This window comes from Micromys minutus, assembly GCF_963924665.1.
Source record: "Micromys minutus genome assembly, chromosome: 6".
NCBI lineage: Eukaryota > Metazoa > Chordata > Mammalia > Rodentia > Muridae > Micromys > Micromys minutus.
In genome coordinates, this window is record NC_137975.1 from 70,633,387 (window position 1) to 70,688,348 (window position 54,962).

Below are 54,962 nucleotides of genomic sequence, written 5' to 3' on the forward strand. Positions count from 1 at the left end.
GAATTCTTGCCTACCATACCAGAGGCCATATCCCAGAAATACACAGGAATTTACTCTGTAAAATAACTCAAGTCGCTTATCAGCTGCAGTTGGATCCAGTAAGAAGTCATGTTATAATGCACCTAGATGCCAATCATCCCACTCATCTGAATCACAGAATGCCTATAAGTATTATTTAATATATGTTTAGTAAATTTTCAAATACATGAATACTGTAATTTGTTTATAAAAAGTGAAGAAATATTTCAAAATGTAATTACATGCTAGGTTAAAAGCTGATTTATATATGAAAACCTTTTAAGGGAACAGATTTCTTCTTATAGTCATTAAAGCTCCTATTGATCATAGAAGAATTGTTAAGATACATACATAATCATGGGAGAATGACTTTTTCAGTCACTCTAAGAGACAAAAAAACTTTATTATTTATATATCTTTAATTAATAAAGAGACAGAAAGTAAGTCTCCACAGCCTGTGATGGGCAGAAGTCTATAGTGAGTGTCACAGTCTTTAATTTGTCTTCTGAGCACTGTGTACCAGATTGTGTCAAATCCATTCAACACCCAAGTCTCCCTAATAATTTCCTTTTTATATTTTACACTTTTCTACAGGCACACGCATTGACTCAGACATTTCTCCCAAGCCCACCATTTTTCTTCCTTCTGTTGCCGAAACAAACCTTCATAAGGGTGGGACATACCTTTGTCTCCTTGAGAAGTTCTTCCCCGACATTATAAGGGTGTATTGGAAGGAAAAGGATGTTGATGAGACTCTGGAATCTCTAGAAGGAAACACCATGAAAACTGATGGTGGATACATGAAATTAAGCTGGCTGACAGTGACAAGTGACTCGATGGGTAAAGAGCATCGGTGTGTTGTCAAACATGAAAACAACAGAAGAGGAGTCGACCAAGAGATTCCATTTCCTGCGATACATAAAGGTATGTATAAGTTAATGCACATACAACTTCCCTTATGTAAAAGGGACTGGTCCTGTTGTTATAGTCTGAGTTTATAAAAGTCAAGCTTGAGTCTCTCATGCAATTCTGTTCCCCAAGAATGTCACAGGGGGTAAAAGCTAGCAGGATATTTTCTTTCAATTTACTTAGCCTCTGTGACACTGTGTAAACCATGACCATCTACCACATGTTTAAGAATCGCCTCATAGATGAAGTGAAGAAACAAACGCTAAAGCATCAGCAGCTCAGTGCAGGAAATGCTGTTTCCATTCGGCTGACTTTACTTGATCCAGACATAAGAACAATACTCCTCTTTCAGAAACATTCTACATATCTGAGTTCAATTCCCAGCAACCACATGGTGGCTCACAACCATCTGCAATGGGATTTGATGCCCTCTTCTGGTGTGTCTGAAACAGCTGTGGTGTACTATACATATATATTAAAAACATATACATACACATGCATGTATTTATATTATATATTATATATATATTAAATTGTAAGAAAGAAACAAAGGAGAAGAAATGTTCTACCTGTAATTTACCTAATTTGATTTTGACACACTAAAGTTTGTTAACAGAAAGTCGGTAACTGACAAGATAGTGCTCACACAAAATAATTACACTCAACGACAACGAAAAATAGCTCTGTTTGGTCACTGAAGATTTATGCCAGCCTTGAGATTTCCTGATTTTTGTTTTACAAGGCACTGTTACACAGCAATCGTAAGTTACGTTTGGATGAGACGAACATACGCAACTCATCTCTGTTTCCCAGAGTGAATAGTTCTTGCGATTGGGAAGGGCAGCCACTTGGGTTGACATTTGCTGTGTCCTTTGCATGCCAGACAGAGATGATGTGTGAGATGTGAATAGTTTGGGATGAGTTAGTGTCCCCATGGCTGCAGAGGAGAGCCTGTATCCTGCTCCTCATCGTTTACAATCATTCACTATTCAGGCACCATTTCCTAGGCATTTTCATACGGCTAAGCAGAGGACTGAGTGGGAAAAGACTGGTGGTGGGCCTCCAGCTAGCTCACTGTGTGGTTATGTCAACCTGTTTTGAAAGCATTCCTAAGGCCTTGGGGTGACAGAGAAAAATAGTTCTCTTATTTTCTCCCATGTGGTTAACAAGCCCTTTTGATCTAGTGGAGAAACGTACAAATGACAAAACCTGAGGACATCGTTACCATTCGCCCATCAGATGTCCTCAGTAGGTCCTTGTCCTCTGGAATACGTTGTTTCAACAGCAGCCTGCCATGTCTGCCAAGTTGCCCGCCTTCACCTATGGTTGTCATGGAGAGAACAGAGTTCACAGCAAAGGAAGAAGTTGTTTGCTACAGCACAGCAAATCACTACGAGATGGCCCCATATCCTGCTTTCAGCCTAAACAAATGGAAGCAAGATAAATATACAATGCAGAAAGCTAACACAGCCATTTATTAGTTTGATTGTGTTAGGACCTTTCTAGTGGTCAGGAAAAGAATAAAAGAACAGTAAAACCTTCATGGATGGAACTGTATGAAAGAGACATTACACTTACTAAAATTTGCTTACAGTGAACTCTTAAGCAAGTGATGGCCATGTGCATCTCCTGGCAGCAAAAAGGTCAAGGACATTTTCTTGTAACAGGGTTCAACAAAGAGTCGCTGATGCTGCCTCCAGGGTATGTTTTGTCTTGATAGTTGAAGCTTCAGAGTCATATAGTGAAATAGAACTTAATGATGTAATTATAGAAAATATGAAGCTGCTCTCTAATACTACAATTACTTTTGGGTGAAAGAGTTTAGAAACATATAGATTATATTATTAGTAACTCTAGTCCTTGTATCTCAATCAGTACACAGGGTTAGTGATTTTCATTTCTCTTTTAGATAATAAAGTCATTCAAGCAAAAAGTAGACTTTTAGAGCCATCAGGTAGACCTTGAAGATAGAAACCTAATGATCACACTTATATTTTATTAAAACACCTATATATGTGTATGTGGCATATATATATATATATATATATATATATATATATATATATATATATATATATATTTGAATGCATTTTCCTGAGCACAGAACCTGTTGTTCAATAAAATTGAGTAGAGGAAGGAAATGTTTACCTATGAGAACACATGTGTCAGAAAACTAAGCTCAAATAACAGATGTACGCTTTTCCAACATCATTTAAAATAATTATACACCATATTATCTTTGCTTTTAAAAACCCACACTTGTCTCTCTCTTACTCAAGTTTTATACAAAAGATTAGAAATATAACTTGGATTATCTGTTACACATATAAACAACTGCACAGAGACCTTTAGATGTTGTAATTAGAATTGACATCTTAGCAGGGTTTTTTTTTTTTTTTTTTTTTTTTTTCTTTCTTTCTTTCTTGAGATAGAGTCTCACTTTGTATCCATGGCTGTCCTGGAACTCACTGTGTAAACCAGGACTGCCTTTGATAGTTTGACAGGAAAACCAAGCATGAGCAGGCCCATAGCTCAACTGATACTCTGTTTAGTTTCCCATGAACATGTCTTTGTTCATCTTCTCTTTTGCTGCAGACAGTGTTCCAGGATCCACTCTACAGAAAAAATAGCTCTGACAGGGAAAGTCTTGGGAATTGCACTGAGTTGTGATAAACACATCATCATTGTGACATTCAACAGGTTCATAAGTAGAATCCTCAAATATGAATGGCGCCTACTAAATTACAGACAATGCAACAAACATTTCTGGGATTGCAAGGAAAATGTCTATGCACACGTGTACAATATACATTCATATGTTTCTATATGCATATCTACAAATAGGGTAGAATAAGAGCCATTGGTACCTGACTAGTGTTTGCTTTCCTTTCCTTTAGCTACCAACGTTATTACTCCCACAGAAGCACCTTTGAAGAATGAGAATGGTAGGTTTTAGATTGTATTGCCCTCCTTCTAGTCTTTTTACCTTTTGAATCCACCCTTCTTTAGCTAGAAAAGACAGAAAGACTGAATTATGCCAAACAGACTGAGTGCTAAGTGACATTTAAAGCAATCAATCAATTCCTTGGCTTCGTATTAACACAGCAAATTAACAAATGAGGCTTCTATGAGATGCTCTGAATGATGGCAAAAATCTAATCTGTCCATCCATCTACCCATCCATCTACCCAGATGCCCCCACCACCCATCCATTTAACCACCCACTATTTAATGACTGGGAAATAAATGGTACCAAGTAACTCTAGTATTGCTTTTAAACATTGACCAATACAACCCAAACCGTAAATTTGATTCAAAGAACAAGACATTTAAGCAAACAGCAAACGAACACCCTACAAAGGCTTGGCTTTCTCCCAAAAGTAACTATAGGAAGATGCACAGAAATAGAGAGAAAACAATATATTTCTTTATATGATGAAATTCTATATACTTTTGATTTGGAGGATAATGATACAGGGCTTGAAGGCAAAAGTTTAGGCATCTAGGTATGGGTGCAATGCCTCACATCAGAAGAGGTTGGCTTTTGTAGCAGTAGCCCATGACCAGCTTCTTTACACAATCCGGAATGGCCTGGCTTTGGTTGTGTACAAATCAATGGGTTTCACAAGACCACTTTCATACATGTGTGCCTTCGCTTTGCTCCTATTTGCCCATGGTTCCCATCATTTCCTCCTCACTCTTGCTGGAGTCCATACTTCGTCTTTCATATTCACATATTTATAACCTCTACGGCCCAGAGAAATCATGCAATCCTTGTCAGTCCCTTCTAATGTTTTATATGATGATCTCCAGGTCCATTAATTAACCCTTGGATGATAAATTTTCTTTTTTCCTTTTTTTATATTTTTAATGCTTTTAAATGAAAAAGAATTACATGATGTCCCACCTACATTTCTTCCCTCTAGCCCCTCCCAATTATGCTACCTCAATATCCTCCTATGCCCCCAGACTCCGTGTGTGTGTGTGTGTGTGTGTGTGTGTGTGTGTGTGTGTGTGTGTGTGTGTTTGTTACTAGGCTTTTCTCTGTTAGGAACCTACTAATGCTTCAACCTTATTCCTTGTCTTGGGTTTATGTCCTCTTGATTTAGCTTAATAGGTCCTACACATCTGATGCCTCGTGTATTCAGTCTGCAATGCTTACTCTGTGGGGAACAGGTTTCACAGCAATGCCCAGAGATCCCCTGGACGTCCTTAGGACCTCTTATACAGCTGGCTTTTCCTTAACACAAATTGTATTAATTTGTGTTGCCCCAGTCTCGCTGTGGCTAGTTTGGCTAAGAGTTTGTCAATCTTGTTCGTCTGTTCAAAGAACCAACTCTGCCTCGTTTCTTTGCTTTTCTTCTCTCAGTCTCCCCTTTATTTCTTTCTGCCCTGGTTTTATTATTTCTATCATCCGTTGCATCTGGTTTTTTGTTTGTTTGTTTGTTTGTTTGTTTTTTGTTGTTGTTTCTGTTTAAAAGTCATTAAGGTGAATTCTTGAATAATTTTTTTGAGTTTTTTTTTTTTTTTTAGATAAACACCAAAAACTTTAGCTTTAACTTTCTTCTCAGAAGTGCATTTGCAACATCCCAGAGTTTCTAATAAGTTTCTCTTTCATTTTCACTCAATGTCTAAAAATAGTTTCTATTTCTCTCCTGGTTCCTTTAATGAGCCAGTAATCTTTCAAAGTTATTCTATTGACTCTTTTTTTATGATTTCTCTTGTCACATATCCTAGTTTTGTCCTAGTCTTGCTTTGATCAGGTGATTTTCTTTCTTTTTTGTTAATGCTAGCCTATGGCCTAAAGTATTATTTGCTTGAAGCACAGTTCCATGGGCTTTTAAGAAGAATGTGTGTTCTCAATGAGTTATATATAATTTTAGATGTGCGGTAAGTTCATTTGAAGAGTGGTACAGCTTAATGCTGAAGTTTGTTGATTTTGTAATGTCTGGATGGTCTGCCTAGTGATGAGTGTGGTATTGTAAGTAACTGATTGTTAATGTATTTGTTCTTATCTACTCTTTATTCCTATTGTTGTCTGATTCACTCAATATTCAATGGATATGCTTTTATAATTTTATAATCCTTACAGCATCTTGATGTAGTATCCTTTTTAGTAATGTTCTAAGCTTCTTTATCTTATCCTTGATTTTTGGGTTGGAATCTACTTATCAACTATGGTTGCAATTTTATAGTCCACACTTGGTCCGGCGAGGCGGTGGGACCAGCAGCCGCCCGTCTCCCTCAGCCCCCACGCTAGCTCTCCCAGTCACTGCTTGCTGCTTTCCCGGTGCCACAGTCGGCGTCTGGCTCTGGTTCCTCAGCCGACCAAAGCCATTTTTTTTCTGAAAACGATTCTGGCTACAGCTCCTGTTCCACAGGCCCTCCGTCCCCCAGGCCCTCCACCATGACTGGTCTGTAGACCGCCAAGGACTGCCTGTCACACTCAGTCCCCTTAACCCCGTGAAAGGAAAACACTAGAGACTTTTATGTTTATAGCAGCCAGATTTGTATCGTTAAGTCTCCAACCCCAATATGCCCGTGCAAAAGGCACACAGCTCAGCTGTCATGTATATTAGGCACACGCCTATGTTGGGCAGATAGCCCACTACACTCCTCTCTTCCCACGCTCTACGATCCCTTACTACCTGTGCCTCCTCCAAGCCACCAGGGTCGGTTCCATCTTCTACCTCCTCTTCCTCCATCTTCCTCTCTCTCCTTCTCTAAAGTTTCCAGCCCTGCCTTTCCCTCCCACTGCCCAATCACACGCTCTAGCTAGTTTTTATCATCTTAACTTAGCCATCCTTCTTACCCCCATGGTTTTCCAGCTTTAAACTCTTGATCATTTATCAGAATTTATCAGTTTGTGGTCATGTTTATTTTTCATTATCGATGTATAAGTGTAACATCTTCTCGAACAAGTACCCCAGTCCAAATATTTTTATTTTGATTGAAAACTATAAATTCACTACAAATTTGGTGAAATTTACAAAAGTATTTCCCACATATATAATTAAATTCCCTTTCAAATCACACACACACACACACACACACACAAATACCCATATTTTCAAATCTTTTAAATATTGACCCTCTCATTCACTGTTTCGAGTTACATAAGCTCTTTAAAATGTGTCATTTAATGTGCAGTTAGGCTATGTAGAATTCAACTCCCTTTAGTGTTACAGGAGAGTTAAGCATGCTGATGCCCGGGATGCATTTACCCAGTTCCTGGAGCGGGAGCGATCACAGGAGAGACAGAAGCTGTTACTAATACTCACGAGCGTGTCCACGAGCACCTGACCTCCAGAAGCCCACGATATGAGTGGGAAATTCGGAGAAATGAGTGATGTAGAAAGCTGTGTCTGCCTTCCTCAGCTTAGATAGAAATTGGCCTAAATCAGACTCCCTCAAGGGCAAATGATTCTTTTGTTGGCTCTAAGGTTAGCCACATTCATTGGAGGTAGAGCATGAGATATCAGAAGGCTGAAGTCAGCCCTTTTGAAACTTCTTCTATTGACCACATCTTTTGTGGGACATTCTGGCCATTTTTGTGCATGGCAGTATAGATACAGAAGAAAAGCAGGTGATCTGAAACATGGTAATTATATTGGTAACAATGTATACTTTGCAACATATACTTTGGTATCTTTGTGTGCAAAACTATATGAGAACTGTTAGCTACAAAATCTCAAAGTAACATCAATTATTCTTGTAATTTTGAGTCATATATTTTTAACCTATGGCTTCTCTGGTTTCTGTGTCAAGACTTCATATATATTAATACACACACATACATGTATGCGCGCCTGCATACACTTTCAAATAATAAACATGAATAACTAACCAGTACCTTAATTTCTTTTAGCTTTCACAACTATTAATGTCAATCCCGGAGAGAGCGTTTTGAGACATGAAAACGGTAAGTTTGAATATATGCTTGCCTTTACCTCTTAAAAAAATGTTTTTCTTCTATCACCTCATCTTCAGAATGTTCTTCGATTAATGCTAAAAGACAAACAAAAGCAATTGCTAAATGCAGCGGAGGAGTCTGAGCTGCATTTTAAATCAATCTTTTCTTCCATGTCGCTATAGATTAAAAACAATTTCTATCTGAAACTTTACCTACAAAAATAGAAAGTTTTTTTAATATTGAGGGAAATTTGCACTGAAATGCTCAGCACCAATAGTTAAAAACCATAAAAGTAATTTCCTAATAAATATTAAGATGCACCCAGTAAGTGCTGTCTGGAAGGTCTGTAAGCCTAGCACTTGGGAGGTAGAGACAGAAAAATCCAAAGTTTGAGATTAGCCTGTGATAGGTAAGATAGAGAGTATGTGTGCAAATTCATGTGTGTATATGCATATGCACACACACACACACACACACACACACACACACAAATATGCATGCTAGAGAAAAACCTTTGGTGTCATCCTGAAAGCTGAACACTTTCTTTAAGACAGGTCTTTCATTAAGTTAGATTGCCTGGCCATCTAGCCTAAGGGAGCCCATCTTTCTCTGATTGTATAGCACAGTGATTACCAGAAGGTACCCAGGCCCAGCATGTTTATATGTGTTCTGGGGATTAAACTTACATTCTTATATTTTCAAAACAAGCACTTTTACCAATGGGTTTATTTCCCAACCAATGACTCTGTCTTAAAAAAAAATCATGTAAGATTTTTGACTATACCACTTAAGCCTAATTCTTTTCTCACACATGGGTTCATTCAGAACTTAAGTCATTTCAGTTCTACTGTGGAATTAAATACGATGAAGGTGAATTGTTTAATTCATTGCCTGGTACAGGGATTATCAGCTTACAAGTATGAACTTTCATTATCAATTCTAATGATTTTTCTCTGTCTCTGTCTCTCTTTGTCTGTCTCTGTCTCTGTCTCTGTCTCTCTCTGTCTCTCTCTCTCTCTCTCTCTCTCACAGACACACAGACACACACATACACACAGAGACACATAGAGCATGTCAAATAATAGTAACTCACTAGAAAGTCTTCTCCTTTCTTCTAGTTAACAATGCTACTGATCTGGAAGCTTGCTTGGAAGGAAGAAAGGGTAAGTCGTCCTTTCATCTCTTTATCTTGTCACAGAGAACATGATCTCAATCCTGTTAAGTTTGAACTCTACTTTAAAGAAAAGCCACAATGACTGGAATTGCAGTTTAAACTGAGTTATTCTGTAATTTAACCCATAACTTCCTAGTCATATCAACAATTTTTCATTGTACAATACCACTTTGATTAGGGGCTATAGATTTTTACTATTGTTTCTACTAATTATATTTCTTAACACCTACAGAGTCCACTTTAGACAAAGGGCCCTTGGGCTGGGTTCTGTATGTATGTCTGGTGCATCTCTCGTTACTCCTCACATACACTGTGATAGCTTCCCCCCACTGTTCAAATGTGGCTAGGGAGCTAATATTATGTCCTCCGCACATGCACACATCAGATCTGGGGTACAACTCAGGTCATCAAATGGAAACATGATCTCTCAGGTTTGAATTGTCCCTCAAAGTTGCAGAATGAGGTATTATCTTCTGTGCAATGCTATATGAATAAGGAAAAGCATGGGCTTCATACCGTATCAGACCAGTGGTCCAGTCCTTCTAATGATCCGTCTGTACATACATGCATGAGTGACTTCCATTCTGTAAGCAAAATGTGCTTCCCCTGGCAATGGAGAGAGCGTACCCCAAATTCACAGTTACGGAGAGGAACGCCATGGTGTCAGATGCCCTGCGTACTTACCATATCCAGTGAACAGAATGAGTACCATTTCTGGTCCTTTCTCCTGACATATATACCAAAATGAGACTCGCGTATTTATTCTAGGGATAACTGCTCCTCCATTTCCTCAGGGCCATGGGCTCAGAATCTGAGGTGCCACAGGAGGAAGGACCTGACCAAGGATAGGGTTAAAACATTTCATCACTTGAGATCTCTTATCTTCAGGCCAGAAAGAATCTTGGTCTTGACTCATTAAGTACCTACTGTGGCTCTCCGATTCCATTACTGCATTAATTGATGACAGCATATATTTCTTATAAAACTTCAATCACTCATTATATACAACTGAGAACCTTGAGAGAGATGGGCGAGTGTCTTGGGAAATCTGCACTGACAGGCTGCCTCCGGCTTTTCTGTAGTGCCCTCCTTTATAATCTCCGTGCATCCCACTGTGCTAACACTGGGTTTCCTTGTCAGTGTTTCCTGAAGGAGCACTTCAGGCCTCATTTACAATGTTTCAGATGTTCTATGCTGAGTTTGCGCTCATAATTTTGTGTCTAGGATACTCGTCCTACTTGGAGATCTATAAAGAAATTAGGTAACGTTTTCCTTTAAGTCACTTCTGCACACAGAGACTTCGCCTATGGGTTACTCAGTATGTATTAGGCAAACTATTTTTTCTGTGCCCTCAGTGTGATTGCAAATAGAAATGAAAATTCTTCCCCCTCCAGAAAAGCTATTAGTTTATTAAAAGATGAAAGTTCCATGCACAAAGATAACAAAGTCTTATTTAAAATTTGCTTTGTCCTTGATGGATATTGTCTGTTCTTAGATATGCCACAAGTCAAAGTTGTAAACTTATCCCCCACTTAACCTTCAAAAGGATCCACCTATCCCAAGTGCAACTTCTCTTTTCAGTCGTAGGAAGATTATAAATGGACTTATCAAGGGTTGTTATTCATCTGACTTCTAAGATGAGTCTTCATTCCGGTTCTGCTAAGGGTGGTAGGTGCTGAGCTGTCCCTCAATGCAGGTCACCAGAAAAAAGAAGTTGCCAATGTGTGTGATTTTGTCAAAAGAGCCGATGAAACTAACTCCAGGATTCTTTTAGGTGTGCTGCAGCTTCAGGTCACCACCACCTCTGCGTTCTACACCTACCTCCTCCTGTTCTTCAAGAGTGTGCTCCACTTGGCCTTCATTTTACTCTGTCTGGTTCGAAGAACACCCATGCATTGGGATCGCAAACATTCATAAAAAATGATGAACGAGGAGGGTCATGCTATCTTCATCCTTCCTACATCTCAGTATCTGCTGAGGGCCTAGCTGGCCTTGCTTGCTGGTTTTAACCTCCACAAGGACACGTATGTGTGGTCATGGCCTTGTTCTCACCACAGAGAGGAAACTGATCAACTTCACTCTCCACAAACAGTAGCTTCCAAGCACCTAGCCATCCTGATCCATCCTCTCTCAGCCCCTCTAGCATCATAGCCTCTAGCATCACAAACCCACTGTACACAAACTGCAGCTCCTACTCACTCCACTTAATGCCCTAGAACCAGATAATGCCCCCAGAGCCCTAAATACCCCGATTTGAATTTGAATCTTGTGCTTTGTTTTATGAAATATAATTAAAACATCCAGTCTACTTTTGGTGTGATGTGTGTTTTTATTCGTGACAATGATTGAAGGTTCAAGGTGTGAAGAAGCATGACAACCGAACTAGGACATGTTGTGTCTGGTGGTAACGAGGTCCAAAAGTATAATCCGAAATCTTAGATGGTGGTTGGGAAAACATTCTGGAGCAGTGGGTCTTAGGAGCTGCAGCCAAGTGCAGAGAAGACAATGGGGCTGCTCTCTCAGGGGGACCTGGGTCGTTTGGTGTAAGTCATTCCCATGGAAACAGGATGTGGGCTGTTGATCAACTCTGTGCCTGTTTCACAGTCTTATGTTTCCCAATCCTCACATTGGTCCCAGGAGAGCTGTCCAAACCCCAGAGAGGGAAGACGGAGGAGATGGAAACATGAGCTGTAGACCCGAGGACTTGGGTTTCAACCTTGGATCGAGAATTTAGAATCTGTGTGACATCAAATACTGAACCATAGTTTCCTCCTGTGGAAGGAAGTTAGAATGATCTATCTGTTCTCTGGAGCTGTGCACATGATGTGTCAGTTCTCTGGATCTGTGCACATGATGTGTCTGTCCTCTGGAGTTGTGGACATGACATGCTTCAATAAAGACTGCCAATCCTTGGAGCCCGAGGCTAAGTTCCAGGCTTCACCTTAGAAATACTGGATTCCACTCCCACACATCACACAAAGGCACAGACTTAGCTTCTAAGACAATGCACCAGGCAAATTACAATTCTCTGAGAGTGCACTCATACAATTCTATCCTATAGGACATTTAAGTTCACTAATTTTCAATTAACAGTCATAATTTGAAATGTGGTTTGTCTCAATCCAGTGCCTTTGTTTTATACACATAGATAATTTATGAATTACTATGTGCCTTCCTCTAAGTCAATCTCAACTGAGAAAAAAATAAAATAAATGGCTTGAGTCACCCCAAGAATTTGTTGAAGGGCTTAAATGTCTGTTAACCTTATATATACTCCAGATCACCTGTTGCTCATCCATTCTTCTTTGGGAAAGCCTCTGCTCTACTCTGGAATCACAGTAGTCTTCCCCTCTGCCTTCAGTAGAAGCTCTGCTTTTACCCATGAGTACCTACCATGCCTCTGCTTCTTCTGGAGTGCACTAATGAAGTGGGCTATAGGCTCAGGTATCCCAGGGCCATTATTAATGCTCTCAGGATGCGAACAGCATTCTGACACCTAGCTCTTCCACACTCAGTGGGCTCTGAAGTCCTCAAACTTGCCATAGGAAAGACTGAGATGAAGCCAGGCAAATTTCTGAGGATAAAGTCAGTTGTGCACCCTTCTTCATCCAAGGCTTGCTCACCAAAGTTGATACATATAGAGAAGCTGTGTGCTTTGGTGGTAGGACCCTGGACCAGAAATTACACTTCAAAGCCATTTTAAGAATCTAGTAGAGTTAGGAGGTCTGTCTCTTACTCTCTTCCCTCCACAGTGATCGATAACGTGCATATTTAACCACAGAATCCCATGTTTAATGACCGTCTACTTTGTAAAAACTTCAAATCATTGTAAATATCTTTATCTTAAATATTCTTCAATATTTGAAAGCATTTATTTTTTTCCTTCCCCCTGTGTGAAATGGACATTACATTATATGTAGGATTTAGTCTCATGACGAACTTTAACTATGCTGTGCAGAACATATCCCAGTTTCTATGCACATGCAAATTCAACTGTAGAAAGCCTAATGAAGAACATTAATCATGGTATGTGGAACTTTATTTTCTATCTCATTCATACACAGTGGACAAGGGTGACATTCTATAGGTTGAGAAACCATGATTGAGACAAATATGAAACCTTCCCATAAGTATGCAGCTAAGAACTTGAGCAAGAATTTGAACCCAGATGCCTGGGTTCAGCAGCCCAGCTCTTGCCTTCTAAGTCATTTGGCTGTGGAGCAGAAAAACATATTCTTGAGAAACATCTTCCTCACCAGACTAAGAACTGATTGAAAGAATGATTGGTCTCCCTTTCATCTCCTGGTTTTATGCTGCTGTTAAAATTACAGAGGCCAGCCTGCCGGAGATTGTTTATGCAACGCTGACTCCACTGTCTTCCTGTCCACGAACACAGTTGTGCAACATACTACAGGTTGGGATAAAATACATTTGGGAATAGAAGCCTGCACTCAAAGAAATGAAGGTTTGCACAATCTCACAAGCAGAAAGTCCTGTCTGGATAGCAACTCTTCTTCAAAAAATCCAAAAGGTTTTAACTACAATTATCCAGTCCTACCCCCAAGCAGGCCTTTGACAAAGAGCTTAGTGTGTGCTCCAACCACCTCAACAGCTGGGACAATTTGGCTGACAAGCTTTTCAGGTATTCTTATACTCCCATGGAGCCCGGGCAAGCAGAGGCCTTTAAGTACTTCTCAACTATAAATACAACTAGTTTAGAAACCCCATGTCTCAATTATAAAGCAAAGAGAAAACTTCTGGACAACACACCTCAGAGTTTTCTCCAGTACCTATGTACACCACTTTGTATTTTTTTATTTTGCCATTTAACAAATTTTGCAAAACAAAAATACATTTTATAATGATGAAGGCTCAAGTCAGTCCCTAAAGCCCTCATAAGAATTTAAGAATAGTGATAGGCATTTTTAATCTCAACCAGGAGGAGGCTAAGATATGCACATTTTTGGTGTTCACTGGCCAGTCAGCCTAGCTCACTTGGTGAGTTCAAGGCCAGCCTGAGTGGACAGTGCCTGAAAGTCAACACTTGGGCTTGCCTCTATGTGGACATGAATACTTGCACATATGTACAATAACAGAATATACTTTTCCATGTTCTCTAGTGATACTGAGAAGAGACGCCAAGTCCTCCATGGGAGAGCCGCACCTGGCTCTGTGGCCGGGTGTATGTGAACACATGGAAGAGGCCTGTCAAACAGGCGTGCCATGCTAACTTTCCAAGCATAAAACAGATCTCATGGTGGCATCAGTTTATGTTTTTCTGGAAAGTAAACATCTCATCAGTTTGACGCTATATGTCTGTGTACACGTGTCTATGCATGTTCTTTCCCCATTTTCCACCGTGCAATAATACCAGCAAACGTGGTACCTCAGTGCATTTCTGTAAGGAGAGATAATAAATCAAATATTCCGCGTGTGTAGCTAGCCAAGAGTTCAGTGTTTGCGACACGCCCTTTCTAATGGACACTTAACAAGTCAGAGCTACATTTGAATCAGTAGTATCTAACATTAACACTGGACAGGCTGTTTACAATCAGCCTCAGTCTAAAAAGCAGGTTCTTTGGAGGGCGAGCAGAGTTACATTTTGGATCAATACATGAACAAGACTCGCAGATAACTCTTTGATGGTCATAAGTTTATCAGACTTTTCCAGTCCTAGTTCCTCACCTGGCTTTCCAGACATGGAACTCTTTCTGCAGTGGTTACGTACAGACAGAGTACTGACAACTGACAGCAGGAGCTTTCTGAGGCCTTGACTAGTCGGGACACAGGCAGCATCTCTTGTGGTCAGACATCTCAGCACCCCCAGAGCCCACCAGGGCTCCTAAGTATCAGCCGTACAGAGTGCCAGCTGTGGGGTTGGGGGGGCACTGGAGGTTAATGGTGTGCAAGATGACACTGTTATAGTTGGTGGCTTTATTTTCTCAGGCATCTTTTGCTTACCTGCTTGGTCAATGTGGTTGCTTCCTGGAAAATGTTCAAAGCTAAACCCACCACTGATTGGGGCAACACAAAGGGTAGCTAGGGTGTTAGAAGAGAAAATAAAGCAGTTAAACCGCAGCCAGCTTTGCTCTGCTTCAAAGGATGGGTAGTAGAGGGGAAAAAAATTAGCTTCATGCTGGGTGGTGGCTACCAAGCTGAAGAGTCACACCGAGGACAGCGGGACTCCCTGGGGCGGACACACCGCTTCAGCTGGAATCAGATGCTTTTCTCCCCCAGAGTACAGAGGAGGATGTTAATGTGCATCCCAGTTCCAGCTGACAGAGATGGGGCCACAGCAATGTGTTCTATGAGCAAAGACATGGAAGCAGGCTCAATGCACTGAAAACTCTCATCTGGGCTGATACCAGAGGCACCACCGTAAAGCTAACTCTAGGATACCATCACGCAGTGATGAGAGGCCAGAGCACAGGCTGGGTGCAGTGCAGACACCCACCCCAGGCGCACTCATCCCGAGCCAGAGGAAGCATGAGTACCGCTGAGATCATCTCCCCTGCCTGATTGCACCGGTGCAGGAGTACAATGTCCAGCTACGTTCTGTGATCAGTTGACTTCTTCCCAAGAGAGGACTGGGCAAGTGGCTCAGGCCAGTGCTCTCTCAGTACCGATATCCCGCAAGGCTTCAGGTACACACTGCTCCACTCCTGACACAGGAAATTGTCACTGAAATTGTTCCATCACGTTCCTGAGGTCCTATCCCAAGAACAGACCTGGAGAGTTCCCTCTACTCTCCATTACTATGAGAAGTCCTTCTTGGTTGGACCCCAGCCTCCCCGTCAGACTCCTTGTGGCACTGCTGGGGTGGGTATACTCTTGAAAGAGTGCATATGCAGGACTGGATCTGCACAGGACCTGTTTCCACCAAAGCCTAAAGCATTGCTGCTGCATGTAGTTACCTAGCCTTCCTAGCATGACACCAGCCAATGATGGAGGCTCACGGTCTGTCCTTCACGGGAGCCGGAAGTGAATTTGGAAAAGTGACTGGAGAAACAGTTAATGATGTAAAATTAGTTGATATTAATCTTAACGAAGTGAACGTCCAGGAAAAGTGGCAGCAAAAGCATCCACAGCCTTTGCAGGTTGTATGCAGAACAAGAAGTCTCAGGAGAGTCATACAAAACACAGGACAATATCTTCTATGCCCCCAGGCTACACCCTCTTTCTTTTGTGACCCACCACTGCTGGACAAACATATAATACAGAGAAAACGCAACAGTCATTTTGATATGTTGGCTTTATTATTTTAAAACTGTATAAAGAGCACATGTGCATGAGTTTAAAAACACAAGTGAAATGTAAGGAGTTAAAAAAGAAATACAAAAGAAATCTGAGACATGAAACAAAAAATACATTCTGAGAATTGAAATAAAAAGGCATCTCACTCACTACAAAATTGTTATTTTAATATATTAAGCAGTCTTTTGATTCTGATGCAGCACGAGACTGAGTTATTCATTAACAGGTCAGACCGAAACTCAGAGGAAGGACCACAGCATAACCCAATGGCCACAGGCAGGGATGATGTGAGTGGGGTGGAGCAATGTCCATGAGGTATCACCATAAATAAACTCACTAGCTCATCAGCATCCAACAGTGAACAGATCCACCACTCCAGCTGTCTTCCTCGGGTGACGTGCAGTGAGGGTCTTCACACTTAGACAAAGAGTGGACACACAGAGTGAGTAGGAGGCGGAGGCCAAGTGCTGTGTTGACTGATACATCAAGACAGAGATACATCAAGGACACTGGCATGACAACAAATTCACCTTTACTTTATCGGGTTTAACATAAAGCCTGATTACTTCTTGCTGACAGTTTTGTCTCTTGTGTGTCTAGCTGCTGTGCTGTGCCGTGTGCTGACAGTGTCGTAGACACAGGGCTCATCTGCTGTGGCATTGGCTGGGCCAGCGGCCCATCTGCCTTCCCTTGCTTTGTGAGCCACAGTGGCTATGGCCAGAAACACTGCTGCCCTTTGCTTACTCCTTACTGTCCCTGCATGAGGATGTTCAAGTGACTTACCTGTCACATGAAGACACCCAGCAATGCCCTCCATGCTAGAGAGCAAAGCTTTCCTATCAGAAGTGCTAACACCCTTGAGATGCATCCCTATGGGAACCTGCAGAAGTCCCTGGGATATAACTGGGTGGATCTGAGCTCAGTTCCCCACTTTATGCTGTGACATCTCAAACAAGTCCCTCACACACCCTCTCCATCCACAAGTATAAGAGGGAGGTAGATCAATCCCATACTTCACAGGACCGATGACCTTAGACATGATTAGGAGGGTATTTGAAATTAAGCCAAGAGATAGCACTGATAGTTTGGCTACAATAATCTTAATTTTCTTAAAAATGTAGGTCCTGAGGGATCTTTCAAGCTACATATTTACAACCCATATGCAATATAAAGGTCTCAACCTGAACTGTTGTTATACACACACACACACACACACACACACAAACACACACAAGCAGGAAAAATATGGCTCTGGCTGGCTGCACACTCCCTGACAGTTCCCTCAAATCTACTCCAAGGAAATGCCCACACTTCAACACTTTGTTTGTACAGTATCATTTATTAGCACTTACTTCACAGAGCAGAACTCATAGTTCTAAAAGCGGCTTCTCACTGTCCTGTTTCTCCTCAGCTTCTTCTTCAGATCCTATGAGGTGGAAAAGAAAAGCCAGGGTCTCACTGTGTTACTGTTACAAACTTCTTCACTGAAATGTAGATATAAAGTATACTACAGATATAAAAAAGAAACAGATTAATAGATGGTCATGTTAAAGTCTGACCTTTAGGTTCTACAGGAGAAACTTCAAACAGCACTTCTAGCTTGGACTAGGTTGGTGAAAGGATCACTTATATACTAGTCAAAGGTATTCATTCACACCCAGGAATTATTATCAGTTCCTATGCCTCTGTCTTTGCTAAGACGTGTTGGTGTGTCTTAAACTTTTTATATTTGTGTGTGTTTCACCTGCATAGAAATGTGCATACATGAATGTCTGAACACAGATCCCCAGAACTGGAGTTACAAACTATTGTGAGCTCTTACACAGGTGTTGGGAACTGTCATGAAATTTTCCCCTAATCAATAAAGATTACAAGAAACCAATCACTGGGCGAGGAGGAGGGACTTCCAGGTCGGGGAGAGGAAGTGGGAGCACAGGAGAAAGAAACTTGCTTTTGGACAGTGGGAGCCAGCAGACACAATGTAGGAAGCTGGAGGCTATTGGTTCTAGTGGCGATTTCTAACAGAGAACAGTGTATAAAATTAGGATGCGAGGTTCTGCACCCAGATAGTGTGTTACCTGTTGATTCTAAACTAAGACTGTGTGGTGTTTTCCTTCATGCCGTGACTCAACTGGTTCCAGAGAAAAGTAACTGCAGTTGAGCATGTGGGTTTGCAAGAAGTGCACCCCAGCTAGCAGAATTTGGGATTGAGGGGCCAATTTGGCAGTAGCCAGCTGTGGGGTGCAGAGTGATTGCTGAGCTTTGAATAAAGGGAACATGTGGTCTTGGAACGTGTGCTGGGCTGGGAACAGACGAAGACCAATGGCGGGTGCCAAGCCAGCATCGGCGTGAATTTGATTTTTTCAATGTTTCATGTGACAGAATCCAAGTACTCTGGAATGCCAGCCAATGTTCCTAGCCAGTGCAACTTCTCTCCAGCCCCTGTGTATATATTCTTAAGTATAAACTACATTTGATCTAGATGATTTTAAAAACTGTGGCACAGGTTGAACTGGACACAGTAATGATTCCTAATGCTAAAGGAAGGTACTACCAGATGGTCAAGCGCCCCAGGGATCTTGGACCAGCTCTCTGGAGAGAAGATTTTCAGCCTTGGGTTTTTCTACAATTGAGCAAACTGTCTAGTTCTAAAATTCCTTCCTTTGTATCTTTACTAAAAAAAAAAAAAAAAACCTGAAACTAATTATCATCAAGGATTTTTCCTCTACAGCTCAGAAATCAGACCTACCAGTCTGAGTTATACTGTTTGAGTTACATTTCTGTGAGATAACTTGCACTAATTAATTAATTTATATATAATTAATAAAAACATAGACATTATTGCAAAAGCATATTCTTAACAAATAGCCAAATAAAAATTTGCAGTCTAAGCTTATATATGACTAAATTAAAAAGTCACATATAGGGCTGGAGAGATGACCTAGCAGTTAAGAGCACTGACTGCTCTTCCAAGGGTCCTGAGTTCAAATCCCAGCAACCACATGGTGGCTCACAACCATCTGTGGTGAGATCTGATGTCCTCTTCTGGTGTGTCTGATGACAGCTACAGTGTACGTATATATAATAAATAAAAATTTTTAAAAACTCATATATATATATATACATATGTATGTATAAGTGTATAATATATATATATATTATAACCACATAACACATATTTGCAAATTTCAAAATGTCCACAGCAAAATGAAGGAAACTAATTTTTACCTCCTAACTTCATAAACAGAATCCTGCTTTTACTACAGCAAGTACAGGCATCACGGTGTGAAATTACATGCACAACTAGAAGAAAACACCATGAGCGGAAGCTGTTCCTCAGTTTGATGGACAGGTCAGATTTGCGTATTTTATGTAAGTATGTCGCACTCTCTATCCGGGAAGGATGGGCTGCAGAGATGGTGTGCTCTTGAGTGCACACTTGCCTTTGAGAATTCTACTCCATAAAGCAGAGGATGAGCACAGCACAGGGAAGGAGTGGTGGCGGGTCTCACGGCTGTGCCATGTTAACTGCATAAACTAGAGCCATGACACGGGGATGTGGGACAGATAGGTAAATGTAGAGGTCAGGTTCCTCTTCCATCCCAAACTGCTGCTGTATCTGATGGAGACTCTGGGTGGGCTAACTACCTCCTTTCAGTTAAAGAGTGCCTCAGAACGTCCCGCTGAGCATTCCTGCTCCCAGGTTCAATTTATACCGCCTGGCCAATGGCATGAACAGCTCTTTATGTCTTGGATCTTTTACATAAAGTTCCATTTGCCATGTGGCAGAGGAAAGAGGCCTTATCTGGAGCTTTAATGTGACTTTTGTCTAGTCTCTGGATACCACTAAGCATGGCCGAGTCCAGAGACTTCTGGAAAGTGAGGCTTAAAAAGCAAAGCAAGGATGTAAGAGTCATTAAGTAGAGGAAGGCTACTGATTTGTTTGAGTTAATTTTATATCCAGCCACTTTGCTGAACTTGTTTATCAGCTGTAGGAGTTCTCTGGTGGAATTTTTGGGGTCACTTAAGTACACTATCATGTCATCTGCAAATAGTGATGTTTTTACTTCTTCCGTTCCAATTTGTATTGCTTTGATCTCCTTTTGCTGTCTAATTTCTCCAGCCAGGACTTCCAGTACTATGTTGAATAGGTAGGGGGAGAGTGGGCAGCCTTGTCGAGTCCCTGATTTTAGTGGGATTGTTTTAAGTTTCCCACCATTAAATTTGATGTTGGCTGTTGGTTTGCTGTATATTGCTTTGATTATGTTTAGGTATAGGCCTTGAATTCCTGTTCTTTCCAGGACTTTTAACATGAAGGAAGGGGTGTTGAATTTTGTCAAATGCTTTCTCAGCGTCTAGTGAGATGACCATGTGATTTTGATCTTTAAGTTTGTTTATATGGTGGATTACATTGATGGATTTCCTTATATTAAACCATCCCTGCATCCCAGGGATGAAGCCTACTTGATCATGGTGAATGATTGTTTTGATGTGTTCTTGGATTTGATTTGAAAGAATTTTGTTGAGTATTTTTGCATCAATGTTCATAAGTGAGATTGGTCTAAAGTTCTCTTTCCTTGTAAGGTCTTTGTGTAGTTTAGGAACGAGGGTTATTGTAGCCTCAAAAAATTAGTTAGGTAGTGTTCCATCTGATTCTATTTTGTGGAATAGTTTGGAGAGTATTGGTATTATGTCGTCAATAAATGTCTGATAAAATTCTGCACTGAACCCATCTGGACCTGGGCTTTTTTTGGTTGGGAGGCTTTTGATGACTGCTTCTATTTCTTTATATGTTATGGGATTATTTAGATGGTTTACCTGGTCCTGGTTTAACTTTAGTATCTGGTATTTGTCTAGGAATTCATCCATTTCTTCAAGATTTTCCAGCTTTGTTGAGTATAGGCTTTTATAGTAGGATCTGATGATTTCTTGATTTTCCTCAGTCTCCGTTATTATGTCTCCACTTTCAAACATGTGGAGAAAGAAATTAGGGAAAATATATCCTTCACAATAGTGACAAAACATAGGAAATACCTGGTGTAACTCTAACTAAGCAAGTGAAGAACCTGTATGACAAGAACTTCAAACCTCTAAAGAAGGAAATCGAGAAATATCTCAGAAAATGGAAAGATCTCTCATGCTCATGAATTAGAAGGATCAACATTGTAAAAATGGCCATACTACCAAAAGCAATCTACAGATTCAAAGCAATCCCCATCAAAATACCAACCCAGTTCTTCATAGAGTTGGAAAGAGCAATGTGCAATTTCATATGAAATAACAAAAGACCTAGAATAGCGAAATCCATCCTTAACAACAAGAAAACATCTGCAGGAATCACTATCCCTGACCTTTTTATTACAAGGCAATTGTGCTGAAAACTGCATGGTACTGGTATAGAGATAGGCATGTGGATCAATGGAATAGAATAGAAGATCCAGAAATGAGCCCTCACATATATGGTCACCTGACTTTTGACAAAGGAGCAGTAAACATTCAATGGAAAAAAGACAGCCTATTCAACAAATGGTGCTGGTCCAACTGGCACTCAGTATGCAGAAGAATGAAAATAGACCCTTTCTTATCTCCTTATACAAAGCTCAAGTGCAAGTGGATCAAAGATCTCCATATTAAACCACGTACATTGAAACTATTAGATGAGAAAGTAGGGAAAACCTTAGAACACATAGGTACAGGAGAAAATTTCCTGAACAGAACACCAATGGCTCAAGCTCTAAGGTCAAAGATTGACAAATGGGACTTAATGAGATCGCAAAGTTTCTGTAAGGCTAAGGACACTGTCAAGAAAACAAAAAAAAAAAAAAAAAAACAACGAACAGAATGGGAAAGATCTTTACCAACCCCACATCAGATAGAGGCCTAATATCCAAGGAATACAAAGAACTCAAGAAGCTAGACACCAGAGAATCAAACAACCCTATTAAAAAATGGGATACAGAGCTAAACAAAAAGTTCTCAATTGTGGAATATCTAATGGCTGAGAAGCCTCTAAGGAAGTGCTCGACATCATTAGCCATCAGGGAAATGCAAATCACAACACCCCTGAGATTCCACCTCACACCAGTCAAAATGGCTAAGATAAAAAATTCAGATGACAGCAGATGCTGGCGAGGATGTGGAGAAAGAGGAACACTTCTCCATTGTTGGTGGGGTTGTAAACTGGTACAACCACTCTGGAAATCAGTCTGGCGATTCCTCAGAAAATTAGTTATTTCACTTGTGGGCATATACCCCAGAAAAGCTCCAACATACAACAAAGATATATGCACCACAATGTTCATAGCAGCTCTATTTATAATAGCCAGAATCTGGAAAGAACCTAGAAGTCCTTCAGTAGATTAATGGATACAAAAATTGTGGTATATTTACACAATGGAGTACTACTCAGCTATCAGAAACAATGACTTTATGAAATTCTTAAGAAAATGGATGCATCTAGAGTATATCATCCTGAGTGAGATAACCCAGTCACAAAAGAACAGACAGAATATGCAGTCACTGATAATTGGATACTAACCCCAGAAAGCTCTAAACACCCCAGAAACAACTCACAGACTATATGAAGTTCAAGAAAAGAAAAAAAAAAAAAAAAAAAAAAAGAGAAAAGAAAAAACCATTATGCTTAATCCTTACACACCAAGAAAACTTGGACTAATTCCAGGTTACATCCTGTTTTGCATGTACTTTATGCACATTGCAACTAGTCAGATCTTAATGCACACTATCAAACCTTTTTAAAAAAAAAAACCAAGCACTGACAAAAATGTATTTGTATACTTTTATGCAAAAATGCTTAAAATTTGTACATTTATCTTTGTTTTGTAAAATAAAGTTGTTGTACATTAATTTTTTTTAAATAAAGTTGTTCAAAAAAATTAAAAAGAATATAAGAGCCAGAGGACAGTGACAGTGCTGTGAAACTGTCCCCTGGGCATGACGTTTCCTGCATGTGAATGAAGAGCAGCTGTGGCTATGTGTCTGCCTAAGATCAAGGCGGTTAACCATCAGAGTGGGGAAGGTAGAGGGGCACTTAAGGGCCCATCCTAACTGAGGAGCTTTTGGCAGCTGACGGCTGCCAGGAGTGGGAAAGTCGCCTTTCTTTCAGGCGGTGGCCACTGGCAGGATGAAGGACTGCCCCACCCTGCAACACCAAACATGTATGGGCAGCAATAATCGTGCTTAGTGGATTAGTTAAAGGCCATGAAGATGAGGACAGAGGTGCTGGGGATGTGCACAGGGACCTAGAGGAGGGGGATGTATTTCCATCTTAGACGCATAGGAAGTCTTCTAGGACGGTTTAAAAAAAACTTAGTAAAGTTTAAAAATCTTTTTTTTTTTTTTTTGAAAAAGAAGAAGAGGAGAAGGAGGAGGAGGAGTTCCATATAACTGTTTGACAGTGAATGTACTTCATGATTAATTTACTAAGTTAACAGCAGTGCCCTTTTGAGAGGAAAAAAAAAATCTAAATCCAGAACTGTTTCACTATACATTCAACAAACTGCAGCAGAAATTATAGGAAGAGTTATTTAAAAGAAAATAACATGTTAATGATCATCCTGAGAGAGATAAAAGAAGAGTGCAACCCAACCATCTGTGTGCCTCCAAGTACTATATTTAACCTGGAAAACAGCAATAACAAAGACACTCAAAGGATACATACAGTCCATTTAAGAAATAAAGAAAAGCAAGAGAAAGACCAGCCAGAGATCGTCAAGATGGGGAACATTAAAAATGAGCAGAGACTGAAACACAATCCTGAAGAGGGAGAGCAGTCAGGAGGCAGCAGGAGCCCCCACTTCCTCAGGGAATGACTCACAGCATCCAGTGTGCACAGCTCAGAAAGACCAAAGGGCACTGCGCAGAGACGGACGCTGGCCAGCTCACACCAGCTCACACCAAGCAAACCAAATGTGCATGGGGAGGTAGGGGACCAGGTTCCTGGGTTTGTTGAGAGACATTTGCCCATCTATCTAATGGCTGAAGAAACCTGAATAAGGATCTACACAAAAGGCCATGTCACCAACCTGCTGATAAACAGCAAACAATACAAGTCAGAATAGTGCGTACCAGTAATGCAAGGTCTAGAAGAAACTACAGCATTAAAGGCCTGCATCAGATCATAGAAAGGACTCAAGCCAACCAAGTAAAGTAAGTGACTTTTTTACCAAGTAGGAAAAATTATGCTAAACCCAATCCAAAGGGAGTCAAAGAAACTACTGGCTTGGCACACTCACAGCAAGTATATCTGTCAAGTGGGTCAGTGGGAAGTCACTGTTCTGATAATTGTTTCAAAGGCAAATGGACAGATAACGGACATCAAGGGAATGTGCATGTGGTCTGTGTGTCTTCTACATATTGAAAGTAATTAAAATGTACTATAATCCTAGAAAGTGCAAATGCAAACAAAAATGCCCTTATCTTGACTGAAACTTCTAGATAAAATCCACAGGCAAATTCCTTTATGAGCCAGAGTGAGGGTTAAGAGCAGACCTGTCAGCTAGGCTCAACTGACATTGAGACATTACACATGACAAGACCACGGCACAGGCACCGCCTGAAGTGGGCTTAAGACAGTTGAAGTGAGGTTTCAGCCTTGGTCAAAGAAGCTTCCTTTTGCCTCCAACTGAGAAAATGCAGAATCTCCTGGCTGAGAGTAAGCGTGCTGTGTGTGCAGTCCTAACAAGGACATCTGCATCTCCTCCAAGGCCCAGAGGCCATCACTGGGAAACGGCAGAGAAGGCAGGCCCATGACAGGGAAGACGGACGAGCCACTCACTATCTGATGGACACGATCTGCACACTCAATAATGAACAAGACTGGGAAGACCAATAATCAACCATGAATGAGGGTTTGGGGGTTATGAGACCCTGCTTCCCCCTGGGGAGCTACTGAATGTTGGTGGTTACTGGGGAAGGGATAGTAGTCACTGACTTCATTAGTGTGGTCACTAGTCAGTTCCCCTGCTCCAGTGGACAGTGTCATACCTATGTTCACAAGGACAATAACAAACCAAGCAGCAAGACATGAGAATGGGAGGGGATCTGTGGCGAGAACAGGAGGTTCACAAGGGAGGGATGGGGTTGAGTGTGATCAGACTGTGTTATATAAATGTATGGAATTATTACAGAATTTAATTGAGATGTGAGGTAAATATGAAGTGAAAAGACATAAGGCATGTGGAGCAGGGCTGTGGAAGAGATGTCAGCAAGTAAAGACATGTGGGTTAAGACAGCGAGTACCTCTGTAGTTCTGTTAGCAAGGACTCATGACCATGAAGCTAATGCCCACTGCCTGAAGTGTGTGAACTAGGGGGCTGCTCATGGCTCCATTACAGATGAACAGGTCAAACTGCAGTCTGAATGCCAGTGACTGACAGTTCAGGAGACATAGCATCAAGACAGGAAGCATCAGGAGAGCCCCCGCAGCATGAGATGTACAGGCACAGGGTTAGGTGCAACCATGCGTGAGCTGTTTGTTGATATAATTAGAGGGCCTAAGGCTACCACTAGTTATTACCAGTGGTAATTCCCCAGAAGACCGCTAGGTGGTGGCAGACACCACAGACTGAGGGCTATTGTGGGTCCTGGAAAGCTTTAGTTACTGGCCTGCTGCTCTAAGCTCTTACTTAGTTAAGAAAACAATCTGATACTGAGAAATTGCAGTAGGATGGGGACACTAAGATGACAGTTACATTTGAATCAGATTATACATTTTATGTTTTGAAACAAGTCCTAGGACATAAAATATCCAAATCCAATAATCATAATGAAGTAGTAAAGCTTTAAATTCTACTTTCTATAGGTTTCAGACCGATACTAACATGAACATATGATTTGCCCATTTCACACAGTTTTAGACCCCACAACAATACACAACAGTGCACAAGGTGAGTGGCTGAAGTACCACTCGCTCACAGGGCTGCCCTTCCCCATAGCTCTGCCCATGCAATAGGGTTTGAAACACTCCCTCTACCTAATGTCGGGACAACATGGCTCCTAATTCCAGCGACACCCCAGGGGCAGAGACAGAATGTCTGCCAGAGACAGTAGATTCGGGACAGGATGACAGCGCTGTAGCACAGGACCCAGAGGCCCCGGGTGCCCCACCCAGACAGCAGGAGGGAGGGCAGGTGGAGAGGGCGGATGGAGGCTCTTGGAGCTTTAGCTAGAGCTACAGTGTTCAGAACAGAAGCAATAAAACGTGCAATAGCTCGAGGGCCTTGGAGCCCAGATCTCCCAAAGACTAAGACAGGAAAAGAAGGCAGGGTAAGAGGTGGGACAGTGAGGGAGGAAGGCCAACAGAGGTGATCTGGGCCAGGTCCCTGAAGGCCTTGGCTGACGTGGCCGCTCTGGCACTTGAGCAGCAGCTATGCGCGCGGACTCACACTGGAGCCAGCAGTGTGCCCCGGAATCACCATTTACCGTTGATGCTGGTGTGCTTCTGTGTCTGACTTTGTTTCTCTCTCCCTACAATAAGCTCATCTCAGAGTGGTTGTATGACGTGAGTGAGCTCAGTGCCCCGACTTGCCTGGTACCTGTAAATTCCTAACAACTTAAGATATCTGATGTATTGTATGAAAATAGATGTATATAAAATCAAGTGTTTTAGACATATTTAGTTTTGAAGTGTCCCATGCCGTGGCTCTAAGGTCCACACAACTGTGAAACATTAACACTATTCTATTCATCTACACACCTCCCTCCGTCCTGGCTACCACTATTCTTCTGACTCTTGGGATTTCACCTCACTGGTCCCTTAATAAACCGAGTCCTGCAAGTGTTACTTCTGACATCTGGCTTATTTTATCTCATGCATTCTGTTCAAGGTTCACAGATTGTCACAGGTCAGGACCTAGTTCCTTTTTAAGGCTCTAATATATTCCCCTGGGTGCACATCTGCCACTTGTTGATAGCTAACGGACACAATACTGCTAAAATTATACGCTCACTGTCTCTTGAGTTTGTTATTCTTCCTCTTGGACAGACAGCCAGACAAGCAAGTGTGGAGTGATGTCATAATTCTGCACTGACTTTTGTTGGGAAGCACCAAGCTGTTTTCTACAAGGGCTGTACCATTTTGCCCTCTCAACTGTTGTACATGCGGGTTTGACGTCTTCCGTGTGTAGGGGATTCTTAATCTTTCCGTTAATGTGGTACAGTAGTGCCTTAGTGTGGTCCTGTAGGTATTTTTCCCAAAGGTTATTAGTGTTGGCACACTTTCCCACGGAAGTGGCTCTCTCTGCACACTGTCTTTGGAAATGCACATTCTAGACCCTCGTGTATTTGGTCAGGCCCATTGCTGCGGTTGTCTGTCCCCACTGGTCTCCCAAGACTCCTAGTGCTACATCACGGCATGCTCAGGGTCTGCTAAACACGCTGGGAAACAGACAGGGCACGAGAGGGAAAAACGGAGAGTTTCAAAATGGACCAAAACGCAAGCGGTTGGTGATGGCTCACCTGCTTCAGACTCGGGCGGGGAGTAAAACTGACCATCAGAGAGCCCTGTGGGGATGAGAGCGGCCCGCTCCGATGCATCCCGAACTAGCAGGAGTCCTGGGAGAGAAGAAAACAGATGCTAAGAACCGTGTTGCCCTCCTGATAGCTTCCTGACAAGATTAACTGTTATAAAAATGGCATTTCAATACATCAAACAAACTATTAGAGAACAAGGCACTTTGAAAATCTTTCGACCATCAGATAGAGATCTCACTAATGGAACCACACACTAACCTTGTTAAGATTAAATATTAAAGAAAACAAATAACTTTAATAATCATTTCCAATTACACCTGGGCTCAGTATTCAGATCAATCTCCCGAGGATTCTCACTCTCTACAAACGTCAACTCCAACTTCAAAACCAATAAAGACAAATGAAAGAAGCTCATACAAGGAGGAAGACCATCTGTCTTCAGACTTTCTGGCTAAAACCAGTGTGAGTGTTAGGAACTAAGGCAGCAAGTACCTGTGCACACAGCAGAAAGCAGGTGGGCTTCCTATGTGCTACTACAGTGAAGGAGCCTTTACATTTCAAAAATGTATCATTGTTAACATACACATTAGTTCACTGTAAAAAATACCCTCACAAATAAAACCAGCATGCCACAGAGGAGCACAGCGGCCATGAGTGCTTGCCCAGCCCTGAGCTCTGCACCCTATGAGCGTCCAGAACTTAGTACAGCCATTCTGAAGCCATGGGGTTCCCCTTACACTGCCATCATCAACTGTAATTTTATATGCTTACCTACCACAAATAGGAAAAAAAACAGGTTAACTAGAAAAACAATTAGTGTCCCATTCTCTTTTGTCATGTGTACTTTACCTTCACTGTCCTTTCATAGACTCTAATACTTCCTTTCCTTTTCTATTTTCTACATGTGATACTGTACACACAGGTACATGTTTACATATATATATACATATATGTAATATATATATATATTGTGTGTGTGTATTTGTGTATGCATGCCTGTGTGGGGTAAGCATGTGTCACAGTGTATAATCAGAGGATAATCTGTGAGTTAGCTCTGTCTTTCCACCATGTGGGTTCTGGGAACAGCATTTAGGCTGTCAGCCTTGGCCATAGGTCCTCTTACTCACTGAGCCACACCTCCAGCCTTTCTGCTCACATTTATTGGATATTGTGAAATTGGTTTAATCACGTAACTATTCAAACCTCAGTCAAGTGAACACTTGATCTTTTCAACGATGTTAGAGTTTAGAGTTTATATGATAAACAGTAACTTGACACGCCCCTTCTCAGCTGGAAGGAAGGACACAGAGGGCAGAATCATCTAGGATCGCCATTGAGTGAGCTCTGAAAATTCACTCCTGAATTACAGTTCTTCTGTTTGGTTTGCCTTCTCTGTTAAGGAAATTCTTAAAATCAAATTCATGTAAAGTGTTTGATCCTGTTGCTTTTAGAGCTATAATTATGTTTAATTTCTATAAAACACGAGATTTCTTTTCTTCTTGTTGGGACAAATTGAGCCAGATGCCAGGGAAAGGCTCCAACAGGGGTGTGTCTAAAGCAGCAAGCCCTTCTAAAGTGAGTTATAATCCATTTCTCTCCAGAAGGACGGATGGCACTGTATCTCCACTAATGGTTTCCTATGGAGAACCCCAGGCCAGCAACCAACTTCCCAGTTCTCGATGGACCATTTGACCCTCTTCCCTAACGCCCTAGCACACTGGAAACCATGAGGTTATGTGACAGCTCTGTCAGATCGTAGAAGACAATGGTGCCAGATGTCACTCAGTCACTCCAGGGAGGACAACAGACTGCTGAGCTGGCCACCAAGTTCTCCTCTGAACCATCACAGACCCAGTGCCAGGCACTTAAGTGCTGCATTTGTGACCCGTCCTATGCCTGGCGCACACACACAGCAACATGGCACTTTGCGAGTGCTGACTGCTTTCAGACAGCTTCCATTCAGAGTCGGTTCAACCTTCTCTGCCCCTGAAAACACACAGATCTGTCCTGGATAAATGCTTACAGACCTGAGGATTATGAGGAGAAAAGGTCAAGCTGCCCACGGAGAAGGAAGCAGTGGCTACTTTTTTTTTTTACTTTACGAATGTCTGTCTAACCAATGGCCATACCTTCTAAAAGATGCCTGGTCCAGCATCCAGAACGAGGGCCACTTCGAGTCACTCTGCACTTACATGTCCACCCATTTACCCTCACTTCCGACACAGCCACTGAAGAACAGGTGCCCGCCTGCCTCAGCTCTCACGGGCAGTGTGGTAAGTGCAAGCCCCGCAGGCTGACTGACTAAACAATGACTTACTGTTTTCTTCTTCTGCCTCTTGAGGTAAGACTTTGAAATCCAGGAACCACGTCTCAATCCAGGCGAGGATGAATGAAATGATGGGCAGCACATAGCCAAATGCCCCTTGAGAGAAAAGCTAGAGAACAGGAAGTGTTGAGGGAAGCGGCCACCGTTCAGCTCACAGGGCAAGAAGGGCTTCCTTGGGGCAGAGAGCAACAGTAGAGGGAGGAGAGCCACACATACCTTTGAGAGGATCACTTTTGCTAATAGAAAGGCACTGGTCACTGCTGTTGTCAACTGCAAGACACAGAATGTAACATTCCTCAGACAGGACACTTAGCACTGTGAGTGCCCCTACTCAACAAGAAAGCCGGGCCAAGAGCAGACTGAGCAGACTGTGCCCGAGCAGACTGTGCCCGAGCAGACTGTGCCCGAGCAGACTGTGTCTGAGCAGACTGTGTCTGAGCAGACTGTGTCTGAGTCGACTGTGTCTGAGCAGACTGTGTCTGAGTAGACTGTGTCTGAGCAGACAGTGTCTGAGCAGACTGTGTCTGAGCCGACTGTGTCTGAGTAGACTGTGTCTGAGCAGACTGTGTCTGAGCAGACTGTGTCTGAGCCGACTGTGTCTGAGCAGACTGTGTCTGAGCCGACTGTGTCTGAGCAGACTGTGTCTGAGCAGACTGTGTCTGAGCAGACTGTGTCTGAGCAGACAGTGTCTGAGCAGACTGTGTCTGAGCTGACTGTGTCTGAGCAGACTGTGTCTGAGTAGACTGTGTCTGAGCAGACTGTGTCTGAGTAGACTGTGTCTGAGCAGACTGTGTCTGAGTAGACTGTGTCTGAGCAGACTGTGTCTGAGTAGACTGTGTCTGAGCAGACTGTGTCTGAGTAGACTGTGTCTGAGCAGACTGTGTCTGAGCAGACTGTGTCTGAGTAGACTGTGTCTGAGTAGACTGTGTCTGAGCAGACTGTGTCTGAGCCGACTGTGTCTGAGCAGACTGTGTCTGAGCAGACTGTGTCTGAGCAGACTGTGTCTGAGCAGACAGTGTCTGAGCAGACTGTGTCTGAGTAGACTGTGTCTGAGCAGACTGTGTCTGAGCAGACAGTGTCTGAGCAGACTGTGTCTGAGCAGACTGTGTCTGAGCAGACTGTGTCTGAGCAGACAGTGTCTGAGCAGACTGTGTCTGAGCAGACTGTGTCTGAGCAGACAGTGTCTGAGCAGACAGTGTCTGAGCAGACTGTGTCTGAGCAGACTGTGTCTGAGTAGACTGTGTCTGAGCAGACAGTGTCTGAGCAGACTGTGTCTGAGCCGACTGTGTCTGAGTTGACTGTGTCTGAGCAGACAGTGTCTGAGCCGACTGTGTCTGAGCAGACTGTGTCTGAGCCGACTGTGTCTGAGCAGACTGTGTCTGAGCAGACTGTGTCTGAGCCGACTGTGTCTGAGTAGACTGTGTCTGAGCAGACAGTGTCTGAGCAGACTGTGCCGGAGCCGACTGTGTCTGAGCAGACTGTGTCTGAGCCGACTATGCCTGAGCAGACAGAGCTGAGCACACTGTGTCAGGTAGGCTACTTTCCAGTGTTTACCCTTTCCTGCACACCCACTCAGGTCACCTGAGTGGCTCTATATGACACTCCTCCTCTTAGGCTGTAGAAGGCTAATGTGTTGGGAAACTTCTGTCCAGCATAAGGTACAACTCTGAGAGATGTAAGAAGGGACAAATGACATGCAGATAGGGCTCTGTCTCTCTAGGGTTGTGAAGCCGAGCAATCGCTTGACGCTGAGCACCATTACCCACTTCTCTAAGGAGTGTGGATGGCAGGAATGGCTAAAGAGACTGAGCACATGCTAATAGTGTCAGGTGGACACTCACACACTCATGCCAAAGTAATTTGCTGAGAGAAAAAAATTACCACCAGACAATCATTTACTTTAGAGGCTGACATCAATTGCTCTTAGGTGACTTAGCTGATTTCCCTTCCTGCAAATAATTTAAATAATCTGAAACAAAAAACTGGATCTGATACATCAGACCTTCCTTATTTTGACTTTCTGAGATGTGACACGGTACCATTGAAACAAAAATAAATTCCATTTGAAAATGAAAGTGGGTGCTTTACTGTGACTTAGTGCACACATCTGTGTGAATCACTCGCATAACAGATACCAAGATGGACAATCGGGCTACCATGAGTCTACATGGAGACTCTGGAATAGAGTGTCCCAAATGCAGAATGTGATGGAAAAACAGAAAGGGGTGATGAGGTCAACAAGAGATGGGGATAAGGCCTGCTACAATGGTCAGGATGAGGCCTGCTGCAACGGTCAGGATAAGGCGTGCTACAACGGTCAGCTACATCCTTGAAGTAAGACTTGGAACCACAGGAGGCCTGACCTGCACCGTGTGATGTGGAAGGCAATGCAGACCGTCAGCCCTGGAGGACTGTCTCAGGGCAGCACTGTGTGTATTTACATCAGCCAAACCAGAGCTGCTATGCTAGACTTCTGTGCTCCCTCTTGGATAAGGGGCTCCCGAGCTCTGCGCCTGGCCTTGCAGGAAGGATGAACAACATCCAGGATATCCATCGACATGGCGAAAATGATGCACACAGCCAACTGTCTTAACATTCAGTTTCTTAACATGTACTAGAAATGAACAGACTGTGTGCAGCCTCTAGAAACAAGGAAAAAGAGTAGGTGAGGGTGGGGGTGTCCACTCATCTGGAGAAACCAGAGGAAGAAAAGGCAGCTTGACAATGGCTTTTCCATCTTTGCCAGTTGCCAGACAGGACGATGGCCATGCTGGGGGTTTACAATCGCCTAGCTGATAAACCCTGAGCATGTGTGTAAGGATATTTCCAGAGAGGCTTAACGCAAGTCAGAGGCCCACCCTGAATGTGGCAGCAGCATCCCATGGGTTGGGGTAAAAGACGGAACACAAATGAGGAAAACTGGGCCCCAGCGCTCAGCCCTGCTTCCTTCCTGACTGTGGATGCCCTCCCCACTGTAATAGACTGCATCTCAAACTGAACAAATGAACTCTCCCACTCTCAAGGAGCTAACATCACTTCAGTAGAGAAGTAACTGACAGTATTGGGAGAGGACTGAGGGCAGGGGGAGGGGCTGTCATAACAACAGAGGCCAGAACATCCTGTGACCACAAAATCACAAAGCAAGGCATTTTCCACATTATTTCACTTGGAGGCACCGCCCTCCACTCTTATCGAAACGAGAAGGAGACAAGGAGAGGAGAGGCCAGCGCTTACTCCTGGCCCCTACACTCCTTGCTACAGAGCACGCTAGTTACGGAATTAACTGTTTTCACTACAGAAAGACCCTGGTAAATAAAGTCTACTAAAGTGAGAGAAAAGGGCTTAGAAAAAGGTGGTGAAACTAGAGATCGTTCAAATCCTGTCTCCTGTCAGCACAGCTGCTGAGCTGCCTGGCCACCAACCTGGGAGATGACCCACGGTGACGCACACTCACCGCGATTGCCCACCAATGGCGAAGTCTGCAAACAGCATACCCAAGTATCAGCACTTTAAATCGAAAAACTGCCAAAAGCTGAGGGGGAAAAATGGTAAGGAAGGAAAAGTTATGTACAATATGTAAAACACAAAACAGCTTCAACTGACTATTGTTTTTCTACCTCGGCTGTGGATAGCCCGAGAGGCTCAGATCCCAGACTCGTGTGGAACATGGAACTGCAGCCCTAGGTTTCAAATCAAGTCCCTGTATCAATATAAACGGGGGGGAGGGCTAAACAAATAACCACCCAAAGATAGAGACCAGCACTTCTCCCCAGGGACCAGGGCCTGTCAGTGAGCTCTACTGCAGCTAGGGACAGGGTGAACTGTCCCGGAAAGGACTCCTGCTCGCTCCTTCACCTTCCTGTTCTTGCCCTCAGTGCCTTAGTGAGCCAGAACACTGAGTGGGTAATTCAGAGAAAACAAACACGCTCACTTCCCAAAGGGGGACAGGGGAAACTGGCACCGTATTTATGGCCTATTTCAAGACCTTGACTCTTGGTTTCCATCTCATTATAGCTGAATAAAGATATAAAAATACTCACAAATATATCAAAGTAAGAGGAGTAGTAGTCATAGTGAACCACTTCCTTCTTCAGGGTGTTCTCGATGCCTCCATTCACCTGGAGAACAGCAGAATGGGAAGTGAGAATGAAACACCCCCCCCCCCACACACACAGACACATACACATCTATCTGTCTGTCTATATGTATGTACATATCTATCTATCTATCTATCTATCTATCTATCTATCTATCATCTGTCTGTCTGTCTATCTATCTATCATCTATCTGTCTGTCTGTCTGTCTGTCTATCTATCTATCTATCTATCATCTACCTACCTAATGCTCAAATATGGAATAAAAATTTCTCATCAGTTTGGTTTGTCTTCACAGCTCTTGAAGGGCCAGGGAACCCTCACCTCACAGAACTCATCCTCCAGGACCGTTCTGACATAGGACATGTGTACCAACATTTCCTGTGGCTAGTTTTAATTTGCTCTTGCCATTTCATATGTTGACACTCTAATATATACAAATGGCCTAAGAAATAAGAACAGATCTGGCCTATAATCATACATAGCACAAGTACAGCAAACGCGGGCAATAAAATTCAACAGGATAAAGTTTTGTTTGTCCTTTCCTACTACCAAAATTAATCTTAAGTGACCAAGTTCAGGATTCTACAGATTAAACTAGAGAGAGAAATTTTTTAAAAAATCAACTATGGCCCATATTTATGGATTCCAGACAGTCTCTCTATAGCCCCAGGCTATGGCTCAACCTGGTCAATTCAAGTTTCTCATTACAAATGCAGTCCTAACAGACAGACAGACACTATCTACCAGATAACTGGGTAAGAGGGGAAACGAATTGTTTCACAAGGTTCCACAGCTGTTCACCTTAGACTAGAAACGGTCACACAGGAAGGGCAGTCTTAGCTATTTCCCAGACTTGCATTTGCTATAAGAACAGAGGCAAAGCATGAACACTGCTCTCTTCCTTACAGTTCTCGGGGTCTAGGGGTCTGAGTGGTGAGTGTGGATCAGTCGCCTTGGCTGCTGATCTGGACAAGTAAAGTGCAGAGGAGAAGTCATGTGCAGGGAGACACGAACTTCAATGCTGTGTCACAGCACACTACAGAAAGCTGCTGCTCAAATACTAAAAGGTTCTCTTCCAGACACCTCCCAGCTTTTGTTTCGTGGGGGCACACTGGCCACGGGGGTGCCTCCCTTGCTATCTGTGTGCACTGCAACTTGACTCTCTGTTGCTTATAAACAGAGTTCTTATAGTTTAAGTCTGCAACCCAGACGTGTACTTTAAATCCCTGTTTTGCAATCTCTGGTTCAGGGTTTTCAAAGAGAATAACTACAGTTCAAACAAAACCTCTTCCCAATCTCTTTCTCGATCAGACCAAGCATCCTGTGTGCACACATCTGGAATCTCAACTGCGACGCATATCACTGCCAATGGGAACTTCCACACTTGACCTGCTTTGTAAATGTTCTAACACCCATGCCTGTATTGGTCTGGGTTCCATCAACAGAGCAATCTTAAATACTGAGTAGACAAAGTAACTTTCAACAAGTCTGCCCTCCCCCATCCCCCATCTCCTGAAGGGTCCTTTCATATGAGCTTTCTCTCTAGCCAGGTAGTTGGAGCTGCATTTCTTCACCAGCTTCTAATTTTGTGTTCTTGTTACCAACCTGCCTCTAGCTTAATCAAGATGTTTATTACTGCCACAAAGATCTTCGTCCATGCACAAGTATCTGCTGGTACTGAGCATTTACAGGTACTGAGTGCTGGGCTTTGTTCCAAATACAGGAATTACTTCAGTAAATACTGCAATGTCTGTCTTCAGGGGCTTGTCTTTGGGTTAAAAGGTAACAGCAATAGCACTCAATCACAAGACACAGAGACAAGACAGGGTAATGAATAATGGTGCCATTAAACTGGTATCAGCATGACAGGATCCCAAAATGACGAGAGGATACAGGAAGTTAATAATTCTATGCAGAGGGAAAACTACTGTCCTAGTACAGACAGGAACCTGTGGAAAGGCACCACTGACAAACAAGGGTGAACAGAGGAGTCTTCCAGAAGGAAGCAGGTTAGGTGGTGGGGAACACAAGCAACCAGACCCAAGACTTCAAGAAACAATGTATACCAGGGGTAACTGAATACATTATTATAATAAATCCCATCGGATTATTTTAATTCTGTTAGTGTATATATAGAGAATTTAAAATAATATATGCTAAACTTCATATTATACTTATATTTGATAGGACTTACATGGATAATTATAAGGCAACATAATTGCAAAGTTCCCCAAATTATTCTAGAATTTGTTCAATAAACTATAAAGAAATAACCTCTTTTGCAAACTTTTACACAAGGGAATTAAAAAGCAGACATAATACAGCAATTTCAGAAGTACTTTACAGGTATATTTTAATATTAAAAATTATCTTATGTGTATGGGTGTTTTGCTTGCATGTATGTGCCTAGTGCTCTCAGAGGCCAGAAGAGGGCATCAGATCCCCTGCAACTGGAGTTACAGATGGTTGTGAACTATCATTTTGGTGCTTAAAACAGAACTCGAGTCTCTGGAAGAGCAGCTAATAACCTAACCACTGAGCCATCTCTCCAGCACCAACAGTTTTGCTGTTGTTGTTGTTTTTTAAGAAAAAGAGCTGAAGCAAAAACCAACTTACATTTAACTCTATTATCCACAGTAATGTTACAAATAAGAGGTCAAAGGTGACAAAGAGACAAAAAGTCCTCCTGACATCAGATATGCCTTTCTTTTCCCTTCCTTCATAGGACTCAATCCTGGCCATGAGCTGCGCAGGGTTGATGGGATGGATGTCTCGCAGAGAAGCGTGTGAGCTCTGGCTCCCCGTCAGAGTGTTCTCCATGTCTTCTGGCAGGTGGTTCATCCTGGAGGAGGGCTAAGGGAGTCTCCATCCAACTCCACCATCCCTAGTGAGAAGCAATCTGCATAGACCAAAGGAAAATGCATGTTAGACCTGTGCCAACGTCATGTGACTGTGCTGCCCTTACCCCTCCTGCCAAACCAGTGTCTGGACATAAGACATTTATTTATGTTTGACAGAAAGAAGAAATAATGCATAATATATATAAGTTATAATATATTTTATAATTTACTATACAGTATATTGTTATATATCGTATGGCATAACATATAAATCAATAATATATTTTATAACACGAAAATATATAACATATAAAATAGTAATATTGCACTCAATATTACTAAGTGGCTGCTTGGAAAAGAATATCAGTGAAGAAAACAAAGTTACAGCAGGAACAGGTGAAGCCAGGGTATTAAGCACAATACCAAAGCATTCCTGGAAACCAGGAGCCAGCTTCCTTGCCACACCAGCAACAGAGCCATATTCCACACATCTCCCCAAAGAATGAAGCAGAACACATAAGCTAGCTACAAAACTGTTTCTAGTGAGGAACTGTTTTCTACCAAAAAAAAAAAAAAAAAAAAAAAAGACATCACTGTATTAACACTCAGTATCACCTCTTCATGAACAAGCATGTTGTCTGGGTATCTTCTTAGGGAAGTAGTATTTAAAACCCCAAGTCCAGCAGTATGCAAACACCAGAAGTGATGGCCATACACAGGGGTTCCCCAAGACCTGGGATACTTCATCTAAAATAACATAACACGGAGGAATAATCCAGATGAGCAGATTCCTCACTGAACAGAAACGCTGGGTGGCTGCAGTGCCGAGCATTACGGCTTCCTTCCAGGGCCACCTCTCTGGGGAGGACAGTCAGCGCTTCAGGTCTCACTGACACTCATGTTTTGCATTGGCCATAAATGTGAACAGAGTTGGGTGGTACGGGTGTCCAAATTCGGACGCTCATCTTTCTAAATTGTCACATGACTGGCAGTGTCCAGACCAGGAGCATCTTTAGGATGAATGAAACAGAAGATGAAAACAGATTGCTAGGATTCCCCCCAGGCATCAGGTGATGGGGTAATGTACTATTTTTAAAGCAATATAGTAACAGAATTTGTATCTGTAATGGCTATTTCTGGTTGTCAACTTGACTATATCTGGAATAAACTACAATCCAGAACTGGAAGGCTCATCTGTGATCCAGACCTTAAGGCATAGTGGCTACGAATCCCAGCAAGTCCCAGATCCAGGTGTGGTACACACCTTTAACCTGGGCCACACCTTCTGTGGAGACTATATAAGGACATGGGAAGAAGGAAGACTTTCCCTTCCTCGCCTGCTTGCCTTGTGGGACTGAGTAACTGTTAGATCCTTGGACTTCCATTCACAGATGCTGCCGACCATTGTTGGGGAGTTGGACTATAGACTGTTAAGACATCAACAAATTCCCTTACTATACAGAGACTACCTATAAGTTCTGTGACTCCAGAGAACCCTGACTAATACAGTGTCTTAAAATATACCTCTTGCTACAGGAACTCTCCTTTCAGAGATGAAGAGGAAATTCACCAAAACCACAGACATTTAAGGTGATGGCTTATCTGTGACACTGCAGGTCAGGCAGTGGTTGCCTTGGAGGAAGAGACGGGCATAGTGACTAGAAGTTCCAAGCAGAAATGTGTTTAGGGGACTTGGTAAACTTCTATTTTTTGACCCAAGGAGTAATAACACAGTTGTGTTCACTTGGTGATAAACTGTATTCACCTGGTAGTGTCAGGGGAGTGCTGACTGTTTACCTACATTTACATGTGTACATATGTATAGCCTTTCAATAACATTTCCATTTAAAACTTTATCATAAAACTATTGTAATTCAATTAGAAAATGAACCTGCTACTTAACAAAAGGAACAATTAGACAAACAGTGACAAGGCATAGCCATATAAGACTAATTAAAATGTATCCCTTTCAAGCCTTTATAAAGACTTAGGATAGTGCTTACATTATATTAATTGAATTAAAACTCTAATGCTAAGTGGTGCACATACATGTGTATGCATATGGCCATACAATTGATTCCTTAAAGGATCATATTCATGACATATATCAGACACTAGCAAAGATTACCTATGGATGATGAGCGTTTTCTTTTTCTATTTTTCCTTCAGTTCTTAAATGTACTTTGTGCACAGTACGTTTAAAACAGGAGGAACTACACCCACACATCTTGCTGTTAGGATTCTTTACAGAACTGGCAAAAAAATGTATACAGCTCTTTTATTTTCCTCCACACTGGGAAACATTAGCTTAGTGTTTGGGTTACGTTTCCTCAGAATCAGCAAATAGGCAAACCATTTTGAAAACCTCTGTAGGAATCAAATTAAATATTTTCACATGATTTCTTTGTCAGTTAGATAAACAGCATTTTAGCTACTGCTACAGTTAGGATGAGCAAACAAACTACATAAAATTTAAAACAGGCTTTATTTATTCTGAAGCTCATAGGCCTTCTAACTCACATGTAAGCAACTCTGCCTCATGCATGTTGACTTCAAACTGTGTTAGGTTTAGGTCTACCCTGTCTGCCATGCTCCTTAGACCAGGGTGTCATGAGAGACAAGAGCAAAAGAGACAAGCTAGACCACACCAACATTTAAAGTTTCTATGCTATTATTTTGTTCACACCAGCCAAAGCTGATTTCTGTATGTTTAACTACAACTCTGCTGTGCCCTGTGTATAGCCTTGGAGGCTTTCATGCTATAACAGCAGGAATAACATCTGCAAAACAAAGACAACTGTCTGCAAAGCTGAAAATATTTGCTTTACCGCCCTCTTTGTTCTAGGAAGTGTCAATGGTTTCTTCTCACAGGGGAGCTGGCTGAGACATGAAGTGATAGGGTCATGTCTGTAAACCAGGGACAGGCTAAGTGACAAACATCAGTTTCTACAAAATGCAGGTCGAGGCATGCAGGGAAAGCAAGCACTGTGCAGCATGGCATGCTGGAGTGGTCCCTCCGTCAGATAGGACGCCTGTGTTAACAGATGCATCCGCAGAGCAAGCTGGGATATCCACATGCTCACGCCTGCTGCCCCTTGGATTAGAGTAGCCTGCAAAATTATCCTACTTATCAAGCAGCACCCTCAGGAGAGGGAGGACGAAGACCAGTTCTGCTCCCAGGAACTTGTTTACATCTTCCAGGTCATTTCCTACACCTGTCCCCATACTGGGTACAAAGCGGAGGTGAACTTCAGCCCCATCTGTTTCCACACAAAAGTGACAACACACAAACAGGAAACAGACACTACCATCCAAGTGGTGGAGGATGAAGACCGAAGCGTATGGAGATGCAACAGTCAGATCTACTATTTTGTAAACTAATAGAAAAACAAAGGATTTCTATCCATGTATCTATTATGTTATGAAAATGCCAGTTTGCCTTCCTCTGAGGACAAAGAGGGAGTTTGCCCTGGTTACTAGTGGCAGTCAGTTTACTAAACCAGCATAATCCCTAACTACATCCTAAATATTCGTCCTTATACCCAGAGAGTGCAGCACTTGCCTCTCATCAAGGATGAGGTTTCTTTGCAACCAATGGAGACATTGCAGAAAACCACAAACAATCAAAATGTAGAGCCCAGTCCCAAGGGTCATTCCAAAACACTCTCAAACCTAAAGCTCAGGGATGGATGCTAAAGAGGGGCAGAAAGGATATAAGAGGAGCAGGAAATTGCTGCAAGATTGTGTCTACTTTGAATGTCAGAAGCTACAGCCAGACATCTATTCATGACCACCTTGATGTTAGCCCAGAAAATAACAATGGATACGCTGACATGGATAACATGGATGGACAAAGCCCATGAGACCTCAGCCCTACACACACAACTACAGAAAACTAAAAGTACTGAGAGCAGGAGAAATCATCTTTCCCAGGGAAACCAGCTGGTTATCAGTACAAAATGGTCACCACTAAAACCAGACATATAAGTAGCAGTATACAGAGTGAGCAGGCTGTGTTTGTGTTTTAGAAATATTTGTGTGTGTTTAGAAATGTATGTGTGTATATGTATGTACGTATGTAATAAGTAATAAAGAAGATCATGAATTTGAAAAAGAACAAGTATATGGGAGAGTTTGTAGGGGAGGAATAGAAGGTGTAAATGATGTAGTACTGCTAGAATTGTGTGTGCATGTGTGTGTGTGTGTATGTGTTCAAAAAAGAAGAAATACAAAGATGAGAATGTCTCTGGCAATCTTGAAAGAGAAAAAAAATGGATGGTGCTTTCCACAAAGTTTTAGTAATCAAAGCAAAATGCCACTAGGTTAAAGATAAATGAACAGACCATGGGATACAGTTGGACCCCAAACATCCACATGTATATGGGCATTTGACTTTTGATGATACTAAAGCAACGAACTGGAGAGATAAAGCTTGTTTTCAGAAAAGTATGCTAAGACAACCATACAAAATTTGAAAGAAAAAAAAAAAAAAAGAATTTCAACCTCAATCGCATCACGTAAAAAACGAATTTCAGATGGACCATGGGTGTAAGCAGAATAAGAATATACAGCATGGGAGGCGTCAGAGCATCAGGTATAAGCCCCTGGAGGAAGAGGTGATTTCCATACATCAACAACATATGGAAATGTAATCATAAAATTCAGTGTTCTGTATGCTAATTGAAATAACAAAGATTTCTATCTCTGTCTCTATCAGATCCTGTAGAGAACACTTTTACAATATTCTTACAGATATAGATTTCTTAGAAAAGGCAAAAAAAACAAAATGTCATGGCTAAATTGTGTGTGTGTGTGTGTGCGCGGGCTGACTTAAAAGACCATTTCCTGTCCTATGTGAAGCAGTGTGAAAATCGCTGTCAGTGTGACTAATGACAGCAGGGTTGGACTTCTTCCTGAAAAACAATCTTAGAAGATAGCAGCTACCTCATAAAAGCAGATTAGGAGTAGGCAGGAAGCCAGAAAACATGGAGGAAGAAAATTAGAAAAGTCAGTTCACAATTCCTAATGCAATAATTATTACTGGTCAAGGAACACCAGTAGACGCTAACACGTATTTTAAATTTATGAGGAATAGTCTCAAAGTGTTACCTCTTCAATAAGGTAAGACCTGTGGAGGACAACACACTCTACTGAGGAGACCTGGCAGCAGCAGTGCTGGGACGAGCTCACATGGTGTCATTCCTTGTGTCATACTATATACTAAGAATTGCAATATCCACACTATAAATGTTTAACCTGCACGTCGATGTAAGCTATAATCAATCGCAGACAACTTTCCCAGACTCATCAGAAAAGGTAACGAGCAAACAGTTCACAGACAGTCCAGTGCAGCAGTGAGAATACCCTTCAAGTGAATAAGGCGTAAAGCCCAAACATAAAAAGTAAGAAAAAGGCCTGGCTGAATAACAAATTTAAAAGGGCAAAGGTGAGTGGGGAGGCTCGGTGGCTCTCAAGACAGCTCTGGGAACAAGACTGCTCTTTGGTTTCTTTCTCCTGTTTTACAGAAGCTACTCTGAGTCCAGGATAACTGAAACAACAGGGTCTCCATAATAACCATCCTCCATTTTCTCCAAGAGGTACCTTCTAGTGCTCAAATGGATTTAGCATCTTGGACTCTATTACACTCAAAATATTTCATCTCCATACAGCACCTAAAAACTCATTTGTCTGAGTCTGAGGGATGGGTTACCTCTTGTGGTTTGTATGTACTTGGTTCAGGTAGTGGCACTATTAGGAGGTGTTCCTTTGTCGAAATAGGTGTGGCCTGCTGGCATAGGTGTGACCTTGTTGAAGAAAGTGTTATTGTAGGCGTGGTCTTGAAGACTCTCCTCCTAGCTGTCTCCTGTCTGCCTTCAGAACAAGATTCGGGACTCTCAGCTCCTCCTGCGCCATGCCTTCCTGATGGCTCCCATGCTCCCACCTTAAAGATACTGGGCTAAACCTCTGAACCTGTAAGCCAGCCCCAATTAAATGTTGTCCTTTGCCTTGGTCAGGTGTCTCTGAACAGTAATAGAAGCCCTAAGAAACTGCTTGTTGTGTTGTGGTCCACTGGTGTCTGAATAAATCCCAATTATAGGCTATTGCCAATGCTGTCATTTTCTCTCCAGAATCTGACAATTAGACTCCATTGATGACAACAACATACTTGATTCATAGACCACAGGAAAATTTAGCAGATACTAAACCAGAAGCTGCATCCACACTGGCTAGCCTTCACAATGCTGGAAGATGAGATGCATGTTACTGGAGAAGACATGTAATCACCAGTCTCACCCAGCTGTGAACCCTACCAGCTCCAATCATGCCCTGCCTGGCAAAATAGCTTCACTGGTGCAATGGTGGTATGCACGTTATAGGAGTTACCAACCACTTTTTAAAACTGGAAAAAACTGTCAAAGAGGTCAAGAATCTGTGGCTATACAGACCCTGTCAACAGGTCAAGAACTTCTGGTTAGATAAGTCACAGGCCCTAGTAAAGAACCTGTTATTATTTTGCTAAAAGAGCATGGTACTAACATGTTTCCTGATGACTCATTGCTATGTCCACAGATTAATTCATCACTCAACCCTTATCAAAGGCTTTTTTTTTTGGCATCAGATAGCAATTAATGCAGAGAAGAACAAGAATTGGTCAATGTGCAGAGAATAAAAGACGACTGGGTGTTCAGTCTAATCTCAGTTTTGTCTTAGGTTTATTTTAAGGATGTCTGTGGGTCTGTGTATGCGCATGTGCACTGAGCACAGGCATATCTGATCCCCTCCTGGAGCTGGAGTTATAGGTGGGGTTATAAGAAACCCTAGGAGACTGTGCTGGGAACTGAACTCAAGTCCTTTGGAAATGCAGCATGAATTCTTGACCACAGAGCCATTCCTCCAGCACCTTAATTTTCGTTCTATTATTGTGTTGAATACCATGACCAGAAGCAACCTGGGGAAAGAAAGGGTTTCTTTCATCTTATGATTCCCAGTCAGAAGCTCCCACTGAGGAAGGGCTGGGCAGGAGCTCAAGCATGAACCTGAAGACAGGATCTGAAGAAACCATGGAGGAGCACTACTGACTTCTGCCTTGGTCTCCAAATTTACACTCGACTGCCTTTCTTATACCTCCTTGAACCACCTAAACAAGAAACTAGGTCTTTAAAGGACAAGAACCAAGTGTAACTTTCAGGATCATCCTTATCAGGCTAATTTGTGCTTCAGAAACCAAAATCTAACAGATGCACTGCAATTGCAGGCTGATATTCCCAGAAAACAGTGTACTGCACACCTGAGAGTAAAATGTCCTCCCCCTTTCCCTCCCTCACTCTTTCCCCTCCCTCTCTTCCACCTTCTTCATTTGTTTAGAAACAAGGTCCCATATAGCTCAGGTTGCCCTTGGGTCTGCTACATATCAGAGGATAACCTTAAACCTCCTGCCTCCACCCCAAAAGTCCAAGTGTAGGAATGACAGGAAGGTTTTACCATGTCTGGCTGTAACAGGATCTCTACAATCTTATTAGGGGTCTGTAAAGTGTTTAAAGTAGCAACCTTCTCAAAAAAGTTTAATCTTGTAATTTTTAGAGAGAAGCAATTACAGTAGTGACTAAATCAAAGATTCTGACATTCACACATTACCTATAAAAACTTCCCAATATCTAAGAATAATCGCTAATCATCAGGAAGGTCTGATTTACAACTCTAACAGGAAAAGGTGTTAAGGCCGATTCTGCTGCTGCTGGCACCGTCCTCAGGGGTGAAAAGCACAGCCCCATCAGCTCTCACCAGCATCATTCATCCTCAATGCCGTCAAAACCTCTCATCCAACAATCCAGTCTTTCTAGTTCCCAAGGCCCCAGTCCTGCCCTGTGCTCGGAAACAAGGCTCTCCCCATCCCCAGCCCCCACCCCTGCTGCCCCAGCTGGGCTTAGGAATTTGAGTTCCTGGTACAGGTTTGGGGATCTGCACCTTTGCTACACTTCAGCTCCACCTAGAATGCCCATCCACCACTGAAGGAAGCTCACAGTCACCCCCTCAAAGCACTCTCTGGATCTCTGAGGGCTTTTGAGGGCCTCTTTCAAAGGCTCTAGCAGCCTGATTCTCAGTGTGGAGAGATGATGAAACCATTAAGAGGAGGGTCTGGAAGTGTGTCTGGCTCACTGGAGAAAGATATTACTGTGTTCTCTGAGACTGGTTGATCCTGAGAAAAGCACAAGGTTGTAAAAAAGAAGCTGTGGGCCCGCAGTCTTCTGTTTTACCACGTAATCACCTCTGCACAGAGCCTTTCCCTTTCCATCCTGAGAGTCAGGGACCCTTGCCAGAAGCTGAGCTATCTGACCATGAATTTCTATCCTCCAAAACAATCGGCTAAAAAACCATTCTTTTTAACACGGAGGTGGACTTTACATAACATAAATTTATAAAATTTGAGTGTATGATTCAGAGGCGTTGAACATGTTCTCAATACTGTATAATTTTTATCTCTATACAGTTCCAAAATACCTCATCTCTGCCAATGGAAATCTCATAGCAATTCCACAGTAACTCCTTATTCCTCCCCCTTGCCCTGCCCCAGCAACACTGATTTGTTTTGAGTATTTCATATGAATGTGCTGTATTTTGTGTGGAGCTTCTTTCATTTATCACAATGTATTCAAAAAGTACCTCTTCTCTATCAAGTGCTAGCAAAAGGTGGCAGGCTGTTCTCTTGCTTTCTGTTGCTGTGGTTAGCCAACTACTACCACATGCAACTTGGGGAGAAGAAGGTTTATTAGGCTTATACTCCAGGCCACAGTCCATCACGGAGGGAAGTCAGAGCAGCAACTTAAGCAGCAGCAGTAGCCACTGAAGAATGATGACCACTGGCTTACTCCCAGGCATGCATTCAGGAGCCTTTGTTAAAAAGCCCAGGTCCACCTTCCAGGGATGGCTCTTCCTACAGTGGGCTGGACCCTCTTACAACAATCACCAGTCAAAAAATGCCACCAGAGATCTCTTCTGCGTACAAGTTCCTTCAAGATTACCTCTGTTATTCTGAGCAGTCAGCCCAGAAAAGCTATACATACAAGTAACATTATATAAACTGAACAAGTTGTAATTATATATATACATACAGAGGATTGCACATACACGAACATACGTATATAACAATAATAAAAACAGAGACCATATATGTGAGAGCAAACAGAGGTGTATGGGAAGATCTGGGGGTGGAGTGGAGGGAGGTAAAATGATATAATTATATATGTAAATATTTTTTTAGCTTGTATGTAGTATAGTAGTCTGTTGCAGTATATTTGATCACACTGTGAACTCCAAGATTATGTTATTTACTGAAAAAACCTGTTTCTAGTTGTGTTATGGCTCAACCCTTAGCATATACCTTTAATCCCTCTGGCTAGAATGGAGACATGCCCTTAGGACACACTTTTAATCTGAAACAAAAAGGATAGACAGTTTGTAGAAGGAAGCGCCCATGTTTGACAGTGATGTGGGACTGAGTGGCAGAGTGATGAATCTGAGAAACCTTTGACAGAACAGATCAGCCCAAGTCTCATAAGAAGAAAGGGAAGCCGGTTAGGACAGCACACAGAGAGAAAAAAGGCGAAGCAGGCAGTTTTACCCAGAGGGTTTTATGGAGACAAGTTAAAGAGAAACGAGCTAGACATAGACACAGACAGAATGAGTCAGAGAACGAGAAGGACACAGAATATTAGAACAGATTGTCAGAGTTAGTTTGAGGCCAAGCAGAGCAAAAAGCCAGAAACCAAGAGAGAAGCCAGATTGAATCTTCTGCTTCGAGAGGAGTTTAAGCCATAACAACTGAAATGAACCATCCAGAGTTTAGAAAGAACCAGGAACGGGTAAGTTTATTCAACAGTAAGTCTCAGAGGCTGAAAACATTCTAGGCCTAAATAAGTTTGTACGGAAGCTCTAAGCTTCTATGACTTGGTCTAGGTTAGCAACCATTACTTCAGGTGAATAAAAGTTACTTTTACAGAAGTATATTACTATTTTTAAAAACAAGCTAAAATAAGAATGCCCTCAATTTTTTATATATACTTCACATATTGTTTATAGGTCTTTTGTGAAGCACAATATCAAAAGCTCCTATAGAACAATGAGCTTTCCTTTCCCCCTGCATATCAAAAGCTCCTATAGAACAAAGAGCTTTCCTTTCCCCCTGCATATCAAAAGCTCCTATAGAACAATGAGCTTTCCTTTCCCCCCTGCATATCAAAAGCTCTTAGAAAGTCCAGTGTGATGGTTTGCATATGCTTGGCTCAGGGAGTGGCACTGCTAGAAGGCAGGGCCTTGTTGGAGGAAGTGTGTCACTCTGGGGGTGGGCTTGGAGACATTCCTCCTAACTGCCTGAGGATACTCAGTCTGTTCCTGGTTTCCTTCACGGATGAAGATGTAGAACTCTCAGCTCCTCCTGCACCAGGCCTGCCTGGATGCTGCCATGCTCTCACCTTGATGACAATAGACTGAACCTCTGAACCTGTAAGCCAGCCCCAATTAAATGTTGTCATTTATAAGACTTGCCTTGGTCATGGTGTCTGTTCACAGCAATAAAACCCTAACTAAGACACCAGGCACAGGGGCACCCACTCTAGTGGTTGAGCTAGGCGGAGCACAAGTAGAAGGTCTCCTCAGCTACACAGGGGCCTCACAGTCATCCTGGGGTATACGAAGGCCTGCCAAAAACAAAACAAAGCAAAAAGAAAACATAAGAAAACAAAAACATAAGCAGAAAATTTCCTAGACTCTGACCTACCCAACCCAATCAAATGGGCGTATTTATTAAGCATCTATTGCATGTAAAACACTGTGCTAACTGCTATGAGGGAAAGTCAGATGGAAAAGACACTGTCCCTGTTTATACAAGTGGTATAAAAAACAAAGTATAAAATAAATATAAAAAGGAAAGTATCAGAAGACAAGGACAACAAAATGGGCCAAGCACAAGCATGCCCACTGAGTCAACCTGTGTCTGGGGGACCCAGTGAGGGACTAAGGGGAAGAACTGGAAGGCAAGGCGGGAACATGGTGGGGACAAGTGAGAGAGGGCTGAAAAGCCAGCAAGAGAGACACCTTTCCCATAAGTCTTGGCAGAGGAGACCAGGATCCTCAGGGCAGGGCAAACATCAAAGGCCAGCAGGAGGTCAGAGCACTTCCTTGTTCAGAGAAAGGTAAACAAGAACTCCAGGGTAGGTGGCACTCAACAATGTGAAGTGCTCTCTGGTTCATTTCTCCAGGACTGAGCGCTCAGTTCCCGAGTCTGAGTGTTCTCAATACCTGAGAGGTTTTTATCTGAGCACCAACACAAGTGAGAGTCATAAAGGAAAAGGCTGTGCACAATGCCTGTGGCAAAAGCTGGTAGCTCTCACAGTGGGGACCAGCAGCAGACTAGGTGCAGAGTGTAGAAGACAGAAAAGAAGACAAGACGCCTGGGGTGAGGAAGACTTACTGTCCTATCCTTTGTCCTCCCGTGCCCTCCAACTCAGCATGACCCTGACTTCCCACATGCAGTGGATCCACATGTCCTTAGGTCAGCAAAGCACTATATAGACCTTCAAAAAGGACCTCAGCCACCCAGTGGAGGCTATGGCTACCCGCTGGCTTACAGGCTTCCTCAACAGGGAATTACTTGTCAGTATGCAGAGATGAACATTTCACTAATGAAATCCCTGGGTTTCTAGTTTCTCTTGAAAAAAAGTAGACAACTGCCAATATCCCCATCTCACCATTTTGCCACCTAGCCAGTGTGCTTACTTCTGGTATCAGCTGGTTCCTGCTGCCATTTATTCTTCCTTCTTATTACCAGGTCTTTGCATAACTAATAGTGGTAAGTCAAAGGGGCACTGCCTGGTTTTACAACCCAGCATTGCCACTTTGGTCAAGTTGCTCATCCTTTTTTTGTATGTTTTGGAAATTATAATAATACTGCAACCTAACTTAGAGAGAAGTTTGGGGAGCAGAGCCAACACATGTTCCCTCTGGACAGGGCATTAGCGAGTCGAATGTGCACACAGCCATGTAGTTTTCCTCACAGCCAGGCACTTGCCATATGGTTGTCTACCTAGGGCTAGAGGGATATCCTATAATGCAAAGGCTAGCCCCTATCACAAAGACTTTCCTAGTCCAGTATATCAGTGGTACTGAGGATGGGAAACCCCAAAACAGGCCAGCAGAACTCCTCTGGACACAGAAAATTGTCTGTGCTAATTACTAGCAACAATACTAGTGCAAGTCCTGGCCTGGTAACTTTGGTGACTGGAGAAACTTCTAACACCTCAATAGCTGCTGCTCGCTTTGATGAGTTTACGACACATAGGAACAGAACAGAACGGCCCTGGGAGCTGAAGCGCTGCACAGGATTAAGAGCAGATAATGCTTCTGCAGAAGACAACAATTCAGTTCTGTTGGATGTGGCTAACAACCACTTCAACTCCAGCTCCTAGGGCACCAAGGTGAGGCTCTATTGATCTCTTCAGGTGCCTACACATACAGGTACAGATAGCTAGACCCCAACACACACATACAAACACAATTTTTTAAAAAAAGTGTTTAAAATAAGTTAAAAAGGAATATGTTACTGGAATAACTTGATTCTGCATTGTTAAATCAACAAACAGAAAGTGACTAATTAAAAGAATTGTGGGATATATTTTTCTAAAACAAAGAGTGAACTATAATACTCAATAATATGCAATATTTGAAAAGTCTATTTTTAGAGAGATATAGAATATAAGACATCTACAGCTGCTTCAACTTTAAAAGCTTTAAACAAAAGCTTGTATTTAATAAATTGAATATTAACTACTCACAAAATATTGGGGGGGGGGAGTGGTAGACTTTGTGAAACTGGAAAAAAACAGAAGAGACAGTTTCAACCTCAGAGTAGAAAACCAACCCTCATCCAGCTCCTGACCAGGAAGGCCCTCCAGACTTAAGCAGAGTCAAAAAACCCCAGGTGAGAACTGAGGCCTTGCTCTCTATTCACCACAAGAAAGAAGGATCTTCTATATCCAAGTCTGTCCACAAAGAAAGATCCTGAGCACTGACAATCTGTGTTTTAGCCAGTTCTGAAGCAGCAAAAGCTGTAACTGCTAACCAGGTCCAGGTAAGTGGCCAGGAGCCTGAGGCCAGTCTCTCTAGACCAGCTTTTCAATCTGCAATATTAACAATCTTTTCACTAGCAATGTGCTCTCAACATTTACATATAAAGATTTAAGATTCTTAAAATAGACCCACTGGAGGGTCTGTCAAACCCAAGAAGGAATAGGAAGACAGTTCTATGGAATCAAAGCCAAGAAAAGCTTAGAAGCACTTCTTGCAAAGACAGTAATGAAAGTGCAAATGAAACTAGAAGGCCCAACATTGCAAAATCTACGCCACGTACTATGCAGATGAAGTCTTTAAACTCTAGCCAACACAGATACGAGGGTAACACATGAACAAAGGAATGAAGATAAAGCATGTTACAGAGAAAGGGTTCTGAGAAAAGAGAAAGTTTCCATCAACGGGAGAGGAGACATGTTTTATTGAGATTCCAGCATTGGGGTAGACTCTGAGGCACAGTCAGAGCTCCGGTGGTCATCAAGGAGAACACAGTGGTGGCGCGCAGAAGTGGTCAGGGTCCCTGTTTGTGGTGCAGGACTCACCACGACTAGTTAGTCCAGATGCCTACAAGATAGAGTCTGATGCGGATTGCCTAGATTTCTAAGAATGTGGGCACTGGCTGCCTGAACATCCTTCCAGACAGTGAGACTTGAGTTCAAATACAAAAGGCTTTGTTGCATGAATGAAAAGATATTCTGACATTTAAGAATTCTATTTACAGCATTTTAAAGCTATTAAAGTCAATTTCCATTTTGACAGCAGGTCAAAAGGGCAGCCAAAAACAAATTAACCTACTGATTTTAATTTCTGTAACTTTACTGTTATTAATCTAATAAAGTTCTTTGAATATGAGAACCTTACAACCAATGGGTCTTTTTAAATTTTAGGACAACCTACACTATTTCTCAACCATATAACAAACTGGCTCCTCAACCATATAAAGTTTATAAACTGGCTTCTACCTTTTTAAAGTAGCATGAGAAAAATTACATCACTGAGCTGACCCAGATACTTCCCCAATCATGGGAAAACCTGACTTGCTACAAGAAACAAAGAGCCAGCAAATCACATGCCACACTGCCTCATGTCTAAGAATAAGATCCGGTTAGGAAAAGAGTAACAACTTTTAAATTTCAAATATTTCTGAAATTAAAACTTGAATTAACATTGTATCTGAAGTGCTAGGGATTGAACACAGGCCTGCTCAGGCATTCTTTCCCTGAGCTACAATCCTGTCTTCTTCTTCTTTTTAATCAGGAGACTGGGTCTTGCTAAATTGCCCAGGCTGGCCAACAACTTGGGATTTCCCCTCCCAGAACTTTGCATACAGTTGGTATTACAAGTGTGTACCAATGTACTACTGGGAGTCACTGACAGGCCATAGGCACCATTGTACTGGGAGTCACTGACAAATGGCAGCCTTGTAACAAAAAAGAAGGGCTCCTGCAAAGTGCTGACACACACTTCTTCAGAAAAGAGGAAAAAACTAAAAGAGGATTACTTTAGTCCAAGGAAAAACATCACTACATCTTTGACATTGTCTTCTGTGAGTTTCAAAACATGAGTTTAGTTTTCTAGATACTGACGTGCTGTACTTTGATATATACAGACACTCTTTGCTATGGGATTTTTGAGAAGGAAATAGAACAACAACAGAGAGAGAGAGAGAGAGAGAGAGAGAGAGAGAGAGAGAGAGAGAGAGAGAGAGAGAGAGAGAGAGAGAGAGAGACTAGCATGAAAATTTGGAACTAAGCATCTGGCATTCTTGGCATCTTACGTGTTGAATTTTGGAAGCCGCTGCATGTGTAGTCCCAGAGCCCCTTCTCCACTGAAAGGGTCCAGCACAGGAGTTACACAATGCAACATCAGGAAACAAACTGAAACACCATCAACCTGGAGACCCTGCTCCTTGCTTCAGGCAGAAGGGGTGGAGCTTGTGAAGTAAACTTGGAGTCAAGTTAGTGACCTCATCAGTCTGACTGAGGAGACTCAGTGCACACTTTCTTCACTGAGGGAAAGTTTAGTATCTGCAACATGTCTGCGGGAACAGAAGGTATGTGCCACGCCAAGGAAGCTGCAGGAACTGAATAAAGACAGAGTAATCCTCGGAAGTACAAGTTCGAATGGGAAAGGCTCACCTCCTTACTGCCAGTGCTTTCTCAACCGGAAGCAGGTGAAGCTCTAGAAATGATGGAGAGCTGGAAGTAAGGGGGTAAATGCTAGAGCTGGAGATAAGCAGAGGGCCTGAGTCTCGAGGACAGCAGCAATGAGAAGAAAAATCACGGTAGGGTGCAGCCCCTGGGAACAGAGAGCTGCAGAGTTTAGGAGTGCCTTGAAGGAATCTGAAGTCTGCATTTCCGCAAGGGCGCCTGTTCCTTCTTCAGCATGGCCCAGCCCCGGTCAGCTCAGTCACCCTACTGTCCCACCATTAACTGAAACAGCCCTACTGGACTCCTCTCCCCGCTGCGCTTGTTCTTTGCCTTGGAACTGGACACTAACTTCCTGCTCTTCCGGACTAGATCACTCTAAACACTCAGGTCGCATTCAAAGCATCACCTCTCCAGGGACATTTCCCCAGGTCCCACACACCCCAGCCACACCAACGTGCCTTACTGCCAGATTTTTCTAGCATTCATTCCATCTAAAATAGTGCTTTTATTTGCACATATATTCTGTTTTCACTGAAATCAAAGAAACTTGAGGGCAGAAACCTTATCTTGCATGCAATACTCAACACCTAAATAAGCATGTGGCATCATATAAACTGTCTAATAATTAAACCCAAATGATCATCACTATCCTGAGAAGTCCTTGGGGGCAGTTTTAAGTCCATTTCTTTAATGCATTTGATAATGTAATCTTTAAAGGTACATGTTTGAAGCAGGAAGATCTAAAAAAAAAATGTATTCTTCCTTAGAATACAAAACATTACATATGTATGACTATTATGTAGAGGGGGCACAGTATACATTGTCCCTTCATGGGTATGACTATCTACCATTTTACTTATGCATAAATAGTCAAAATACTACAGATTGTTCTTTTTCGTCATATCCTGCTCTAGAAGTGAATGATGGACAGGTGAAACATAGATGGGAATTACAGTTAGGACCCTTAAACAAAAGCATCAGACGGGACATGCTATAGTAATTCGGGCATACTGAGAAGTCAGACCTGTTACTGTGTTCATTCCGCCTTACTAACCTTACCCAAACTAGTACCGGGTCAAGTGATGGATTCCATCTATGAATGGAGACAAATACCTTTACAACTGCCACATTAAGAGAACACTAAGAAAAGTTCCACAACGTCCACCCATGTTACAACCAGAGGAGGAAGAAAAAGAGCCCTGTTGAGATTTTTAAAAACTAAAAGCAGGATGAGAGCTGAAACCATCGCTAGAACATTCATGACTCATGCTTTAATTTTCGTTTTGTTTTGTTATATCGGGGCTTCTCTTGACGAAGCACAGGGCCAGTAACAGACAGTACCTGCCGGCCTACACCCGCATGTCACCTAGGTCTTGACAGGGTTTCATGGCATGGGCCGAGGCTGGACCACCTGCCTCCTGGTGAGGATGGGTGGGAGTGGGCCCGGGACCGGCTTCCCTCCCGCGTTCCGCCGCGTTCCACGGTTGCACCCCCAGGCCGCGCGGCCCAGGCTAAATCTGGGGAGCCCGGCGAACCCCGGATCCTCGGGCATCCGGCTTCGCGACCTGTCCAGCAGGGCGCGGGAAAACAGCCTACCTCCTCCGCGGCGCGAGCCGCCCGCTGGCCTCAAGACGCTGCTCCCGGGTCCCCGCCGGCGGGGCTGGGGCGGGGCTGCAGGGCGGGACCCTGTTCATGACGTCAACACGCTGGCCACGCAAAGACGCTACCGCTGGCCGGAACCGTGAATAGTGGCAGAGGGGCTGGCGGGTTGGTTTGCAGAACTGTCAGTCTTGAGACCACCCGTAGGCGGGTCAGAAAGGAGGCAGTGGGCGGGTCTGAGACTAGCCGCGCCTCTGGAGCTTGTTAAGGTATCCAACTTATTTCTGCAAGGTTTTGGTGGGTTTTACCTGCCTTTGGAGTGCTTTGGAAGTTTTCCCTTAGTCGCTTTTTGGGGTTTAGGCTGCAACCAGTGAAGAGTAACCCTGAGAATTGATTTCAGGCCCTGGCACCTTGGTTTCAGCTGTCCACTTAAAAACTTGCCCATTCTAGGATTCTAACATAAGCCTCAATCAGTGCAGTCTTACATAGGAAGCTTTTTACCCCCTACACTCCCACTCAGTAATGCATTTATCTTACTGATAGTTAAAGCCAACTGTATTTGCTTAAGCGTTATACACGAAATTGGGCACTAAATGATGTTTTTGTTTGTGTTTTTCCAATAGATGGAACAATTATGTCCTTAAATACAGGAGTACAAAAGAAGATAAAATGTCACTATCAGTTCGGAAGAAGCTCAGCCTGGTAGAGGAAAATTGTATTAATTATAATATGTATAATAGATACTCTTATAAAGTTATTTAATCACTTTTATAATGTTTACATTACAAATGTGAATTTTTATACGGGCAAAAATTTGAACGGTTCAAGTTGAGCGAAACCTATTTTTATATACCTATTAAACACTCAGTCTTGGTGTGATGGGTCCTTCCTGTGCATTGACATGTGAAAATATTTTTTTTAAATGAAAGACATTTTCATTTATTCTCATAATTAAGACTGTTAAAATGTCTATAAAGTAGTTTTATAAATAATTTTTAAGAAATTTATAGCTTCAGCCCAATCCTATCAAGATTCTAACAGTATTTAAAAAATAGCAAAAAAATGCT

General features: G+C 42.4%; 1 protein-coding gene across 2 annotated transcripts; it reads right to left on the reverse strand.

Annotated features, from left to right (window-relative positions):
* Positions 1–16,268: 16,268 nt before the first annotated feature.
* On the reverse strand, positions 16,269–53,961 carry STARD3NL (STARD3 N-terminal like). Of its 2 annotated transcripts, XM_080918097.1 has the most exons (9): positions 53,893–53,961; positions 36,801–37,083; positions 34,128–34,205; positions 33,542–33,619; positions 30,304–30,357; positions 30,079–30,196; positions 27,747–27,842; positions 17,621–17,694; positions 16,269–16,685 (listed from the first exon to the last, which is right to left on the reverse strand). In XM_080918097.1, exons 2-8 carry the CDS (start codon positions 37,023–37,025, stop codon positions 17,636–17,638), a joined length of 708 nt encoding a protein of 235 aa, XP_080774223.1. In that variant the 5' UTR covers positions 37,026–37,083; positions 53,893–53,961; the 3' UTR covers positions 16,269–16,685; positions 17,621–17,635. The 2 variants fall into 2 exon arrangements, with proteins under 2 accessions (XP_080774223.1, XP_080774224.1); XM_080918098.1 differs by lacking the exons at positions 16,269–16,685; positions 17,621–17,694 and adding an exon at positions 21,096–21,231.
* Positions 53,962–54,962: the final 1,001 nt, after the last annotated feature.

Excerpts from the sequence above, each read along its gene's own strand:
- STARD3NL (XM_080918097.1), bottom strand. The coding sequence starts at position 37,025 with ATGAACCACCTGCCAGAAGACATGGAGAACACTCTGACGGGGAGCCAG. Across the intron at positions 34,206-36,800 it reads TGTGGATAATAGAGTTAAAT|GTGAATGGAGGCATCGAGAA; the intron begins GTAAGTTGGTTT and ends GCTGTTCTCCAG. Across the intron at positions 30,358-33,541 it reads GCCATTGGTGGGCAATCGCG|TTGACAACAGCAGTGACCAG; the intron begins GTGAGTGTGCGT and ends TGTGTCTTGCAG.